The following is a 67,484-nucleotide window of genomic DNA, read 5'->3' on the forward strand; positions in this document are numbered from 1 at the left end:
GGGATCAAGGACTAAGGTTTTGAAGTATTTTTGACCAAACAATTTTACCAAGGCATTGATGACACTTGTATTTATTTCTCTTTTTTTTTCTTCTTTTGAGTAGTGAACTCTACATTACTCCACTACGGTTGGCTTGAATGACATGGTGGAGCAAACACCAGAAACCCAAGTTACTTTGTAGCTTTGCTTAGCATATGCCCACATAGACAGTGATGCGAGAGTTCTTTTCAATAATCTCATTCCTAAGAATTTCGATCAAGTCACCTCGATTCCTGATTCGGAGTGCTCTGTCTAGTTCCAATGAATTCAACTTTTACTTTCTACTTCTTTTTTTTTTTTTTTTTTAGTCATGTCATACACGATATTGATCTCAACTTCTAGCTAAAGAAACAAGGATCCACAAAACTCATAGATGGTCCAACGCCTTAAGTTAAGGGCCTTTTATTTTTCTAAGGAAAATCTCATCTCAACATATATACAAGTTACCTTCCTCTCAACAGGGTTTTTATGTGTTCATGATGGGTACCAAAATCATGCTCATTTCACACATCGTAGCAATTGAAAGAGTATGTATACTAACCAAAAGTCAAAGTTAAAATCTACAAAGAAGCTATACCCCCCCCCCCCCCCACACACACACTTAAGTAATGCAATGTCCTCAATGCATGATGAAAAGAAGAATAAGGGCAAGGCAAAAGAGGGCATACCTTGGAGTTTCTCAATCACCGGTGTAAAAACACTCATAGAGATCAATGATCTCTACACTATCAACACTTGGCATTTCAAGGAAAGGCTTTAAACGTTGACCATTCACTTTGAAAATTTGGTTAGAATGAGGATCAATTATTTCCACAGTATCATGGTTAAAAACACGGTGAATAATAAATGGACCTTCCCATCTAGTTCGCAATTTTCCTGGGAACAAATGTAGCCGAGTATTGTACAACAAAACCTTATCACCAATAGAAAATGATTTCCTAACAATATGCTTATCATGAAAGGTTTTAGTTTTAGCCTTGAAAATCTTTGAGTTTTCATAGGCTTCATTTCTAAGTTCCTCCAACTCAGATAGTTGGATACGACGATGGATACCCGCATCGTCAAGATCAAAATTGAACTTCTTGATTGCCTAGAAAGCTCGATGCTCTAATTCAATTGGGAGGTGACAAGCTTTACCATACACTAAACGGTATGGGGATAGACCCTTAAATATATGGGTATTAATTTAAATAGATTATTGAATTCAACTCAACTATATGAAATACTATATATATATAGAAAATATTTTAAATTTTGAATTGTTATCAAACATAATTGTTAGTTGACTTCCACCATCTTTTCGGAGTTTACAATCATATGACTATACATGTCGGCATTAAAATATATCATGACTAGACGATGATGTGAACTATATGGCGATAATATTTGACTATAATTGAATTGCCATGTGTCATATATATAGAACCTGACTTTCCTTTTAAGCTTTTAATAAAAATGTATTTTAATACTATAAATAACAATGACATAACAAATAAAAATTGTTAACATCAATTTCTTCTATAAACTTTTGTCGGGAAAAAAAAAGTTTTATAAACTAATTAGTAAGTTTTAGTTAGAAAAAGAACTAGAATGAGTTGATTATATAATACTGTTAGGTTTTTTATTAAAAATCTATATTAAGTTTCAAAATTTAGTTTTTTACATTTCTTTTATTTAATTATTTTGTTAGCGTGTGGGACCCATGAGGTAAGGGTAGTAATGAAACATCATGAGTAAAGGAGGCCCTTCATGACCTTGGTTATAAGGCTCTTTATGACATTGATCATTGGTCTTGATCGTGGTGGTATGGTGGGGTTACTTGAAATGTGGAATTTACTTCAATTCTAACTCTTGACCATCTTTTCTCATTTCAACTTCATGACCATTCATGGCCATTACCATGAGTGGGGTTGAGGTTATTGAATTGATTAAATCCAATTCATTGCCTTAAGAATCCTAAGGGGTGTAAGGTGAGGTTTGAGCCTATATAAACCCAATATTTCCTTGCATGTGGTGTGTAATTGAGACACTCCTCACACTTGCATAATTTGTGTTACAAAGTTAATTTTTTTTCTTTGAATTTGTCTAAGTGTTGTGCTCTATCTTTTGGCTCCTTGAAGGGACTAGAAGAACTACCTCATCTTCTAGTTGGAGGTTACTTTATCTTGGAGGTGGTGGTGCAAAGAACCCTTGGTAGTAGGGTGCATCAATTACCTTAAAGACAGCACTCAAGGTATGACTCAACCTCATTGTTCGGTGGTTCGTTCAGTTGCAACGTCAAGCTCTCCGGAGTGGCTAAGGATTTTCATCTCTCAATTGTATTGCAATTTTATTTTTTGTGTTTTGAAGAATTTGTAATACAATTACCCCAACAAATACGAGTTGTCATAATCAAGAGTCAAACTCGATAGAGAAACATCCGAGAAAAAATTAAGGAGAAGAGTTGATTTCAATTGAAGTGAAGACAAAGAGAGTTACTTTTATTAAACTTCTAAGTTGATTTTTTTTATTTTTTATTTTATAATTCTAGTGTTGGATTAGTCCACTGCACCAAGACGTGCTATGATCATTGTTTTAAGCAATATTTGTTCATGTTATACCTAACAAGTGTACTTTCGATACAATTATGGCGATTGAATGATTGAAGGGAAGGGCTAGTGCATTGGTAAACCTTCAACATTGGATTCACTCTTTTTATGGCAATTAAATGATTGAGAGTTACCAGTAGGATTGACTAAGTGTGAAGAAAGAAGCCGCCATGAGAACGAGCAGAATAGAGAAGAGAGAGAACACAAGAGGTTAGATTCAACTCGGGTTGATTCTTGGTTTTCTTCACGTGGAAGAATTCTCTACATGATAATTTTAATGACTGAGATCAAATTGCTTTTCCCTTTCTTTTCTTTTGTTTTCTTTTCGAGTCAGCATTAAATTTTCATAAAGCTATCTGAGGAAACACCCTAGGTAGCTAGAAGAGAGTTATCTACAATGAAAGGGAGTGCGGACAACCCTCAAAACATTAGATACCCTTTGCTTATGTGTCTTCTAGGTTATCCCACAGAGACTATTCATAGGAAAACTTAAAACCCTAATCCCAATGTAATTACAATTTTACCCTAGTATTAGTAATTGAAACAGTAGTAATCGACCCAAACCCTGTTTCAATTACAAATACAACTAAAACCATAATTAAATGGACTCACAGAATACAAGACACCCAAACCCAACAGGTCTCTTGTGATCTTTTGCTTGGAGGTTCCTCAAACTAAGAGACCCCTTTACCTCCCCTTCATAGTCGCAAAAGTAGCAAGCAATCTACCAGAGTTGTCATCACTTTGAAGAAAGAAAATAAATTCGACAATTTTTTGCTTTCTATGAAGGAAAAGAAAAAGAGTAGAAAAACTTATGTTTTTCCCTTGTTTGCTATGTTATCTTTGTTTGTGTTGTTGTTTTTTTTTTTTTTTTTTGGGTCGCTACTCTTTTTTTGTATTTTGTTTGCTTTGTATAGTTTATGTTAGGCTTGTTCGGGTTTGCCATTCCCTTTTGCATTCTCTCCCTTCCCTTCCTTTCCCCCCCCCCCCACCCCCTTCTCCTCTTTGGTTATCGAAAGGGGGAAAAAATCACTTTTCTTTTTTGTAGGAAATAGAGTCTTTTATTTAGAAAGAAAAGCCACGATTACAACCTAAACATAAAATATCAAACAACATAAACCAACAAAGATGCTTGGGAGGGGAATTTATTGTTAAAAAAGCATCTTGAGTGAGAGAGCCTTCTTTTGCCAAGACATCTGCAACCATATTAACCTCTTGAAGAACATGACTGAAGGAGATAGATTCAAACCAACCGTATAATATCTACTATGATTGGAACACCTTCCAAGGTGCTTCATCTGGATTTTTCCTTAAGATGCCAAGGAGAGCTTGGTTAGTAGATTCAACTTCCACCATAGTCAGATTAAAATCGATGGCCCAGAGTAAAGCATGCCGCATCACAAGCGCTTCAACAATGAGTATGTCATGGGCAGCAGCTCTAGGACCAAAACAGAACAACATATGACCCCAATGACCCCTCGCAATTCCTCCATAACCACCTACAATTCTTTCTTTAAACAGTGATCCATCAACAGTCAACTTAAGATATGGTGGTTTTGAGGCCACCCATTTAATCAAAGAAGTTCTAACACCGTGTACCTACATTTTATTGGGGCTTGGCGATAGATTTGTAGATCTTTCTGAATTTGAAATTTAACCTGTGAAGGAGATCTGTTAGTATTAAAATCGATTTACCTAATATAAGCTTTCCACAAAAGCCATAACGTCATCAAGTTGGCAATAGCTACATCAGCTGCATCACCAGATAACCATTGAGTCACTAACTAGAGGATTTTCTCCACAATTATCCCATTGGTAGTCATCATAGGAAAATGTAAGTCATCCCAGACTATCTTTGCAAGAGAAAACTGCACAAAGATGTGTGATCTAGTGAAGTTTGCAGCTCTCCACAGTGAAGGCAGACATTGGGACATGAACACCCTCTTGGTATTAAAAGAGAAGAGTGGGGAGTTTCTGATGAAGTACTTTCCATAGAAAGTGGGTGACTCACAGTTAGATTGGAACTTTCCACAACATTTTCCACGGTGTAGCCAAAAAAAAAAAGGGGTGTTTTTGTTGTTGACCCACAACTTAACAAAAAAAACCAAAAAACCCCCCCCCTTCTTCTATAATAAATAAAATAATTCCTCGGGGGTGAAAAGGGAAAAGGAAAGAATATTATTTTTTATTTTTTTTAATTATCTTTCTCCACCTATTTTTATATAATAATTCTTTTTTTTTTTTTTTTTTTTTTTTATTTTTTTCCACTCCACTAGTTTTAGGGAATAGAAAAAGAAATTTGTTTTTTATTTTTTTTTTTTTTTATTTTTTATTTTTATTTATATTTTTTTTTTTTTTTTTTTTTTTTTTTTTTTTTTTTTTTTTTTTTTTTTTTTTTTATTATACCCTATTAATATAATTAAACTCTTACTCCTTTTTTTATTTTTTGTTTTGTTTTTTTTAAAAGAACTGTTCTGACCGTACTTCTTCATCATTAATCGCCCCACAGAGAGTGTGGGTTGAGTGGGATTGAGGAGCTTGTTCTGCAAAGGAGTCGTTGCCACCAATCAATTACCGGTAAAGTTTCACTCAATAATTTTTAAACCTCCCCAATGCTTTAAGTCTCTAATAGTTAATCATTAATTATATTCAAGAGAATAATCTAAAGTAATATTCTGCTAGTTTGTGTATGGCACTTAGTTTGACATCGGGAATCCTGCTTCATGTCTGTTGGTTTGCGACCATCTTTATTTTTTCTGGGACATTGCAAATCACTTCTTGGTGATTAGAGCTACGTTGGTCAACTAATCAGTATGTGAGCACTTACGTCACTAATATCATCACTTGGTTTGCCATCGTGGTCCACCACCAGCTCTTCATGCCAAGCCGTAAGCCACAGACCAGTCTGCCTGATCTATAAATCTCACCACCACCACTACCAAAAATTTGCAAGTGCTTGCTTTCGAGGATTGGTTCTGTGGACTTGATCAATTTGAACCACTCTGTTTCTGTTCCAGATTTTTTTGATCAGTAACCATGTGTTCTTCCACAGATCACTGTGAGCTCCACTTCATTTTGATTCCTTTCATGGCTCAAGGCCATATGATCCCAATGACAGATATCGCCAGATTGCTCGCCCAACAAGGCGTCTTCGTCACCATAGTCACTACCCCACGTAATGCTTTCCGGTTTGAGTCAATCATCGATCAAGCAGCAGAATCTGGGCCGCGGATTCAACTTTTGCAGCTTCGTTTTCCATCTACAGAAGCTGGGTTGCCAGAGGGGTGTGAGAGTTTCGACAATATCAGTTCACCAGATATGAAGATTAATTTCCTCAACGCTGCAAGCATGCTTCAACCAGACTTAGAACAATCTCTTCAAGAAATGGAGCCACGCCCAAGCTGCTTAATCTCTGATATAGGTTTCCCATGGACTTCACAAACAGCTCTTAAGTTTGGAATTCCAAGGATTTACTTCAACGGCATGTCCTGTTTCAGTCTCTTTTGCAACCAGAACTTAATCCGTTACAGACCACATGAGAAAGTTGAATCTGATTCAGAGTTCTTCGCGGTTCCAGGTATGCCTCATCATATCGAGCTTACAAAGGGTCAGCTACTGGGTATAGTTCGTCAGGATAATCCTAAGTTCCTAGAGTTCCACAGAAAAGTCAGAGAAGCTGAACGAACATCTGATTGTGTTGTTATTAACAGTTTTTATGAATTAGAACCTGATTATGTAGATGAATACCAGAAGCTTATGGAGAAGAAAGTCTGGTGCATTGGACCTGTATCACTATACAACATAGAGAACTCAAATAAGGCTGCCAGAGGTAACAAAGCTGCAATTGATGAAGAACAATGCTTGAAATGGTTGGATTCGAAAGACCCAGCTTCTGTCGTTTATGTTTGTTTTGGAAGCCTCTGTCCTTTGGTTCCTCCACAATTGCAAGAAATTGGGTTGGCCCTGGAGAGATTGAATCGCCCATTTATATGGGTGATCAGACAAAGCAACAACAATAAACCATCAGAAGAGTTGGAGAAATGGTTAACTGAAGGGGGTTTTGAAGAGAAGATCAAAGGAAGGGGGTTATTAATTAGAGGTTGGGCGCCACAAGTGCTGATCTTGTCGCATAAAGCTGTGGGAGGATTTCTAACACACTGTGGGTGGAACTCAACACTGGAAGGAGCAAGCACAGGTGTTCCTATGATAACATGGCCTATGTTTGCAGAGCAATTCTATAATGAGAAGCTCATTGTGCAGATTCTGGGGATTGGAGTAAGGGTTGGTGTGGATATGCCTTGTAATGTAATGGAGGGTGATAAGGTTGGAGTGTATGTGAAGAGAGAGCAGATTGAGAAGGCCGTTAGGGTACTAATGGATGAAGAGGAAGGAAAAGTTATAAGGAAGAAAGCTAGAGATATCGGGGAGTTGGCAAACAGAGCAATTGAGGAAGGAGGTTCTTCTCATCTCAACATATCACTCTTCATTCAAGAGATCTATCATCTCTTAGGTCGCAAGGAAACATTCAGAAACAGTCAAGTAAGTTAACTTGTAATGGAGATGAGCAATGATAAACAACTGCTCGGCTCCTTGGACTGCGAGAATGGGTTTAAGCATAAACCCACCTCTTGCTAGAATGGGTTTCACTGCACCGGGTTGGATACCCGGCCATTCTGGGTGCAAGCATTTGTTGTAAAGAGCTATTGTAGTTGCTAAGACCTCAACTGCACTCAAACAAACACTTTCATTAGCCAGATTTTGCATGTGTAAATGTGCTAAAGAGAGAGGAAGAGGGTACCCAGTAGGCCAGTACTTACCTGTAATGTAAGCTAAGAAAGCAGTAAGAAAGAGCAGAGAAAGAAGAGGTCTCATGGTCACCTCCATTGTTGAGCAGGAGATGTTTAAAGAAGAGCGATACAAGACTCTTACAATGTGAAGATCCAGTTCTGCTTTAAAATCATGGGACAATGGAGGAATGGGTGAGGTTTTATGGATTAAAAACAGGGAAGGTAAGTTCTTTGACTGAGATCTTCGGAGAGCGGGGGGGGGGGGGGGGGTGTTTGGAAAAAAGTTTCCTTTTTATTAGTTTTCTTCACTTTGCAGGGAACACTAACAAGTTAATGCTCTATGAGATTCCAGGTTCTTTGTTTTCCTCTTTTGCTGTGAGAGTTATGTAAGGTGTTTGCCCAACTCTCGAGGCTATCAGAGTAAACAGTGCAAGCACTTAAGACAACAAAATATTCGAATTCACATGGGAATTCAACAAATGGACTCTCTCTATAAAAGAAGGGAGAAGATTTTCTAAGGGCCTGTTTGGTTACAATAGCCTGGAGATTTCAAATCTATGGAGTCATAATTTTTAAAATAAAATATTTGGTTGTGGAATGAAATTTGTGGATTCATCTTAAAAAACTATTTGATCGACGTAATTTTTGTGAACATGCAAATTTATAGCTTTTTTGAAATCTCTGAATTTCACCCCTTACCTATAAATCTACAGATTCGCGTTTCTAGTGTAAAAAGGTGAATCTCTAGATTTCATGAATCTGGAGATTTTTACAACCAAGCGAGTATAATTCTCAGATTCATGAATCCGGAGATTTGAAATCTCTAGATTCAAGTAACCAAACAGGCCCTAAGGGGTTGTTTGGTAACGATTCTGTCCCAAGTTTCTCAATTCGGCACAGAATGCATTTTTTCTCAATTTGTTAAATTTGGCACATAATCTATACTGAAATTTTATATGGTTGGACACTGATGAGCACGTTTCTTTAGCAAAATTGACACAAAATCTTGTATAGTATGTACAAAGTCAGAGTACAAAATGGGTACGTTTTTTTTTTTTTTTTTTTAATAAAACCAAAAGAAAACTAAGCTAAATACAAATAACACATAAATACATCAAAACCAAAGGAAAGATCACCAAAGGCTCCATCTATTTATAAAAAAATGGTTTTCATTATTTGTCAAAAACAAAATTAACAACATGAATCATGATGGAATCGAACCATCATATCCTAGAAACTTTCTAGGTGTTCTTCCATTTGAGCTAAGGATTCTCACCTACAAAAACACATGTTGGATCAATCCAAAAGAGTCCCTATTATGAAAATAGCCATAAAATAAATAATTTTCTTTTATGAAAAACAAAAGGTTAAGCAAAGAACCTATTTCTAGTCATAAAAGAAACATTATTTTTCCAACAGTAGAGAATAGCCATGACTTCCAACAACAAACCCAGTTAAATTGCACTTCAATTTTCACAAATCATAAATGATAAAACCACATCTTTTGCAATGCTTAAGATTTAGAAAGCAACTCATCTCCATAAGACAAACAAACAATCATTAACAACTAAAACACATCAATATCTTAACCCAGGCTAAAAAAAACCATAATATAACTTGCTAACACTATCTGAAATTGGAACCAGAAATTCAGTAGCAGACAACTACATCTACCTAATCTATTCACATAAAGATGAACATTAACACTAAACTAAGAATAACTTTATAGAATGAAACGACATGGTTGAAGTTCAGAGGAGTAGCTTGTGCATTCAAGCTACCTTAATCCTCAACCACCCCTTCATGAGAGCCATTCAAGCGACAAGAACTACATAGAAAACATGAACAAACTTACACAACACACTTCATGAACAAGCATAATAGATGATTTCAATGCATGTGATTCATATATTTTTCATACTAGGTCTTCAATGGCTTCCAGCAATGCTTTATTTTGCAATTTCAAATCATCCACACTCTCAAAGAGTGGTTTATTAACATAGCTAGTAGCACTGACAGCAATACTAATGTTAACAACAATATGACTTTGAAGACTTTGGTAAATTGCAGTTAAGTGTTATTTACACATCCCATCGAGCAGGTCCAGAGAAACTCTATTTGGAGATGTTTCTAGTGGTTCATAGCATTTTGTTCTTTAGGAAAAACAATATACACTTAAGGTACAAGGTTAATTCATTCAATTTAACCACTCTTGAGCAGATAATAAAGCAGCAATGACGCAGAACTTCTCCTATAGGCCATTGTGCTAGTTTTTGAACTATCAAGATCAGATATTTTAGAGTTCTGAGCACTAGAATTAGTGGGCAAAGCTTGCACATCCAAACATGCTTATGTAGTTCTAACAATTGTGTTTAAAATTCAAGACTTCATAATCGAGGAGGAAATCAATACTAGAACCTAGCTAGAGTTCAAAAGAAATAGACTTTGAACAATTCCTTCACACATTTCCATTTGTTCCTTTAGAAACACTAGATATTTAAAGATGTGAATTTGATGTTTAGTAAGTTGAGATGCCTTTGTTGAAAACTAACTCTATAACAGTATAAAAAAATGAGTGAAAACTACAATTAACAATCACATGGACGAAACTAGGATAGATGTGGTTAATAAGGTTGCTTGCAAAAAAGATAAGATGATAATTGTTTCACTATCAATGAAGAAAGCATGTGTATTTTGACCTAAGAGTACTTAGCCAAGAAAATGAGAAATTAATTATATATAGCAGCACATCAATATTAGGTTTTTTTAAAGGTCAAAAGAACATCAATAACAATCAAGGTGATATCCAAAGTTTTGTAAACCACACAACCAAAATTTCTATATGTAACTTTAGTTATCCAACAGTTTCAAACAAATGAATTGACAGATACCCACCATTAAACCAGGAAAGCCATTATTCCCTAGAAGGGATGTCATAGGACTCCTGTTTTGGGGCACATTATGCCCATAATTGAGCTTAAGTAATCTGATTTCACAGGTGTTTCCCTCTCTCATACCTATTTGTTAAAACTGTTCCCGAAAATCTGATTTATGTATAGCTTTCATTGAATCATGTGGGTAAACTTTATGTGCAAGTGGTCCATGGTCATGGGCATTTCAAGCCTAATAGTTTCAAGGATAAGCAGAATACAACAATAGAAGAGCATGCCCTGCAAACTATATATTCCTATTTTTGCCACTATTAGATTGAGAACAGACATTAAAGAAGCTATATGATACTTTGGATGAGGATTGGATATGTTTTGAGAGACATTGAAGGTATATATATACTTTGGAGACGTTAAAGAATCTTGTAGTGAAGGTATTCTTTTCCCACTGTATCTCTAAGTCCCATATCGGGAGTATTTGTTCTAATTTTTCATCTCTTTTTGCTGTTAGGAACTGTTGCTGCAACTGTTACTCCGCAACATCTTCTTCTCAATAGGAACTCATTGTTTCAAGGATGATTACAACCACATAATTACTGCTTTCCAGTATTGAAAAGAGAGATCCACAGTGTGTTTCTTTTTGTATGTTAAAGAAAAGGAACGACGTATACCAACAAATATGATAATATGCCACAACCAAAAGAACAACCAACAGTTTACAAGATGGGAAATAGAGTAATTTTTGCAGTAGAAAACATGGGTGTACCCACTGGATAAGCACAAATTAACCGAAGTACTATAAAGGGCTATAGACTATGATAGCGGGAGCTGCTGGACACTTCAAAATAGTATCTACAACCCCAAATTTGGCTCCACATTCAAAGGTTTTAAGCATAAAAAAGGGAGAAAAACTAGAGAAACAAAAATACGAACCATACAACCATCCACAACCATGAGATAACATAAATCAAACGCAAAAAAGAGCAAATGAGAATAGAAGAACCACCCCTTAAAGTTCAGAATCAAACATTACATATAAAAAAAAGATGGCTTGAAATACCTAAATTGATATCAATCTATATGAAACCAAAAGCTTCAACTTTGCGATCAATGGTGAACTCCTTGTCTTCGTGTTTCGATTCTTCTTCGAAGATTTTCGTTGAGGGATATGGTGGAGAAGAGAAGAAGATAGTCGAGGTAGCGTGAACTCGTTTTAAAAATAGAATCTCGTCGATAGCCCTTCGTTCCGTCAAGGAAAGAGCGTGCCCATGTGTTTTGACAAGAAATGCTTCTGTGTCAGAGAAGCTCCAATTTGAAGTTTCTTGTTGGTATAGAATTTATGTGCTAAACGACCCTGGTTTAGCACGTTTTTCCTGAACCAGCACACAAAAGTTGAACCGATTTATCATACATATTTCTACTGATTTTTGTACTAAATTGGGAAAATGGCATAGAATAAGTGTGTGAGAATCGTTACCATACAACCCCTTATTGTACATCTGTGAAACTCATCTGCTCAACGCATTTTCTAATGGAGTTGGAAGTCAACTATAAACAAAATTTTAAGTCTCTGACACCATGAGGAACCCAATGGTGGCGGTGGGGGTGTGCTTTTCTCTTTACATCACACTGCCCGAACTGGTACCAGACAAGAGTTCTCAGAAAAATGCTATTGCAATTGTTGTCGTGTAATAGACTATTAAGATCCACAGGTTTCTTTTTTGGGTTTTTAAATGGCAAATCTATGAATGTATCAATTGTTATTAATGAGTCCATTATTGTTGCAAGGTTACTGCTTGATTACCCCCAAAAAAAGGGATTATTGCACATTTTGTACTTATTGCACCTGTGAGAGAGAGAGAGAGAGAGTAGGGAGACCGGACCACTTGGAGTCCCATCATATGATCTTTCGCAGTCCAAGGAGCAGAGCAGTTGTTCAAGTTTTGGGTAAATCTCCAATTTGAACAGATTCTAGATTTTTGGTTCAGTTCAGAATCGGATACTCCAATTGGAATCAAGAGTCTTTCCTATGATGAATCAAATTATTGATTCTTACAGCAATCATGAGATGGCAATTGTACCTGTATTTAAGATTCATGTATTGATAAGTGTGGATAAGATTTCCTTAAAAAAAAAAAAAGTGTGTATATATGGAAAATGTGGACTAAACCGGATGGTTTCGGGTATTTCTTGAGCAGATCTCCCAAAATAGAAGAAACTAAGCTAGGTTGACATCATGGTGGCAGCCCTTTTTGTAAAGAAACCAAAGGAGGTCTCAAGTTTGAACTTCCATCCATATAAGAAACCAACTGGGTTATTTGTTTTCTATCTCATAATTGTTTATGCATGAACAAAGTAGAGTAAGCTTGCAGTCTCAGTTGGGTGAAGGAATGGAATTACATGCATGTTACTTGCTCTTCAAATTAGCTGCGGTTCTCGTCATTCTATTGTCTCTGTTTTCTTGTTGCTCCATTGCTGGAATTCCGGCACAGTCCGATGGTGGTCCGCAATAGCCATTGAGGGCTAGAAATTCGTCTACTCCAAACATAGTTCCTACTTTTCCAGTCCAGACACAAACCCAGACCTGCTCAGCCAACTTGCTCCCATGCAAAGTTTTAAGCGCCACCTTGAATTTGCAGACCTGCTGATTGATATTCATCATATCCCCCTCCTCTGTCTATTTTATTTTCTTTGATCGTATGGAAGGTTTTGAATATGGAAGATATGAATTCGAGTGAATTTTCTTAGTGGGCTTCGGAGGCACGTATGGCGTGCCGTAGTTCAAGCATCCATTCCCGATCCCAATGGCACCCACAAAGCATTACAAATCTATCGGTCATTTGTAAAACCACCTTCTATTTGCAAAACCACGAAATGAATGATGAAGACATGTGGAGTTTTTTTTCAAGACATGTGGAGTTTTGGTAAAGCCACGTTTATCATTGCTTAATCAGGGGGTGACACAAAAAAAGTGGAGGCTATGGTGAGTTTTATCGTTAATTAATACATAAATGGATCATTTTGATGAAATCTGTCCAGTGCATATTGAATTTTTGGTTTAAACAAACGAGTCGATATCCTACCGAAATAAGGCAAATATCTGTCGAAATATCGGCGAAATTCTCTATTTTGTCAATTTCTCCATTTAGCGAAACAGTGATATTTCGCACCTTGGTTCTAATTATGGTGGAGAGTATCTATAACGGTATCCATTGCTTGGGATATTAGGGGTTGTGGTATGTGACACTGCTTACTGATGTCCCCAACACTATCATGGTTGTTGGATGACATACCTAGGGAGTCGAGATTGCATGGTTAGGTACTCACACATACTACCCTTTTGGTAGGGGTATTGAAGCCAAATGAACCATGATGACGGTGACGTGACTCTGTCTCATCCTACAACGGTAGCCAGTCCGTGCGGAGATTCAACGGTCCACTGTTGATCATGAATTGGCAAGGTTGCATATGTTAGGGTTTGGGCTCATGGACATCCAGGGAGCGGCTGGGAGTCGTGAGGGGTCATGGAGAGCATCCACCCCCAACAATATGTGGATGACCATAAAGTTAGGGAATGAAGTCCAACAGCTGTAGCCAATCCATGAGGATTCTAATTTCTAAGTAGAGAAGGATATTGAATAGAGTTGGTTGGTGCCATAGGGGAAGTAGCTAGACTACATGTAGAATGTTGTTGTATGGCCTTGCATTGGATTAGAAACCCTGACATGCGCCAGTACTCATGCCAATGGTCGTGGTGAGAGAGTGTAGACCTAAACCTAGCCATGGTTGATTGATAAGAACTAAACCCCTTGCTCGGGATCCCAACAGAGGTAACCAGTCCGTCAGGGATCAAAGTGACTAGACCTATCCCAGAGGAGGGCTAGTGTTTTATCTTAAAGTATGTCTATCATGTAGAGACTTGCATAGTTAGATTTATATCTGCATCCATATATTTGCATATAACCCTTTATATATGTGTTTACCCTAGAACACTGTTAATATATGTTTTCCTTACAGAGTTCGTCAGAACTCATTGCTTTTTGTATGTTGCATTATATTATATAGATGGTTATATTGGATCAGAAGAAGTTCTGTATGACTAGAGTGACTTCTGTGAAGAAGTCGTGGAGGCATCAATGGGAAACAAAGATATATATCATGAAGCCACATGCGGATGCATGGAATGTGTTTATAACACCCATTGATGGCAGGAGGAGGTAGATAGCTCTACATTTTAAGAAGTCATTGGAGGAGAGCTAGATAACTCCTTACATTGCTAAATTCGAAGAAAAGACCATAGCCCTCGAGAGATCTAAAATAATCAAACTGAATTAGTTTAACTTTTGCTTCCGCTAAACTTTATAATTTTTAGAACATATTACTTTATTCATTTTTCTTTGATTTTGATTCATCCTTTGAAGTATTTGGACTCTTGTAATACATTTCATTTGAATTATTTGAATTAACTCTTGTTTTTGACTATTATTGCTTGCATTTACTTATATTGATAGTAAACCGTTGATCCTATGACGGATCGCACCTACGGATTGTGGGACGGGACTGATACTTGCGGGTGGGGTGTGACAAAACCAGTCTCCATATCAGGTGTTGTTTGGCAAAAACCCGATTTATTTGATGCTCAAGACTTATGGTAGTGCATGTTACCATGGTTGTGTCCGTACGACAAGAAGCTTCAATTTCGCTCCACTCTATGTGTTTTTTGACGGTTATAGCAGCAATCACAAAGGTAACAAATGTTTTTATCCATTTATACGTCAAATGTACTTATCACGACAAGTGATATTTGATGAAAGTTGCTTTTCTTTTTCAGCAAATCAATCAGCACCAACCTTACGGCCAAGAGCACAACTAGCCCTCCCTTTGACTATTACACATCACCACCTCCTTCACAACCCACAAACAGACGTAAACCCAACTATACTCTATTTTAACCCAAGTCCAACCACTCACCTAAAACACAAATCCTAGCCCACTCGTCACACCAACCCCTCCACAACAATTACTTATCACCCTTAACCCACTTGTTACTAATCCCACAATAGAGCATACCCAGCCCATTATTCATCAACCCATCAAAAATACCCACCAAATCCTCATCAAATGACAACTCGGTCCAAATCTAGAATCACAAAACCAACATCTAAATTGAACCTCCTAACCACCAAATGGCGGATCCACATCCTCTATAATTCCTTTCCCTACAATTCCCTATAATTACCTCATAGGATTGTGCCACGTGGCATTTAAGTAATCCAAAGGTTATCTAATTTAAACTAAATTTGAATTTTATTTAAAGCCACCCATAAATTTGAATTTATTTAAATTCTAGTTTGTTGGGTAACCTTTGGATTACTTAAATGCCACATGGCACAATCCTATGAGGTAATTACAGGGAATTGTAGGGAAAGGAATTACAGAGGATGTGGATCCCCAAATGGCACATTCCTAATGCTCTATTGGATGACACTAATGACATGGAACCTACACACACATGCCAGTAAAAGCAAGAAGTGGAGGGAAGCGATGAGCGCTGAGTTTACTGTACTCCTACAGAATGGCACCTGGACATTGGTCCCATATCATCCATCTATGAATTTTTTTTTTGGGTAGAAGAGAGAAGGGTTGTTAGGTTTCAAAATCATTGACTCTAATTTGAGAAAAACCCAAATCTCAGAGAGCGGCAACCACCCTCAGAACACCCCATCTCCCTGAACGAGTCTCATGCTTGAACTCCTCCATCTATGAATTTGGTAGGTAACAAATAGGTTTATCGAATTAACCGCAGCTGTGATGGCTCCATTTCATGCTACAAAGCAAGGCTTGTAGTCAAAGGGTTTCATCAAAGAGGAGGTATTGATATTTTGAAACATTCAGTTCAGATGTGAACGCAACCACAATTCGAACATCTCTTTCCATAGCAATCTCTAGTGGGTGGACCCTCCAGCAATTGGATATTCAAAATGCATTCCAAAGGCACCTTACAAGAAGAGGTATTCATGGAACAACCACAAGGTTATGTTGACCCATCCTATCCGAACCATGTATGCCACTTAAAGCATGCATTATAAGGCCTTAAACAAGCACAAGCACTACGCTAGTCGAATCACAGGCTCAGAACCTTCTTGGTTTCAGATGTCACCATACGATTCATCTCTCTTTGTGCACACTTTCAAGATAAAAATCATATACTAGTGGATGACATTATTATCATAAGTAATGCACCTGACCATCTCCAGGACCTAGTCACTACATTGGGCAATGAGTTTGCCAGCAAGGATCTTGGCAACTTGCATTACTTCCTTGAGATAGAGGCAAACCGAAATTCCACAGGGCTTCACTTATCTCAAACCAAATACATCTTAGATTTACTTCATAGAGGGAAGATGGAGGAGGCCAAGCCCATGCCCACCCCAACCTCAAAATATCCATTAGTACCTAGATCTGAAGCACCATGTAATGACCCGACCCAATACATGAAGCATCGTCGGAGAACTTCAAGTATACTACACCTTATGTAGTTGTAATTCAAAATTCAATATTTGCATTTTAATTATAAATATAGAGTTCAAGTCACACAATGTGATGAGGAAAACTTGTATCAATTCTACAATTTTTTTTTTTATTTTTTATTTTTTAATCCAAGGTTCATCCAGGCCAGCTTGCGCGCATCACGACTACATCCTCAGGGGAGCTTTTTATATAATTAATAAGCCCCCGAGAGGATTCGAACTCTGACCTCCTATGTGGAAGCGTTGGTCTTTTGCCAATTGAGCCACCCCTCGGGGTTATCAATTCTACAATTCTTCCAGAAACCTTCTTGAAATCAATATCCAACGTGTTCTTGGAGTTAACATTTTTAATTTAGAATGGATAAAAGCTAGGTAAAGTTTAAGATCAATCAGCGCCAACCCAACTATTAGTGTAAATCAAGGGTAATTGGACTCACAGAACCCCCAGTAGGCTAGGGTTTGAACTGGGGATTTTCAAGCCTCGATTTGTCTAGGTAGAATGACAGTCCAATATCAATTCTTAACAATCAGTTATACTTTTTGAAAAGAATACTAGCAAAATCGTGGGTGAGAGAGAAAGGGGAATAATTTGAGAAGATTTAGGAAAATTTCAATGTCTGCTAACTACTACAAATCTACAATATTTTGCGAGACGTGTGAGAAAAGGGAAGAAAAAAAAAGAAGAGAAAAATAAGGAAATAAAATAAGAGATTTATGAAAGAATAAAAAGGGAGAAATTCATGGACCATAAGTTAATTTTTAATTAGAATTTAACTCAATTCCTTAAACACTTTTTATTCCTTAAACTAGGAGTTTAATGATAGCAAAACTCTTCGGAATCACCTCTATATCTATAACTGTAAAGTCTTTTCCCCTTTTCTTGGGGTGGAAGCAGTTTGCATTAACCGTTTATAAGTCAATCACGTCACGCAACTAGTGATTTAAACAAAAAACCGGTCCCGACCATGGGGTCAAAGCTAACCAGGATCTATGACCCAAACGTGGTTGAGCCGTATTCGATCGGGGTCGAATATTGAACCAAGACAGACCCAGTTCGGTACAAATTTTATTCATAACACCCTTACCCACAACCACACCACTAAAAAATACCACTCAAACAATTCTGTATTGTCTAAATCTCTAATTTCTCATAGCCTTCAATAAATTTTCATTTATATAAGGAAAAAAAATTCCGAAGAAAACAAATTTGTTGATGGGAAAGTAAGATTCGAAAAAAAACTTAAAAAAAACACACAAAACGCTAACGAAACAACACTTTTTTCTCTGGCTAGAGCAATACAATCACTGCTTCGCTCAGTGCAAAAACCTAATTCTAATATTGTGTTTCTAATTACTTTTAGAACAAAGCTGGATCAATACTGGAAAGCCCAAGGAGCTTCATTCCGAATTTTGGCTTCTTCTTCAGGAGAGAAATCGTTTTCTACATTGAACGTCTCTCGTATCTGTTCAACTGTTTTCCCCCTTGTCATGCTAGCTATGTTATCCGTGCCCAACTCCAATAATCCTGGAATGTTGAGAAAATTCTATATTGGTTAAGGCTTCCATTTTACTTTCTGCAATTTACTTTCAGCAATTATTTATTGTTCTCCCTTCCCCTGGATCCTTGATCAGAGATGCCTACAGTCGTGCTTCTCTTTGATTAAGGCTTCATTTTCCTTTTATTGCTTTGTTATTTACTTTCTACACTGTTTTTTTCCTTTAATATCCGTTCCCCGATCAGGTGAACTGTAAGCTACGGCAAAGGGTCCACGATCAAAATCATTATTATTATACTCCCCTTCCCTCGATCTAGAGCTTACACTCGGATCACTTCCCTTTTCCTTTTATTTTTATTGTTTGCATTTTTTTTCCTGTCTTTTATTTATGCATTGATTGTGTTTAATTTATTTTTCGTTTCAATTCGATTGCATTAGATGTATAGATTATGATCGTTTAGTTTAGTTAATTAGTTAACAAAAATTGAATCATTCCACTCTCGCATTACTATTAAGAAGTTGAATTCTAAGTGGCATATCTCCTTGAGATCAACCCGTTAGCTACACGATACCATGCGCTTGCGGTTATTATACATAATTAATTGTTGCTATTTTAATTTCTTTTATTGATATAAATTGTTGTAAATTTATATTTACCATGATATGCATGTGTATGACTTTGCATGAATGGAATGTAAGATTTATTGCTTGAGTATTTCTCTTTGTTGTTGAATCATATATTATTGATATGAATATGGTGTGATATTGTATGAGATGAAAGATGAAGAACAATATTAATATCTTTACCTCGTATTTTCTACTAGGGTCGTGGGTTCGCCCATTGCCCTAGTGATCTTATGTGATTGCCTATGTTACGATTGGGGAATGGGAAATGCCCTTTTGGCATTTCTGCCATAGGACACCAGAGGAGGCGGAATGGGACGCATTCTTATGGTGCCCTTGGCACTTTCCCTGATTTCTGATTGACATATGTAGGGCATATCTAGAAGTGTTTGGCTAGGTAACCTCATGAGTACTACTACCCTTCTGGTAGGGGTATTGAAACCGGTTAACCCGTGATGTCAATGGCTAGGTCCTGTGAGCATCAAGCAAGCCCACTATCATCATGAGATGTTAAAGTTGCATACAATAGACAAGGGCTCATGGGCGCTCAAGACCGATGAAATGACCCGTGAGAGGACATGGAGAGCATCTTGTCCATTATATGTGGATGACCATAGGGTTAGGGGTCAACGTAGTCTGAGTTGGTTGGTGCCATAGGATACATTGACTCTAGGTGGGAAAAGATACTGAACCGAGTTGGTTGGTGCCATAAGGGAAGTATCCAGACCATACGTAGTACGAGACCGTATGACTTTACATTGGGCTTAGAGTAATCCTTGACATGCGCCAGATCTTATACCAATGGTGATGTGAGAGAGTGGTGACTTATACCCCAGCCACGGATTGATGTGACTTGACCCAATTGCCACGGAGAACCCAACAAACGTGCTTGAGTGCCGTGAGGAAAGAGTGATGAGACTGCCTAAAGAAGACTGGTGTATGACTTAATGCGTGTCTACTTTAGAGACTACATTATAGAGTGAGGAACCTCATCTCATCACCATGCATTTGTTGTTTGTATTATTAAATACATGATTGTTTTATGAATTATGATATGGAATATGGATGAATGTATTGACATGAATGTTAGTTACCTCACTGAGTTCTATGAACTCATTCCTTTATTTTGTTTGTTTCTTTAGACTGCTCCACAAGTTATGACTACTTTGAGGATCCTTTGATGAATGGCTACCAAGAGGGCGTTGTCAGAGAAGAACTGGAAGCTCATGATGCTTCATGTTCATATCAGGACTGCTCTTATGGAGTTTCTTTCCTTAGAGCTTCCTTAAATGATTTTCCGCTGCAACTTTAAATATTCTTTCTCTTCTAGGACTCTGATGTTTAGTTTTAATTTGAAGTAATGGATGATTGAAATCATTATTTCAGATTTGATAATTTATTACTTGAACTTGATTTATTCTTATCCATTTAATTATGCTATATCATGTTTGTATGGATTTGTCACTGAACCTAGATCTTGCGGTGTATCACCTCCACGGGTATTCGGGTATTACCGGATCCGGCTGGGTGGGGTGTGACACACATGATTCCCATGACAAACATAGCAAGGTTGCTAGCCCATCAAGGCGTCATCATCACCATTGTGACAACCCCAGTTAATGCTCATTGACTTAAGGCAATTATGGTTGGGAAGTAGTATCCAAGCCGAATTCAACTTCAGCAACTTCGTTTCCCATCCAAAGAAGCAGGGCTTCTAGAGGGATGTGAGAATCTGGACCATGTCTCTTCAGCAGAAATGAACACTAATTTCTTCAAAGCTGTAAGCATGACCCAACCAACCTTGGAACAATCTCTTCAAGAAATTAAGCCATACCCAAGTTGCATAATCTCTGACATGACTTTACCATGGACATCTCAAACAGCTCTAAAGCTTGGAATTCCGAGGATTTACTTCAATGGCATGTCTTATTTCAGTCTTTATTTAATGCAATCAAAACTTACTCCATTATAGACCCCATGACAAAGTCGAATCTGATTGTGAACTCTTTGTTGCACCTGGCATGCCCCATAAGATCAAGCTAACAAAGACTCAGCTACTGGGACTTGTTCTTGATGGATCACTTTCAAGAATTTCATAGACAAATCAGAGTCTGAACTAACATCAAATGGGTGTTGATCAACAGTTTCTACAAATTTGAAACTTGTTATGTGGATGAGGTACCAAAAGCATATGAATAAGAAAGCCTAGTGTGTTGGCCCTGTTTCACTATATAATGGAAGCTTCAGATAAGACTGACAGAGGCAATAAAGCAGCCATTGATGAAGACCAATGCTTAGAGAGGTTTGATTCCAAAGAAGCAAAGTCTGTCATTTATGTTTGCTTGGGGAGCTTGTTAAAATTGAGCAAGGCAATGCTTAAAAAAAGAGAGATCGCGCATAACACGAGAAAAACAATCAAGAGAGACAAGGAGTTAACGTGGTTCAGATATTTCACCTAGTCCACAGAGGTAAACCCCCCATTCGTCTTGCTTCTAGGGAGGAATTTCAATCTCTTTAAATAGAGAATTAAAAAGAGATGGATATGAGGAGGTATAATTATTTACAACAAGATTATGGGCTATATTTCCTTCATTTTCTTGACTACAATCACATCTCTTTCCTTGATTTGGTCATTGACTATTGGCATGATCGTTCCAGTTCCTTGATTTCCTTGATCACAATCTTCCTTGCTTGGGTCCTTGACATTGGCATGATCTTTCCAATTCCTTGATTTCCTTTATCACAATTAGATCCCTTTCCTTGATTGGGTTCTTGATGACTCATTGGTGTGATCTCTTCAACACTCCACTCCAAGTTGGGGTGAAGATATTTTCTGAGGTCAACTTGGAAAACATCCCCTAGAACCTTTCTTTTGGTGAGGCCTTTGTAAATATGTCAGCAAGTTGCTCTTCACTGCGAACATATGGAGTCTCAATGGTTTAATCTTGAACTTTTTCACAAACAAAGTGACAGTCAACCTCTATGTGCTTTGTTCTCTCATGGAATACTGGATTGGAAGCAATATGTGTTGCAGCTTGGTTATCAAAAAATAATTTCATAGGTTGAGAAACTTCACACAGCCCACTTCTTGTAACAATTTTTTAGCCAAACAAGCTCACTAGCCATAGATGCCATTTTCCTATATTCTTCTTCAATGCTCAAGCATATAGCCACGTATGCATATGTGGACGACCATAGGGTTAATGTCACACTCCACCCAGCCGGACCCGGTCATACCCGAATATCCGTGGGGGTGATACACCGCAAGACCTAGGTTCATTGACAATTCCATACAACATATGATATAGCATAATTAAAAGGACAAGAATAAATCAAGTTCAAGTATAGAGTTATCAAATTTGAAATTATAGTTACAATCATCCAAGACTTAAATCAAAAGTTATAACATCAGAGTTCCAAGAAAGAAAGCGTCTACAACGGAAATATTCAAGGGTATTGGTAAAAGATACCCTCACCCCCTCCCAAAAGAAATCAACATGTAAATATAGAAAAGTTACATGAAAGATACGAGAGATTTCCTAACGATGGCGAGATCTCTATCACTAAAAGCCTACTCTGTAGGAGCAGCCGGAGCATGAGCACGAAGCTTCGTACACTTCCACTTCCTCCTCAATTGTACCTTCCAAAAAGCTTCCTTGCGACGAATCCTCCACTTGGAAGAGGGCCTCATAATCTGTAGAAAAATCTAAAGACACATACACAAATAAAGGAATGAGTTCCACAGAACTCAGTGAGGTTAACTAACATTCATGTCATGCATTCAACCATAAAATCCAATGCAAGGTCCTATGATCTCATACAACATATGGTCCAGATATCTCCCCTCATGCCTAGTGCCCTTTTGGTTCGATACCTTCCCACCTATGAATGGAATCCTCAACGGGAGGCATCTGTTGGATCTCATTCCTTAACTCAATGGTCATCCACATATAATGAACATGATGATCTCCATGTCCTCTCACGGGTTGGTTACCTGTCTTGAGCACGCAGGAGCCCTTATCTATTATATGCAATCTTACCAAACTATGATAACAATGGGCCTTCTTGACATAGGACCTAGCCACTGGCATTATGGGTTAACCGGCTTCAATACCCCTACCGGAAGGCTAGTATACTTATAGGGATTCCTAACCCAACACTTGTAGACACCTATCATTCATGTAGTTGGTCTAGATGCAATCACAAAAGGTCACTAGGGTAATGGGCGAACCCACAACCCTAGTTAGTAAAATAGGATAAGAGAAATAATCTCATCCAACATCATTCATCTCATACATTCTCATACCGTTTTCATATCGAATAATATAATATTCAAAATAAAGAGTAAAACTCGATCATTCCAACCTTACCTTCCATTCGCGCAAAGTCACACACAAGCATATCATGATAGATATAAATTTAAATACATTTATATTACCAATAGAATTTAAAATAGCAACACTCAATAATACATAATATGTCATTCCTCGCCTTTCAATTTGATTGCGTTCTCCAAAGTCCCAAATTTTACACTCATGAGAGTCAATGATTATATTCAAATAAACCTAATCATGTAAGAGAATTGACAGATATAAATTAGAATTCAATTGGGTTTCAATAGAGTCCCCAAGATCACCCAACAAAAGCCCAATCTGACAAATAGGTTCAAAATTCTCATTATCAACCTAGTTTTGGCAAAAAATCATTATTTCACCACCGATTCAAAGGTACCTTCAATTTGACCCCATTCATTCTAAATCAAAAAAGGCCTCAAATTTGGCTCTCGCGAGTACTCATGGGCTTCTCTGAGGGCCAAATGCGAAATCATTTGTAATGATTCGCACAAATAACTCACAATAGACGCAAGCATAAATACAACTATTTATGAGCACTCATTGATAGGATCTTAAAATAGGGTTTTAAACACCAAAATCCTTATTTTTCCCCGAACTAGGTAATGGGCGGTCGACTAGATGTTCAACTAGTCCGATTGCGGTGATTCTCGGCTTGAATGAAAGGTCTTTCGATTATCTACACTTGGATGAAATTACCTCATCATTTGGATTCTCCATCATCGATTTCTAGACGTGCTAATATCGCCTTTTTACACCAACGTGATTGACATTCTCTCTCCTCTTCAACTCTAGGAGAGAGGTTGAGGCATCACAAGATTCATCCACTTGCATTGGTTCCACTTTAGAATCTTCGAGCTCGATTTGAATGGCCCACAGTTGTCGCTGACTTGAGGCCCGGGTTCGCAGTCCTGAAATTATGGGTTAATGGGTAAGAAGTCCAGGGGATTTCACAATTAAGGAATGAAATCCAAGAGATGCCTCCCGTTGTGTATACTATTCCTAGGTGGAGAAGGATATCGGACCAAAAGATGCCTCCCATTGAGGAAAGAGGTCCAGACCATATGTAGTACAAGAACATATGACTATGCATTGGGGCTAAAGTTATCTTAGACACGCGCCAGTTCTTCGACCAAATGGCGATGTGAGAGAGTGGTGAGCCCTTTGTTATGTTATTATTATTGAGCCCATAGAGAGGAAGGCTAGTGTAAGACTTCACTTGTTGGATGAGCCAACTACAACTATGGTGGTTAAAGTTAATAAAGAAGCTATCTCTCAATTATGGCACTGGCGGTTGGGACACCCATCTGACCAAGTATTACAAAAGTTTATTCAACTTTGTCAATCGATTCTAGATGTTGTTAAACTTGCCATTATTCCAAACAACTTAGATTTCCTTTTTCTAATAGTTCTCATTAGTCTTGTGAATTGTTTGAATTGGTACTCTCAGATGTTTGGGACATGCTCTTATTAATTCTTGGGATGGTTTTAAATACTTCGTCACATTTATTGATAATAAATTCTGGGCCACTTGGGTATATTTACTATCCTCTAAATCTGAAGTGTAGAAAATATTCATGATTTTTCTCAGTTGATTGAAACTCAATATAATACTCATATTAAGATTCTAAAATTGACAATGGTACCGAGTATACCAATGCTCCATTTGAATCCTATCTTCAAAGTCTTGGTATCATCCACCAAACTTCATGTGTAGGCACTCCGCAACAAAATGGAGTGGCAGAGAGGAAAAATTGCCACCTTCTTGAGGTAATAAGGTCCTTGTTGTTCCTTGCTAATCTTCCAAAAAGATATTAGTTTGACGCAGTTTTAACTAGTTGCCAATTAAAGTTTTGAAAATAAAAAATAAGTCTCCAATGGAAATTCTCCTAGGAAGACTAGTGAATGTCTCTCATTTGAGAGTTTTTGGGTGTATTTGTTATGTTCACTCTCAAAATAGTGGAAAGTTGGATCCTAAGGCTAGGAAATTCCTCTTATTAGGATATTCGTTAACAAAGAAGGATATAAATGTCTTAATCTTACAACAAAGAAAATCCATGTATCCTGTGATGTTCAATTTGGTGAACCTCATACCTTTTTTCCTAGCAGGGATCCAAATCAGGGAGAGATTGGAGAATATGATTTGAGTGATCTAGATATTGATTTTTCTCCTACCTTCTTCCAACTCTTAGGGATCCGGAATTGCTTGATGGAAGGAACGTTGATAATGAGTAACCAGTTGTTGAGCAGCACAATAATGATGGCCTTACCCAACTGGTTGAGCCCATTATTGGAGAATTTGAAGAGGCGGTACCAAAATCAGTGACCGAAGACACAACTATTATTCCTCTTTGTTGGTCAATTCGAGCAACTTAACCTTCCACTAGGCTTCAGGATTATGTTACTTATCATAGTACAACACATCCTATACAAGCTTATGTGTGTGGGATAATATTCCTCTTGAGAACCAAATTTTCCTCGCTGTTATTAGTACTCATACAGAGCCAACTAACTTTTCTAAAGCTAGTCATTCAGAGGTGTGGGTAAAAGCTATGATGGATGAGATTAATGCCCTTAATAAAAATAACACTTTGGACATGGTTCATGTTTCACACCCCACACAGTTGAATCCGGTCATACTCGAATACCCGTGGGGGTGATATACTATAGGATCTAGGTTTGCAAGGTCCTAGACTTCCACTGTGAACATTTTTCCTTTCTTTAACTCTGATGATTAAACTCGACTAACCTTGGATAATGACTTCCTGGAGAAGCTTGCTCAACAAGCTAACTCGCACGATCCTCACAACAGCTGGAGATATCATCGATGGATTAAGAAGTCAGCATCAAGTTAATTCTGATGTGACACCAACCCACAATTGGGGGGACAAAAGAGGTGAGTGCAATACTCGAGGCAGACGTTGGACAAATGAGAAGTTTCCTCACCAGCAACGAGCATGTAATGATTCTCAGTGCATTTAATGTTGAATTAAATGTCGTGATTGACGTATGGATAAAGATACGCTGAATCCCTTATCCGCGCTACTTTTCTTAGGAAGTCGCATGAGGACAACTATGTGCCACCACATGGTCTTCTTAGTGACTTCTCATCAGGTATCTCTTACGAGAAGTGCGAAGCCTGAGAAGTGCCAGATGAATCACCCTAGACCAGATTCGAACCCTTTGTCTGATCTAAACGGTCTACCCTGGTTCAGGGGCTTCAACCATAATTTTACCAACTATATTTTGCATCCTCATCTTCGACCATCTAGAAACAAAGGCACAAATAATAAAGTAGTTGCCCAAGCCTCTGCACTAGATATGCATATAGCATTGGGAAAAATTACTCTTCAATTGCAACAGTTCCTTGGAGACACCTCTTCCTCTGAATCAGGAAACTTGGTATAATCATCTGGTAAAATATCTGCCCTTTATTCTATTTGTAAAAATTCTTTTATAGGTGAAGACTAGTATTTATAGATCTCTTTTTTTCAACAATTAACAATTCTCCCAATATTGATAAAAAATCAAAATACAATATTGAGCGGTTTTTAATAAAACAACATCCAAGCCTTTTCCCCTCTTCCTCTCTAGCAGCACTTGGCTCATTCTTAAATGAACTCTTTTGGCGATCTGTGATGGCGTAAGTCGGTATATTTCAGTCGTTGAGGAATTTGTTGTTAGTCGAGTAAAGAAACGAATTTGAATTCAAAAAGTTACAAATTCAAGCAACAGTGAGCACCACTGATGTGGCCATAAACAAACCGAAAAGGGGGTTTTGATTTGAGAATTTGTGAAAGCTCCGTAGCCCAATACATATGGCATGATTCTTCAAGATTGTTATAGCTTGTCTTTGTTCTCTCTCAGCTTCATATCCTTTTTCGTGTATTCCATTTGGGCAGCATTAGATTTTTATTTTATTTTTATTTTATATATATATATATATATATATATATATATATATATATATATATATATATATATATTAGAACCATGAAGGTGTGGTGTATCATTACAACAATTCTGGTGTAACCCAAGCTTTACTAGTGTAAGTTCGGTTACCCTCTCTAATGTTTCGGTTACCCTACTTCTTGTAACCCTATCATTTCTTGTACATATCATTACATCAATACATGAAATGGATGGCTCTACTGCCTTTCTTTTATTTTTCTTGCATCATTTGCAAATGGTTGGCTTGCCGCCTAAGTTTCTTTTTTTAAATTCTTTTACGCATTTAGTTGTCGTTGCTTCTTTACATTCTTTTCTTTTTGTTCTTTAATTCCTTTATGCATATTTTTTTTCTGCAATTTTTGTTCATGTTTTGTTTACTTCTTTTTAGTTTTGGTATATTGATGACTGGCTTGCCGCATGTTTACATATTGTTTTTGTTCATATGCTTTTGAAAATTATACTTTTGTTTTCTTTCTTTCGATTTTCTTCCTAATAGTTTGGCTATGGTATCCGAGGAGTAAAATAGACCATCATGGTATGATTCCTAGAGGTGAGGTTGAAGGTGATTGTAAATCCTCTTTTGTGCTAGGTCTTAGTGATGGGTGATGGCTTCTCTAAGTGGACCACTTTCTTTTAGGAGGGAGAGAGATAATGTGTGTGTTTTCTTGAAGCATGTCTTCAACAACAATAAGCTAGCTGGAGACCAATACAACTACCAATATCCTAAACCAAGTTGAATTAAACAATGACTTTTGACCAATCTTTGACAAAATGGAGTATGCCCAAAGTCCCCAAGCAGGAAATTTACCAAAAATCCATCTTTAGTTTTAGGGAAACCATTAAGACCATTGAACAAACAATACGTGTGTCCTCTGAATTGGAAGAAATCCCTCTTCTCCACAAGCAAGCAATACATAACCTTAAACAACAATACAATTACATCCATTTTGGGTGTATCCAAATTGCAATTAAACCTCTCCACCGAGAAGGATTAAACACTTCCCTTGTTTTGGCCCTTACCCAATTCCATGATTCCCTTTTAGAAGCGGTGGAGACAAGTCTTTCTCGTGGACCAATCTTCTTTAACCATTTCTCAAATCTAACAATATCCCTTGATGACAAAAATATCTTGGATTCTTTAGTCATTAACCTCAAGACCATTGATTATGACGTGAAGCCCGGATCCATACCAATATCCTTACTTTACAGAATTTAATACAAGGTTATGAAATCTGTAGCTCCTAAGGCCCTCAAAAAATCCACGAAAGGACCAACGAAGTTCTTTGAAGGCATTGATTGCCAATCAAGAACAATACAACCCAAGTATGTTGGGAGAGGTTAGTTTTCCCGAACAATGGACCTTTCAAGCTATGCAACCTCAGGTCAAGCCTACCTCTACCATTGCATCAATAACCAGGACTAATCTGGACTGGTAACAATGACCTTCAACGAGATGAACCTCTCTGGCAGACTACGAGGTGAATCCTCAAAGTGAATCAAATACCGAACATCCAGAGCCTCTTGCTTAAGCATTCCCTCTGACACTAGTAATCTATTGTCAGAATCAACAATCAGGCTTAGCAAATTTTTTATCAATAATCAAATAGCCCATGGTGTTTACACCAAGGACAAACAATCTGGACAATCTAAGGAAAGCCAAATTGATCCCGAGTCACCGACCTTCAGCTATGAAAATTCCCCCAAGGAATTCATCATTAATGATGATTATGTCCAATCGACCTTTTTCAATTGATAAAGTGTTGCTCCAGCAAGACTTTAACAGCCCTGACAATACAAGTAGGAAAGATTGGTTTAACAGTAAATTTAATCCTCCTAAACAAATCCAAATTCATGATGCTTGGTATCATGATATGGAACAATACAAAATGAACATGAGAATTTTTGTCTGATTTGCCTCTTATGCTGAGGAACATCAGATAGATTATCCTTGGAACAATGGAACAATTATTCAAAAAATGGCTCGTCAACCAAACCAAAGAAACAATAACCTCTGTCCATCCTCCAATGGATCAAATCAAAATAAACATTGAAGGCGAAGACATTTAGCTGCCTCTTTTAAGAACAAAGAAGGTCTTAAAGGCAGAAGTCTTAAACTGTGAAACAATTAAACTTTGCCAACTCAAATCTCAAAACAATAGGTGAACGATTAACAAGAGTTGAAAACCTTGTCCAGCAAATACCAAAAGAAACTTCCAAATCTATTTTTGAACCAAAACAATCTTTAAACACTCCAATGCTTAAACCTTATCAAACCCCCAAAAATCAATGCGAAACAATTAAGCAAATCTGAAATGCTTAACGATATTGAATCTCGTTTACGCAACCTCATCATTCCCGATACCCCTACAAAATCTGCAAAAGCATTTACTTCCAATACCACTCACCGAATCAAAATGATTCAAGATGAGTATGCTTCGGATATGACTCCAGGTGAGTCCATCATTGAGTTAGTTAGTGAAATCAATATCAATAACAACAATACCCATCAATTAGCCCATTATTACCACCAACCCATTTTCCCTGACCTCCTTATTGAGCAACAAGGTAGGACCCAGACCCAATACCAATCAGGAATCATCTATGAATGGAAGATTGATGGATTAACTGATTATTAAATCAACAATAAACTCCAAGAAATGACCATGGTTGCCAATGCTTATAGGCTCCATGAAACCAATGACTAGTCAGTAGCCATCATTCTCGTAGCAAGTTTTACTGGACAATTAAAAGGTTGGTGGGACCACATCCTCACTCTAACCCAGCACTTAGGAATCCTAAATGCTACCCAAACCAATGTGAACACTGGAGAACTAATACTTGAAAATAATCAACCAATACCTAATGCTGTAAATACATTGATTTACACCATCACCTTTCATTTTATTGGAGATCCGTCTCGATTAAGAGATAGATCTTTTATACATTTATCAAATCTGAAATGCAAGGGTCTTCACCAATTCAAATGGTACAAAGACACTTTCATCTCCAAAGTCTTAACCAGAGATGATGCAAACTCATCTTTCTGGAGAAAAAAATTCATCATAGGATTACCAACAATGTTTTCTGAGAAACTAAAATAGCGTCTGAGAAAAGACCTTAACAATGAAATCCCTTACAACAGCCTTACTTATGGTAATATCATTAGTCTTATACATGAAGAAGCATTTGCCTTATGTACAAACATGAGACTACGTAAGCAAATAAATAAAAAATCCAAGGCTTATAGCAAGGAGTTAGGAGGATTTTGTGAACAATTTGAGTTTGCCCCAATAAAATCCACTAAAACCCACAAATTTCGTAGGCATAGAGAAAAGTATAATGAAAAGAAGAAAAAAACAAGTCTTCTGAACCATACTACAAATCCCATAAATACAACTCCAACAACAAATACCGTAAAAAAAGGCCATTTCTTGGAAAAGGTTTCAAATGCAATAATATTGGTCACTTGGCCAAATACTACCGGATGGCACAAAAGGTCAATCTGATAATTGATGATGAAACTATTCGGAGTTCTATTCTCCAAATGTTCGTTGAACCAGATAGTATATCTGCTTCCGAACATGAAATCAATAACATCATACGGATTCTAGGAGTCTTTCAGACAACTCTGAAGCCATTATCTTCACATGTCCCTGCAAAGGATCAGGAATATGTGAATGCTCAACAAATACCATCAATATGATTAGGAATGAAACTATTCCAAGTTTCTTTATTGAATTTGTTAATCAAATACATGATCCTAAATTAAAGAAACAAATCTTGAACAAGTTAGAGAATATTTAATTCCTAAACCTATTCCCACACAACATTCCAATTACCAACTTATCAACATTTACAATCGGTTTAAACCGTCATCATCTACACCACCTCTCTCAAACAATGACTTAAAAATCCAGGCTTTAGAAGCTTTGACTAGTGACCTCAAAAGGGAGATTATCCAAATAAAATGGGAGTTAAACCTTCTCCAAGGCCAACTCCCCAAAATTTCCAATCATACAAATACCAACAATACTGAACAAATCATTAATCATTTTGTCCCTCTCCAGGACTTCACCCAATTAACCAATAGCATCCATTTCCAATAATGGCATGTTCGAGTTCATCTCCTAATCAATGAATCCTTTACACTATCTACCATTGCCCTGGTCGATACTGGTGCAACCTTTAACTGCATCAAAAATGACTAGTGCCTATTCAATACTATGAAAAAACTACCCATAGGCTTTCTAGTGCCAATGGCTAAAGTCTAGGTGTCAATTATAAGTTGTCAATTGTTTGCATTTACAACAATCAAATACGTCCTGACAAGTTTTTATCCTTGTCAAAGATATCATTACCAATGTCATCTTAGGACAACCATTTCTTGAGATGATTAAACCATTTACGGTAACTCATACTGGAATAACCATCAGTACCCTAGGTAGAGAAATTTGCCTTAAATTTATTGAAAGATCCCAAATACAACCCATTAATCATTTGAAAAAATTGTTTTTTCAACAATACATCAAAGTCAAAATCATTATCCATCATTACTTGTTTGCAACATTGCATCACATAATTGTGCCGAATTTTCACAAAGGCATGTATCATTGCATCATTACATCCCTGACTCTTTTATCCATCCATTTTTCAAGAATCCCAAGAATCCACCATGGCACCACCCAAGGCCCCCTTTTCCAATATCATCATTAATCCAAAGCTTCCTATGGCACTAAAATTGCCCAAGCTGCATCTACAGCCAAAACTAATACCCAAGCCATTGTGCTTCTAACAAACCATATTCCCACATTTTAGCTGGTGCCAACTCCACAACAATATCCAAACCAACAGGAACTACCTCCATGGTCCCTGAAACAATACAGACCAAAGTCACCACTCGGTCCCAAACCAAGTCTGATCAGTCTTCCAGCCAAAGCGAATACATCACCAAACCATTATTCCAGTCCTTGATTAGTGTTGAATCCGTTGCATCCACCCCTTTTGTCCGTGTTACAAGTAAATGCGACCGAGGACATGGCAATGGACATTCCAAAAGTACAGTCAATACCACCGGCAAAGGCAAAAAGCCTGCTACAAAATAATCATATTGCTTGAACAATTACGTCCAGTTCCCAGGACTTGAAGATGGGAAATCGTCAGCCATGAGGACATCAAAGAATGGCCTATTAGCCGTGACGGTAATATCGGCACCCTATTATCCAAAGTAAGATATAGGTTACCGTTATTATTCCGGCAATGAATAGTCTAATGAATCCTATCAGTAAAAGGACAACATGTTCATCATTCTGGTCTAAGAATGGTCCAGCTAATATCTGACTTGGTCAAATAGGATTAAACCAATCCAGCCAAATTGGGTTAATCATTAAGAACCAGGCCAAAAGGGAAAACACTGTCTTTGACGCATGGAATGCCTTAGAATGGTTCTTCATCAATCATTTATGCATCCAACGGTGCATAACAAATATCTGCATCAAGCAGTGCAAAGTAAATATCTGCATCCAACGGTGCAAAGCAAATATCTGCATCCAGCGGTGCAAAGCAAATACCCTCTCAAAAATGCAAATCAAGAGTCAAGATCCAATAAAGACCAAGATATCATTTCAAGTAATATCTCAACATTGCATCTCTAGGGTCAAGATTCTTCCAATCGGACGGCTGAGAACAAAGGTACCCGATAGGTTACTATTCATCTACAATAACCTTATCACAATTTTATCTGACCAAATCCAAGAAGATCTCAACAATGCGATCAAGACCCTTCATTGCTTATCAACAATATCTCACCAATCTCCATCAAGATCATTGGAATGCTTATAAATAGAGATCTTCTCTATTATGAAAGGGACTTGGTTTGGGGACTCTCTCCTTAGACTCTCTTTGAGCATTCATTTCTCCACTTCTCTTTAGAAGTAGGCTTAACCTCCCCCATTCATGTATCATTCCTCAATCGTTTTCCATTGATATTTGTAAACACCACAAAAGATCCCCGTCTTTCCTTATATATATATATATATATATATATATATATATATTGGCCTAAACCAATTGCTTCATATTGTATTTGACCCATTCTTTCTTCCCTCTCTTGCTGCAAACCCGCCTTGTTTAAATATTTTTTTCAGTATTAATTGGGTTTGTTTTATTTAGGGAGGATTTATTTTAGTTTCTTTATGGTTTTCTTCTCTTCTTTTGGGAATCCCTAACCATTTTGAGTGCTCTATTTAACTCATCTTATCTCCTTTTAGTTGTTAGGTTGTTCTCCCTTGCTGTTCATCGAGTTTTATTTTTTTCTCTCTCATGTTCAAACCAAGAAAATGTCTCAAGCTGGGATCGAACATTACTTCTAACCTGCAATGGAAATCATCTATGAAAGACTTGAAATGTCTTGGCATGGAACTAGATCAGCACCCAGCTTATTTAGGATCGGTTAGAGTCATGGGTTGGCTTTAGTAAATTTGTAAAATGCTAAATACTTGAATATAAAGAAACAAAAAGTTGTATTTACACATGTACCCTTGTTAGATTACTTAACACTGTCAGATCATCTTATGTACATGTGGCATCATCCCGACCGTTGGCTGCAACCAACAGCTACTGCAGCAAATAAAAATCCAACTTTGAGTCCCTATTTTTCCTTTTTCCTTTGAGAAAAGCTTAACCAGTCACAGCATTGGCGGCATTAGTAGAGTATTCAAATGGATCTCCCCCTGCCTTTGAATTGCCTAACATTTCTCGCCGTTGGGTCTCTTCTCTTTGAATAGTAGCACAAATACCACAAAAGGATGGAAGAATTTTTTTCATAAGGATTTGGCATTTCAAATCTTCGAACTTGGGTCTAATACTAGCCAAGAGTTGAAAAACTCGGTCTTTTCCTTCTGTTTAATATAAGTGGCGATCGTCTCAGCCTGAGGACAATATTGATGCAACTCATCCTATGTTTTTCTTGAGATTGCCAAGATATTCAGTGAAAGTTTGGGTTGGACCTAGTTTTATGCGTGCGAGTTCCGGCTGTAACTCAAAAACTCTAGACAGATTATCTTCATGTCCATAATATCTTTGAGAGAATCCCACCAAGTTTTTTGCAGTATCTAAATATGCAAAGATCTCATAGATCTAATATTCCATAGAGTTAAAAAGTGAGGTCATGACAATGTTGTCATTGGCCTCCCAATTGGCAAATATGGGATCTGTCAAGTCGAGAGCTTTGATGGTCTTGTTTGTATACCCGAATTTAAATCGGCCACCTAGAGCAATCGTCACAGCCTTGGACCAAGGAAAGTAATTTTTTCCATTCAAAAGAATCAAAGTAAGTCTGTTGCTATTTAATTTCATTCAACCTATTGTTATCACTTGTACTAGAAGAGTCACCCATGATTGGGTAAATAAAAGATGATAACAAAGAAGGAAAACTCTGATGCCAAGTTAAAATTGAGCAAGGCAATGCTTAAAGAAAGAGAGATTGCACATAACACAAGAGAAACAATCAAAAAAGACAAGGAGTTAACGCGGTTCAGGTGTTTCACCTAGTGCACGGAGGTAAACCCCATTCATCTTGCTTCTAGGGGGAAATTTCATTCTCTTCAAATAGAGAATTCCAAAGAGATGGATATGAGTTGGTAATTTAGTTACATTGCTTGTCCAATGGATAGAGAATTATATTGCTTGTCCAATGGCAGAGGATGATAAGGTTGGAGTGTATGTGAAGGGAGAAGAGATTGAGAAGGCGATAGGGTTGTTAATGAGTCATGGAGAGAAAGGAAAAGGTACAAGGAAGAAAGCGGAAGAGCTAGGGGAAATCAGAAACGGAGCAATTCAAGAAGGGGGTTCTTCTCATCTCAACATCACACTCTTTATTCATGATATCAAGCGTCAACTGACAGAGAAACATCCAGAAAAAACTGAGGAGAAGAGTTGATTTCAATTGAAGTGAGAACAAAGAGAGTTACTTTTATTAAACATCTAAGTTGATTTATTTTTTTATAAATCTAGTGTTGGATTAGTCCACTGCACCAAGACGTGCTATGATCATTGTTTTAAGCAATATCTGTTCATGTTCTACTTAACAAGTGTACTTTTGATACAATTATGGCGATTGAATGATTGAAGGGCAGGGCTAGTGCATTGGTAAACCTTCCACATTGGATTCACTCTTTTTTATGGCGGTTAAATGATTGCAAGTTACCAGTAGGATTGACTAAGTGTAAGAAAGAAGCCGCCATTAGAACGAGAATAGAGAAGAGAGAGAACACAAGTGGTTAGATTCAACTCGGGTTGATTCTTGGTTTTCTTTACCTGGAAGAATTCTCTACATGATCATTTTAATGACTGAGATCGAATTTATTTTTCTTTTCTTTTCTGTTTTTTTTTTTTCTTTTGAGTCAGCATTAAATTTCTATATAGCTATCCAAGGAAACACCCCAGGTGGCTGGAAGAGAGTTGTCTACAACGAAAGGGGAGTGGGGACAACCCTTAAAACAAAAAGAAAAACATTTTCGCTCCCTTTGCAACGGAATTTTCAAATCTATTTAAAAGTGCAAAGAGGACAAAAAAAATCATGAATTTCAAAGTTTCATCAAATTAGCTGCTGCTGGCCAATTCAGGGAGTGAGGGTACCCATTGAGGGCAAGAATTGCAAACTTACAATCTGAAAAGAAGATAGTCACTCAAAGGGTTTGGAAGGAGAGTGCCATCTAGAAAGCATCTCTGATGACTTCTAATTCTAAACTATAGCCGAGAACCTGTATATGTCATTGATTTGCAGCAACAAATGATCCCCCAAGATCCCATAATAGGCACACCCACAATCTCCTTTACTTGTGTTGCTATCTCATATTGCTTCTGTGTATATTGTGTAATTTTCATCATCTACATTGTATGCGGATATTGCTACATGTGTTTGTGGTTCCACATCGTTGTCGAGAGTTCTTTCTATTGACTGAATGTCCGCTAAACACCAAAAAAAAACTTGCCATTGTTTTAGGGGATGAAGGTATCCCCTTTGAAGAGAGCAGTGTTTCTTTTCTTCTATATATTCGAACTTAGTGTGATCCAAATGGTATCTCTAGCTCTAGATTCCGTGTTCTTGAATTTTGAGTGAAGAAAGTGCATCCATTCTTGCACTGAATTACACACAAATTCATTTATCTCTAGTTCTAATTGCATGTCACCATCATTGTTCGATCTATGAGCTCTCTGAGGCTTGAGACTTTTGGCAGCAACAGAGAACGGGAAGCTTTAGTTGTAAGAAGAGCACTACTAGAAGCCCTAGAGAGTGGGCTGGACAAAATACTGTCGGAGTCAGATTGCAATGAAGTGATTAGCCAATTACTGGATGCTGGATGGTCTAGACATATTTCCATTAGCCCCATTCTAGATGACATTTTGCATCTGAAGTCCTAGTTTGGGTTCAATGTTTTCGAACAAATTCTTAGGTTGGTAAGCATTGTAGTTGACAATCTAACTTGGAGGGCTTTATCATCCACAAGTTCAACAAATATGCTCATTTTCACTTTGTGGATTGAGAGATCTTTGTATACCTTCTTCTACGAGCTGTGCTCCTTAATAGATTTTCTCATTGCCAAAAAACAAAAAGATCTATTGGCATTCTCAACGTAAAAAAGATCTATTGGCATTTTCAACGTAAAAACACACAAACAACAACCACTCTCAATCGACAGATCCTCATTGTTAACTTCCCAAACAGGATAAGGTATGATTGACCCCCCCCCCCCCCCCCCCCAACCTGTCCCCTCGAAGAATCCCTCTCCCCCTGCAAATCCTCCCTTTTGGTCCTCCCTCTTCTCCCCTTCCCGCTTACTCTCAAACCTCAACCTCTCTTTGCATTTCATTCTGCATTCATCTAATGAATCTTCCTTGTTTATCCTATATCCTAACTCTTCTCTAGCTCTTGCATTGCTAAGTGGAAGTCATGCCTTGTCGAAGATTTCATTGGTCCCACCCTCCCTTCAAAGTTTTCCAAGCTTCTCTCTTAAAGCAATGGAACGCTTCTAGTTCTCTCCATTCTTATTTTCTCAAGAATGGAGTATTCATCTTTAGATTCTCTAGCGAAGAAGTTAAGATATGTGCCATGGAAGGAGATCCTTGGCAGGTTGGCAACAAGAGCATCTATTAGCGGCAATGGGCTCCGAACATGGAACTAGAGAAGATGGACATGCAAGCCATCCCCCTCTAGGTTTCTCCTCTGGCCTTCTCTTCCACTTCTGCAACACCTACTCTCTTGAATAGCATCTCTCATTGGAAAGCCCCTTTAGATGGACGCAACCACTTTCAAACAAGACTGCTTACTTTTGCCCAAATCTGCATGGAGGTTTCCTCTTCTTCCCTTCTTCAAACCTATGTTCTGGTATGAGATGAATCCCGCTTTGAATTCCTTCAAACCCTCATTTTTCTAAATGTCCCCCTCCCTTCTACCTTCGTTGTTTAGCATTCGGTCACCTTGAATGCAGTACATCCTCCCTGATGCCCTCTCTCTACCCTCTAGTCAATCATCCTCTGACTAACCCCATTGCCTCTATTGTCTCTATTTACCATTGTCAATGGCAGCCTCTCCCCCTGACCCCTCACCAGAAAATCCCTTTGATCCTATTAGAGGCCAAAATTGCTTTGCGCCTCTAATGAATGACAAAGACCAGTCAAAGTACCCCCCCCTCCCTCTAACTTTTCTTCATCCATCGCTGCCCCTACTTTGCTCTCTAACTTGCTTGGTGTTGCCTCTTACTCTATTGTCCTTGTTGTCCCCATTGACCCTGCCATCTTCCTTGATTCACTCGCGTAGGAGAATCTACCTACTGAATCCATCTTGCTTGTCTCCTCTACCTCGACTCCTTCACCTAACCAATTTTTTCCACCATCTCCCCTTGATTCAGCCTTTGACCTCACTACTCCTTCCCTTTTTGTTGCCCTGCAACTTGCTGCTTCTCTCTTTCGTTTTCATGTTGGGCATGTTCCACTTTTCCTACCTCCTTCTATCTCCTCTGCCTTCTAGCATATTGTGTTCCATTTCTACCCCTCCCCTGATGGTTACTAGAACCTTGCAGGCTCCCTCTTCCTCCTCTTTCCCTCCTTGGCCTATGGCCACTCCCTTCTCCCTATTCATACTCCCGAGCCAATATCCCCTCTCTCCTCTCTCTTTCCTAGCCCAACCCCTCTCCCCCTCCTCCCCTCCCCTCTTCGGCCCACCCCCTTAAGCTTGGTCTTTTAGCCCAACTTGTCCATCTTATCTTCCCCTTACTGCTCCTATATTGCCTCCCCCATCCCCTATTCATGAGCTAGAAGCCCCCTCCCTAGGCAATTGGACTTCCCATATGATCCCTTGTGATCTTTTGCTTGGAGGTTCCTCAAACTCAAAGACCCCTTTACCTCCCCTTCATAGCCACAAAAGCAGCAACCAATCTACCAGCATTGTCATCGCTTTGAAGAAAGAAAAAAATTCGTCAATTTTCTGCCTTCTATGAAGGAAAAGAAAAAGAGTAAAAAAACTGATGATTTTTTTCCATGTTTGCTATGTTCTCTTTATTTGTGTTGTTTCTTTTTCTTTTCTATTCTATTTTTTTTCTTTTTTCCCTTTTTTTCTTTTTTTGGATCAATACTCTATGTTTGTATTTTGTTTGTTTTGTTTTAGTTTATGTTAGGCTTGTTCGGGCTTGCCATTCCCTTTTGCATTCTCTCCCTTCCCTTCCTTTTTTTTTTCTTCTTTTTCCCCTCCTCTTTGGTTATTGAAAGGGGAAAAAACCACTTTTCTTTTTGGCAGGAAATAGAGTCTTTTATTTAGAAAGAAAAGCCACGATTACAACCTAAACCTAAAATATCAAACAACAAAAACCAACAAAGATGCTTGAGAAATGAATTTATTGTTAAAAAAGCATCTTGAGTGAGAGAGCCTTCTTTCACCAAGATATTTGCAGCCATATTAGCCTCTCGAAGAGCATGACTAAAGGAGATAGATTCAAATGAAGCAACCAACCGTATGTATAATGTCTACTATGATTGGGAACACTTTCCAATGTGCTTCATCTGGATTTTTCCTCAGGATGCCAATGAGAGCTTGGTTATTAGATTCAACTTCCACCATAGTCAGATTAAAATCGATGGCCTAGAGTAAATCTTGCTGCATTGCAAGCATTTCAACAATGAGTGTGTCCTGGGCAGCAGCTCCATGACCAAAACAGAACAAGATACGACCCGGGATGACCCCTCGCAATCCTCCATAACTAGCTACCATTCTTTCTTTAAACAGTGATCCATCAACATTCAACTTCAGATATGGTGGTTTTGAGGCCACCCATTTAATCAAAGAAGTTCTAGCACCATGTGCCTACATGGTATTGGGGTCCTAGCGATGGATTTGTAGACCTTTCCAAATTTGAAATTTAACCTATGAGGGAGATGTGTTAGTATTAAAATCGATTTGCCCCCTGTATAAGCTTTCCACAAAAGCCATAACGTCATCAAGTTGGCAATAGCCACATCAACTGCTACACTAGAATGCCATTGAGTCACTAACTGGATGACTTTCTTCACAATTGTCCCATTGGTAGTTATCACGGGAAAATGTAAGTCATCGTAGACTATCTTTGCAAGGGAGCACTGCACAAAGATGTGATCCGGTGAAGTTTGCAGCTCTCCACAGTGAAGGCAAATATTGGGACATGAACACCCTCTTGGTATTAAAAGAGAAGCAGTGGGGAGTTTCTAATGAACTACTTTCCATCGAAAGTGGGTGACTCGCGGTTGGATTTTGAAACTTTCCACAACCTTTTCCACAATGTAGCCGAAATGGAATACCTGTGATTGTTGTTCAGAACGAGCTTGTAGGCTGAACAAACTAAAACCACCCTAATGATGTCCAAAACCAAATAAATTGGTCCTCTTGGGCTGAAAGTGGTAAAGGAATTGCAAGTTTTTTTTATATATATATAATATCTAGTGGCCACCATTGCTGCAAAGTATACATGTTCCATGAATGGGATCGTTCATCAATGAGTTGAGCCACCTTCATCTGAGCAGAGGAAGCAAAAGGAAAGTAACTTCAATCTTTAGTTGTATTTGGTATCCAGTTAGATGTCCAAGAATTAATGGATTGGCCATCTCCAACCTGTCACATTTTTCCTTTTTTAATAAGATTCCTACCCAATAGGAGCAAGTGCCAACCCCAAGAGTTTAATGGTGATGGGACTACTTCCAGAAAAGAGTTGTTCTGACAGTACTTCTTCATCATTAATCGCCCCCACATCATTAATTGCCCCCACATAGAGTGTGGGTTGAGGAGCTACTTCTGGAAAGGAGTCGTTGCCACCAATCAATTACCTGTAAAGTTTCACTCAATAATTTTTAAACCTCCCCAATGCTTTATGTCTCTAATAGTAAATCATTAATTATTCAAGAGACTAATCTAAAGAAATATTCTGTTAGTTAGTTTATGATATAGGGAATCCTGCTTCATGTTTATCGGTTTGCGACCATCTTTATATTTTCTGGGATATTGCAAATCACTTCTTGTGATTGGAGTTACGTTGGTCAAACAACTATACTGATCAGTATATGAGCACTTACGTCACTAATATCATCATTTGGTTCGCCATCGTGGTCCAGCACCAGCTCTTCATGCAAAGCCGTAAGCCACAGACCAGTCTGCCTGATCTATAAATCTCCCCACCACCACCACCACAACCAAAAATCTGCAACTGCTTGCTTTTGAGGATTGTTTCTGTGGGCTTGATCAAATTAAACCACTCTGTTTCTGTTCCAGATTTTCAGCACCCATGTGTTCTTCCACAGTTCACTGTGAGCTTCACTTCATTTTGATTCCTTTCATGGCACAAGGCCACATGATCCCAATGACAGATATAGCCAGATTGCTCGCCCAACAAGGCGTCTTCATCACCATAGTCACTACCCCACGTAATGCTTTCCAGTTTGAGTCAATCATCGATCGAGCAGCAGAATCTGGGCTGCGGATTCAACTTCTGCAGCTTCGTTTTCCATCTACAGAAGCTGGGTTGCCAGAGGGGTGTGAGAGTTTCGACAATATCAGTTCACCAGATATGAAGATTAATTTCTTCAACGCTGCAAGCATGCTTCAACCAGACTTGGAACAATCTCTTCAAGAAATGGAGCCACGCCCGAGCTGCTTAATCTCTGATATAGGTTTCCCATGGACTTCACAAACAGCTCTTAAGTTTGGAATTCCAAGGATTTACTTCAACGGCATGTCCTGTTTCAGTCTCTTGTGCAACCAGAACTTAATTCGTTACAGACCACATGAGAAAGTTGAATCTTATTCAGAGTTCTTCGTGGTTCCAGGTATGCCTCATCATATCGAGCTTACAAAGGCTCAGCTACTGGGTATAGTTCGTCAGGATAAACCTGAGTTCTTAGAGTTCCACAGAAAAGTCAGAGAAGCTGAACGAACATCTGATGGTGTTGTTATTAACAGTTTTTTTGAATTAGAACCTGATTATGTAGATGAATACCAGAGGCTTATGGAGAAGAAAGTCTGGTGCATTGGACCTGTATCACTATACAACATAGAGAACTCAGATAAGGCTGCCAGAGGTAGCAAAGCTGCAATTGGTGAAGAACAATGCTTGAAATGGTTGGATTCGAAAGACCCAGCTTCTGTCGTTTATGTTTGTTTTGGAAGCCTCTGTCATTTGGTTCCTCCACAATTGCAAGAAATTGGGTTGGCCTTGGAGAGAATGAATCGCCCATTTATATGGGTGATCAGGCAAAGCAACAACAATAAACCATCAGAAGAGTTGGAGAAATGGTTCGCTGAAGAGGGTTTTGAAGAGAAGATCAAAGGAAGAGGGTTGTTAATTAGAGGCTGGGCGCCACAAGTGCTGATCTTGTCACATAAAGCTGTGGGAGGATTTCTAACACACTGTGGGTGGAACTCAACACTGGAAGGAGCAAGCACAGGTGTTCCTATGATAACATGGCCGATGTTTGCAGAGCAATTCTATAATGAGAAGCTCATTGTGCAGATTCTGGGGATTGGACTAAGGGTTGGTGTGGATATGCCTTGTAATGTACTGGAGGGTGATAAGGTTGGAGTGTATGTGAAGAGAGAGCAGATTGAGAAGGCCGTTAGGGTATTAATGGATGAAGACGAAGGAAAAGTTATTAGGAAGAAAGCTAGAGAGATAGGGGAGTTGGCAAACAGAGCAGTTGAGGAAGGAGGTTCTTCTCATCTCAACATATCACTCTTCATTCAAGAGATCTATCATCTCTTAGGTCGCAGGGAAACATTCAGAAACAGTCAAGTAAGTTAACTCGTAATGGAGATGAGCAATAATAAACATGTTTTGGGTAAGTCTCCGATTTGAACAGATTATAGATTTTTGGTTCAGTTCAGACCCGGATACTCCAATTGGAAATCAAGCAGTCTTTCCTGTGATGAATCAAATTATTGTACCTATATTTAAGATTTTTTATTATTATTTTTTTTTTTGGTAATTACCTGTATTTAAGATTCATGCATTGATAAGTGTGTATATGAATTACTAAAAAAAAAAAGTATATGGAATAGTATTCGGAAAGAAGAGGTTCGTTGGTATGGAATAGTATTCGAAAAGTGATCCCGGCACTTTCTAAATTGGTTAAAAGGAATGTGGGGAATGGTAGATCAACTTCTTTATGGTTTGACCCTTGGGTGGCTCCTGCTTTTGCTCCATCTTTTGATCGTGCATCCCTTAGTGTGGCGATGTGGAAAGTCTTTGCGGCAAAGGCTATATATCATAAATCATGATTCGGTCCCTCTCCCTTTGGGATCAATTGGTGCACAGGAAAGGTCTCTTCTAGCCTCTATCCATCTCACTCAGGACAATGACTCGTGGCTGGCCGTTAATTCTAAGAATAATCAGTTGTCGACCAAGCAAGCTTATGCTTACTTATTTTGTCATAGTACTTCTGGTACCAGTCATAGGACTTCTAAATGGTGGAACTTCTTTTGGAAACTACCGATACATCCTAAATTTAAAATTTTCTTTTGGCGTGTTTTCCATGCAGGTATTCCGGTCAAGGAGCAATTGGCTAAGTGGACCATGGTTGATCCTTTATGTGTATTATGTGATAGCCATGGCAAATCAATTTGGCATCTCTTTGCAGTTTGCCAATGGACGAGACGGGTCGAGCCTCGGGACCTTTAGGTCTCCGGTTGGAGAATCTCCCTATAGATGATTTGCGGGATTTCTGTGACTATATGCTTTCCCATAATATGTTGGATAAGTCTACCCTAATTTGGTTTTTTTCCGTCTTTATTATTACTTGTTATGGTATATGGATCACTCGTAATGCTGCTCTGGCCAATCGAATTTCTCCACAGCCTAATCAGGTTTCAAGATTTGTAAATAAATGGATCAAAGAACTTGGTCTTAGGCCGTTGGGTAATAGCCACTTGGATAAGTCTAATCTCACCCAGTACCCAGCTATCTGCCACTGTACTGTCTTCCCCTCTGCCGAACTTGCGAATGATAATCTCCTACTATGCGCAAGATGTACATCTGCTAACGAGGAGTGTTCTGGATGCTGTTGGGCCATTGTGGTGCGTGGAAGTTTACACCACTGTGTCATTGGAAGGTTCAGCTCACCAAACAGCTCGCAACTAGTTCTTCGGGGTCATATTGAAGGCGTCGTCTTGGCTAACTCGATGGGTTGTCATATCACAAGGATCTGGTCCACAATAGATGAACTTCCACTACTCATTCCTAAAGCTCGAATTCCATGGCCAATGGAGTTGACAAAGGACCTCTTTACATTAGCAAAGGCAATAAATCAAGTCCAAATTGAATCCTTCCAAATACAAAGAGTAAAAAATTGGTTGTATAACTTAGGCCAGATGACAATAAGCAAACCAATTATAGATACATAGGAAATTATACAGCCCCATGACTTATGTAATGTACTCTGTAATTTATGGTTGTTTCAAAAAAAAAAAAAGTGTGATTATGGGAAATGTGGACTAAACCGGATGGTTTTGGGTATTCTTGAGCGGATCCGCCAAAATAGATGAAACTAAGCAAGTTGCTGTCATGGTGGCAGCCCCTTTCGTAAAGAAACCAAGGTGGTCTCAATTTGGAGCTTCCATCCATATACATTGTTTCTTCTTCCTCTCCTCGTCTAAACCTATGGACTCTTCATCCGTGTGAATAAGTTGATGATTGACCAAAAATAAAAAATAACAAGGCTAGGTCAAGGGGATTTCCAAAAATTAAAGCTTTCAAAATGGCTTCAATAGGTACCATGGTTTTCAAAGGGTAATGAATGGAATATGGTACACATTTATGCTATGTCTGCAAATACAATGATTCTACACCTTGGAAAATGCTCAACATCACCCCCGAAAATCTCTAAGATTAAACCACAAAATCTGATATCTACATTCACCTTCATGTTTATAGAAGAGTTGTGTTCAAATCAAGCTTCTTGGTATATCTAGGTAAAGCATAGATTCTCCAACTTTTATAGCGTATATGTAATTTGCTCTCATAACAATACCCTCCAAGTTCTATACCACAGAGTCAAATGAAAATCCTACTTCTAGGAAATGATAGCTATTTTAATCTCTGACATGGGTTTCCAAAGGACATCCCAAAATGGTTTTTAAGTTTGGATCCCAACATTACCTAAAAAAAAAATAATATATATATATATATATATATATAATAATAATAAATAAATAAATAAATAAATTCAACGGCATGTCTAGTTTTACAGATCAACCCCATAAAAGGGATTCACATATTGCCTTATGAGAATTATGTTTGTGGATAACAAACTAATGGGGTTTTTGCAATTGTAGGTTCATAGTTATCTAGAAAACATGATTCCCCGAGAGGTGATTTCTTATTACCACAAAAAAAAAAAAAAAAAAAAAAAAGGGGGAGATTATAGATTGAACCATAAATCTAGAATTGGGTCCAAACTAGAGGCTACCAAAATCATGCCCATAATTGAGGTTGACTTGAAACGAGCTATAGGCATTTTTTTTTAACTTACCCATGACTAACTACCTTCTTTGACTGACTCTTTTAAAAGTTTGTTTTGTGTTTTTTGGGAGAAAAGGGAGACTTATACTAATAGAAAAACAATAAATAAGCTTACAGGGTTACATTTGAAGTACCAATGACAACATAGCTCCTCTCGAATGAGATTTTCAAGTTGGTCCAGCAAGGCTTGAGGATCAAGCAAGACCTCAGAAGCCATAATTGGCAACCCAGCCAAGTAATCCGATCAGCGGTTAGTCTCCCTAACCCCATGATAAAAGGTACAATCCACAAATTGATTCCTCAACTCAAGAATTTTCTCTAGCAAGCTGAGGATCTTCCATGAAGCATGGAGGGTACCCAAGATAACACCAATACCCACCCACGAATCAAATTGTACAACAACCCTGTTGCAACCAATAGCCCTTGCCCTCTTCAAACCATAGAGAATAGCATGCATTCTCGCCTATAGAATGTTAATGCCAAAAGAGCTCACCAACATAAGCAAAAATAACACCACCGACAGTCCCTAGCAATGCTACCATAACCATCGTAGTTGTCACAAATGGACCCATCACAATTAATCAAAATCCAACCCCAAAAGGGGGACGCCAATGGCGAACCACATAACAAGCACACTAGATCAACCACTCTTCCGAAAGAAAGAAGCTCACCCTTTGTAGGCATTTGATGAAGACACACAAGCCAAGCAATAAAAGAATGCAAACCAAATGAGGCGATGCCATTCAAGTTTTTCAAAGCTCTGCTTGACTACGTTATATGTTGATTGCATGGTGAACCCACCCGTCAAAGTGCATGTCCATAAATGAGTATCACTAGCAAACCAACGGTAAGGAGTGGTTGTAATCTCATCTCAACGACTCAAGAAAATGGGATCAGTGAACTCAGCCCAATGCCCATCCACATCAAGAAAATCTCTAACCCGAGAGAAGGGATCTCTAGCAATCCCAATGGCCACCAAAAGACTAGGAGTGTAGAGGGGCCCGCTATGCAGCCACGGGTCAAACCAAGTGAAATTGAGGTACCATCATGCACCAAGTACCTAATGTGCTGGACAGTAATACTTCTCACCTTAAGGATGGCACTGAAGGAAGTAGAACAACAGGAAGGCTTAGGAAGGGACCAAATGGTGTGTTTCCCACCTCACTTGAACAAAATCCTTCCAAATCAATTTTGGAGGAGACCATATCATCCATAGTTGCTTAATCAATGTTGTTTGATTCCATGAAGAAATATCACGACAAACCCCCTTCATCAAGAGGCTGGCAAATTTTCTTCCAGGACCCCTTGAAAGCATCATTCTCCCTTGGCTCCCACCACAAAAACCTTGCAATGGCATGCTCAATAGAATGCACCACCAATTGAGGTAAACAAAAGCATAATCCAATATCCAATCACACCATAAAGCACTGACTTAATAAGGAGGAGCCTACCTACATAAGGTAATGACTTTGCCTTCCACACCATGAAGCCTACTCTCAAGCTTGCAAATAAGAGAAGCAAAGTCAGCCGGTGAGGGACACTTGGAGGTGAAGGGGACCCCAAGGTATCAGATGGGGAAGGCACCAATCAGGAACCCAAGAGTCTATGTAAAAATCTCTTGTACTGATTAAGAAGTGTTTGAGAACAAGAAAGCTAACTTTCCACAGTTAACACTAAGGCCTGATCCTAATGAGAAATCACTCAAGATCCTGTCAAGGCAGCCCACATTAGCTTCAAAAACTCACCCAAAAATACAAAGATCATCTGCAAAATAGATTAAGGTAATCCCTGGTTTCTCACAATAGTGATGATACTTGAAATAGCCATTCTTGGCCGCAACCGATAGGGTGTCTGTGAGAACTTGAAGCACAAGATTAAAAAATATCAAAGAAAGGGGACATCTCTAGCACAACCATCTATGAATTGTAAAGCACGAAGACTGGGCTTACCACATATTGAGGGTTGGTGACCAAATGCACAATCCAATGGATGAACATGGGCGAGAACCGCAAGTGAAGGAGGAGCATGAATAAGAAACTCCACTACACCGAATCATACACCTTCCTATGATCCACCTTAGCAGCAAACCTTGGCATTCCTGTATGCAAATGATAGCCATGCAACAACTCTTGACAAATTAAAATATTGTCAGTGATGTCACGACCTTCAATGAACGCCATTTGCTTAATACCTAGCAACTTGTCAACCACAAGATTAACCCTAATTAGAAATCAACTTGGCAATGAAATGGTACAAAAAGGAACTGACATCAATAAGGCGATAGTCATTAAAAGTATTATGCATATCACCTTTTGGGATTAATGTAAGTTTAGAGAGTCGCACTTGGTTAGGGAAATTAGGTCTCCAAAAGAAGTCAAGAATGGCCTTGACAAATCATGACCCACAACTAACCAAGCCCTCTTGTAGAAGTAAGCCTCGAAGCCGTCGGTCCCAGGGGAACTCTGATCATCAATTGCAAAAGCCACTTTCTTAATCTCCTCCTCTATGAAAGGCTGCATGAGAATATCCTGGTCACCTTGGTCTAGAAAACGGTCACATCATGACAAATCACCTGAGGTGTTCCTATTTCCAATGCTTCAAAGAACCTAGCTACCTCAACCCTTATATCATCCTCATCGGTGAGCCATTCCCCCCTACCATTTTGAATAGAATTGATTCAATTCCGAGACCGCCTACCCTTTACATAATTATGAAAGAAGGTGGAATTATCATCAGCTTCTCTCAACCATTTGGCTTTAGCTCTCTGACGCAACCCTAAATCTCTAACATGAAGGAGGTGCTTAAGGTGTGCCAACATATCCCTTTATTTGGCAGAGATCTCCTCATTGTCAATTACACCATCCAAAGACATTTGTAAGGCAGCCACATCCTTTTCTAAGGCTACAATTTGATCATCAAGATTATGGTATTGATGACGGTGCCACTTCTTAAAAACCTCTTTGACCTCTTTAAGCTTCTAAAGAAAAACCCAAATAGGTTTCCCTAAGATGGGTTGACTCCACACCCTATGTAAAAGGGGAAGAAGTCAACATGATCTACCCAATGGTTCCATAAATATAATTGTTTACCTCTTCTTCTACTAGGGGTTCCAAGCGTCACCATCATCAAACAATGATCAGAAACCTCGAAGGATGAAAATGAGCAAAGGAAGAGGGAAATTCAAACAACCAAGATTGATTAGCCAACACATGGTTCAATTTAATAGTTTTCCGATTAGAACCAATAGAGTTACTACTCCACATGAAGAAAGCCCATATGTGCTTTAATTAGCGAGACCTATAAGATCACAAACAAAACTGCACATGCATGCTCATATTCCGAGCCACTGTTTGATGCAAAAGTAAACATGGGTTACATGCGTACTCCTGGTTACTAGGCAGCCCAAAGAAGCGCAGAGCATTATTCTCTTCTTCCTTCTTCTTCTTTTTTTTTTTTTTTTTTTTTTTTTTTTTTTTTTTTTCATGCTCATATTCCAGACCACTGTTTGACACAAAAGTAAACATGAGTTACATGCATACTCCTGATTATTAGGCAGCCCAAAGTAGCGGAGCATTATTTTCTTGGGGGAAGGGGGTCAAAACTTTCCCAATGCACATAATATTTGGAAACACCCAAATTGAGACCCCAAATATGTCAATCTCAAGGTTCTCATTCAACCAATTATGTCCTAAACTCTCACATTGATCCAACCTTCCTAGGTTCTCCAGGGTTCGAAGCATCACTTGGTGCTCAATAATAGGACATCACAAATATGAGTAAATGAAGACATCAGATCATTATAGAAAAGTTGTGCTAAGACCTCCCACCAAAATCAGATTAACAAGCACTGACATTCTTATCTACTAATTTCCATCCAAATCACATAACAAAAACTGAATGCTACTCACAAATCATCAAACAAAGCTACATATGCTACAAATAAATTGAACAAAAACATTAAAAAACTAACACCACATAAAAAAATAAAGATGACAAGATGACATGCAACATGCAACATGCAAAGCCTACCCCCAAATTTAAAGTTAGCAGTGGCCTCACAACTAGAAAATAAGGGGAAAACAGGTAAGAATAATTAACAAAACAAGATTTCCCTGAACCAACTAATGAGAGCACTTAGCAGTTGCAGATCGAGAGGTTGGTTCGTTTGGGTTTTTTTTTTTTTTTTTTTTTTTGGCACCTGTGCTATAGTGCAACTCGAGCAGCCCAAGCACACAAAATTGACCTAGAGTGGAACACCATTGCAGCCGAGGCCACCAGCAAAGTAGGAAAACGAAGTGGAAGGGTTGTAGGTGGGGTTGGGCTTCAAATGGGTTGGTTCAATGGATGGTTGTGTTTGTGGTTTAAAATGGATTTGGGTCAGTATGGGTCAGCATTGGGTTGGGAGTTGTTTAGAGGTGTGGGAGTTATGGTTTGGCTGGGTTAGAGAGAAAATTGGGTCGGGTTGAAGTGGGTGGTCCCTGATGTGGCATTGCTACAGCATGGCTATGGCATCGGTCGCAGAATGCATTTTATATCAGAAAATGCATTCTAGTAGCTGTAGAACAAAACTTTGCTACAGTAAATAGCAAAGATAGTGAATTCTCTTAGGTAAATGACACATGCTCTGTTTAGCAGCTTACTTTACTACCCAAAGTTGCAAAACACCCACTCATCCTCTTTGTGTTCCCCATACTCCCTGCAAGTCAAAAATACATGTCATCTAGTCATCTTGCATTTTTACTATCAAGTGAAACTAAGAAAAAATTGTAAACTACCCACAAACAAAAGCTAACTCTACTAAAAAATTACTCTTCCAATGAACAATAGCATAATAAAAAAAATCAAATTGGGTTGCCTCCTACAAGCGCTTGTTTTCAAGTCGACAGCCCGACTACTTCCCTTTTTCGACATCTTGAAGGATGATCTACGTCTAGTGATGCTTCATCATTCTTCACAATAATGCTTCATTCACTGCATGCTCTAGTTCCCAAGGCCATTTAATGATTTCTTCTTGTGCACCTTCCATAATTAGACTCAAACTCCTTTGCTGCGTCACGTACGTGTTGCAACATTCCTCCAATCAAATTTTAAACTTATACACTGAAGGATTGATCCCTTTGATCTCTATTATATTCCATCCCAATGCTCTTCTACACTTTTTCAGCACTTCAAGTAGCATATCTTGCTGCTCCTTTGTTAGCAGTGCTGAAACAATAACATGGAGTGTCTTGGCTTCACCCAAATAGGCATATTGAAGGTGTTTTAGAAGAGGTTTGAACTCTAACAAAGGTGGCTCTTCAATTGATGGTTTAGGGGATGTAGTTTCACATTTAGAAAATCCAAGAGGCTCAACTTGACTCCCTCTAAATGCCTTAGCTGGTCTTGCCTTTAACCAAGCCATATATCTACTTGCTTCATCATCCACTTGTTAAATTTCTATTGCCAAATGAAAGCTCTAGTGGGTTTTTAATACACTCTTTCTCCAACTCTTCTGAAACCAGCTCTTCAATGACATCCACAACAAAGCACTCTTCTATTGCATCTGGAGATCTCATTGCCTTCAAAACATTGAGTGTGACTTGTTCTCCATTAACCATCATTGTCAATTCTCTTCTCTCTACATCAATTAACATTCTCCCAGTTGCTAAGAATGGCCTTCCTAGAATTATGGGCACATCTCAATCCGCTTCAAAATCCAAAACAATGAAATCAGCAGGAATGATAAATTTATCGACTTTTACCAAAACATTTTCAATTTTTCCTTCTGGGTAAACAAGAGATCTATCAGCCAATTATAAGGTTACTGTTGTTGGTCATCCTTCTTCAACTCCAAGCTTCTTGAAAATTGACATTGGCATAAGGTTGATGCTTGCTCCTAGATCACAAAGTGCTCTCCCAATATAATTATCTCCAATGGCACAAGGAATGGTGAAACTTCCAAGATTCTTTTAATTTTGGAGGGAGCTTGTTCAACACTAATGCACTACTCTCTTGTGTCATTGCCACTGTTTCAAACTCTCTAAATCTCTTTTTCTTTGAAAAATATCTTTCATGAATTTCACATAATTTGGCATTTGTTCAAGTGCTTCTACCAACGGTAAATTGATATGCAGCTACTTCAAAACATCCAAAAACTTCTCAAAATGGTCTTGCTGCTGCATATGAAATCTTTGAGGAAAATGTGGTGGTTTATAACTCTCTTTTTCTGGAAAACCTGTGTTGCAGTGCTGCTTTAGCACTCTGTTCAGCACTCTATTTTTCAGAATCAATGTGTTCCTTTTGAACAATAACTGTATCTTCCTTCTCCCCTTTTTCTTGGATAGAAATAGGCTTCTTCTATTGGCTAGAGTTTGAGTGAGGTTGCTCTAGACTAATGAAATAACTTTACAATGCTCTTTGCCTTCACACCTAGGATTTTCGGTGTCACTTGGCAATGATCATTGAGGTCGATTGCTTAAAGCACTAGCTAGTTGTCCTACTTGATTCTAGGAATTCCTCAATGAAGATGCTTGACTCTGAATAAGTGCATCATTCTTTGCCATATACTCCTTTAATAGAATCTCTATTGATGAAGAGGGTTCCATAGGCTGAGTCTTCACTTGTTTTTGAGCACTTGGAAGCTAATGAGGTCGAATTAGCATGGAAGATGGACCGACATTTTGTCCTTGAGCATTCCAAGAGAAATTATGGTGCTGCCTCCAACTAGGATTATAGGTGTTGGAATATGGGTTATTGGCTTTGTTGAAATTACCAACATAGTAGGCAGATTTTGGGTTGGATGGACAGCTATCAAAGAAATGCTCCCCACCAAAATATGTACAAGAGATTGCTGTATTTTGTTGTTTTTGTACAACGGCAACAAGGTTCACTGATTTTAACACACTAGTTAAGGAGGACAATTATGCAATTAAGGTTGTCATTGCATCCAATTCATAAATCCCTGCTACTCTCTTATTTACAGCAGCTCTCTCAGGTGGCCATTGGTAGTTGTTGTTGGTCATTCTCTCCAAAATCTCATAAGCTTCATTGTAAGACTTTGCCAATATAGCCTCATTTGCTGACGCATCCACTATGGACCGAGTTTGATCATTCAAACCATTGTAAAAAGTCTCCATTTGAATCCAATGAGGAATTCCATGGTGAGGACATTTACGCAAGAGCTCTTTAAATCTTTCCCATGTCTTATGCAAAGATTCACTATCCAATTATTGAAAACCAATGATATCATTCCTGAGCTTGGCATTCTTTGTTAGAGGGAAGTATGCTAATGCTAGAGTTGAGATTTATCATGATTACTCATAGTAGTCAATGCGCTATTTGTAGGATTTAACATATAGAGCCCATTCTGTAGTCTACCTTCATCAATCATTGTCTCTTTTAAACTATCTTGGAACACTACCTTGTCCCTTGAAAAGATCACATTACAATTTAAACTCTGAGTAATCTTACTAGCTAATAACAAATTCACAGACAACGATGGCACAAATAATGGATCAATCTTGGTTGAAAATAGGTTCAATTTTTCTTGACCTTGGATTGAGATAGTAGTACCATTAGCAACAATAATAGGAGGGCATTAATCTCATCCATCATTTATTTTGTACACCCAATGACTATTATAATTTATTTTGTACACCCAATGACATTCTTCCCTTTAATTAGGTAGTTGAACCATGTCCCAAGTGTTATTTTTATGAAGGGCATTAATCTCATCCATCATAACCTTTACCCATACTCTGAATGACTAGCTTTAAAAAAGCTAGCTAGCTCTATATGAGTACTAATGGCAACGAGGAAAATTTGATACTCAAGAGAAGTATTATCTAACACTTAAGCTTGTATAGGATGTGTTGTACTATGATAAGTAACGTAGTCTCGAAGCCTAGTGGAAGGATAAGTTGCTCGAGTTGACCTGCAAAGAGGAATAATAGTTGTCTTCAGTCACTGATTCTGGTATCTCCTCTTCAGATTCTCTGATATTGGGCTCAACCAGTTCGGTATGGCGATCATTATTGTGCTAGCTGATCAACAGTTGGTTATTTCATTTTCAACGTTCCTTCCATCAAGCAATTCTGGATCCCTAAGATTTGAAAGAAGGGTAGCAAAAAAATCAACATCTAGATCACCCAAATCATATTCTCCCGTCTCCCCCTCATTTGGATCCCTGCCAGGAAAAGAGGTATGAGTTTCACCAAATTGAACATCACGGATACATAAATTTTCTTTGTTGTAAGATCAAGACATGTATATCCTTTTTTGTTAACAAATATCCTAAGAAGAGGCATTTCCTCGCCTTAAGATCCAACTTTCCACTAACAAGTACACCCAAAAGCTCTCAAATGAGAGACATTCACTGGTCTTCATAGGAGAATTTCCATTGGAGACTTATTTTGTCTTTTTCAAAACTTTACTTGGAAGTCGATTGATCAAATAGCAACTAGTTAAAACTGCATCAGACCAATATCTTTTTGGAAGATTAGCATGGAACATCAAGGACCTTATTACCTCAAGAAAGCTGTTGATTTTTCCTCTCTACCACTCCATTATGTTGCGAAGTGCCTACACAAGAAGTTTGGTGGATGATACCTGATGAACACATTTATGTGTGAAATCTTAGAGCATAAAGCATGCATTTTATACACTTAGAATGGAGTTACCTTGGGTTTTATGTTGTTTTTGCAGATTTTAGGACTTTTCAAGACTTAAGCAAATATTTGGAGTTTTGGGCTTGAATCATGCTATTTTACACGTCAAGAAGTCCATTCAAATTCTCAAATGCGAAAATGGGCCTGATTTGGAGCATGATGGGCTAGAGATGTGTGATTACGGGCCAACTCCGAAATATTGAAGAGATAAAGAAGGCAAATTTGATCTACGGCTGAGATTTTAAATCAAATCTACAAAGATATTATTGAGAGAGTCCAGATGGAAAAGAGTCCTTGCATACCTCAATATCTTATTTTCTATTTGGGATTTGATTAAAGAAAGAAAAAGAGGGAAAAGAATTATATTCAGATAAGGATGAAGCAAAAATCCCGTTTTTGAATGCCTCTGTCCAGTTCCGATCAAACCCTTCATCGAACGGTCATCCGATGTCCGATCGTGCTGATTTTTGGAGGAGAGCTTCACGACTACTTAAACCTCAAATCCAACGGTGGGATTATGCATCTGATCTCTCTAAATCGGCGCGATTAGTACGTCAAAACCCTAATTGGATGAGTCAGATAGAAACCCTGAGTTTTATTCAAATTCAGCCGTGCTTCATATCTCATGTAAACTCTATAAAAGGAGATCATATTCCATCAAAGGAGAAGAGGTCTTAGAGCTTAGTAGAAGCATTCTTTCTTCTCTCTTTAGTTTATTAAGGTTTTCTCTAGTTTTCTTTGCTTGCAGTTGTGAGATTTTAAATTTCTAGATTCAATGTTTAGATTTAATTTTTATGTAATGCAATTCAAGTTCAAGTTTCAAGTTCAAGTTTCAAGTTTTTAGATTCGTTTTTCTCTGGGTCTAGCAATTGCAGATTTAGATCATTCTAGATCTAGATCTGGTTGTTAGGGTTGGTTGAGATTCGAATCATTTGTTCAATTCGCAAGTAAGTAATTTTTCTTTATTAATCTTCTCTCCTCCCTCCATTCCCGCTTCTATCTACCCCTCCATATTCTTAATTTAGGATTTACTTTCAGCATTATTTATTGTTCTGCCTATTCATTCATAATCTCGGACCACATAACCGGAGCAAGCCTACAGTCGTGCCTCTGCTTCTGGTGACGGGTGGTGTTGCATCTGCATTTTAGTTATTTCCTTTTCCTTTTATTGCTTTGTTTATTGCTTTGTTATTTACTTTCCGTTATTTACTTTCTCGCCTATTCATTCATAATCTCGGACCACATAACCGGAACAAGCCTACGATCGTGCCTCTCCGCTTTCCGGTGACGGGTGGTGTTGCATCTGCATTTTCCTGTCTTTTATTTATGCATTGATTGTGTTTAATTTATTGTTCATTTCAATTCGATTGCATTAGACGTATAGATTAGGATCGTTTAGTTTAATTAATTAGTTAACAAAAGTTGAATCATTCCACTCTCGCATTACTATTAAGAAGTTGAATTATAAGTGGCATATCTCCTTGAGATCGACCCGTTAGCTACACGATACCGTGCGCTTGCAGTTACTTTTAAAATTCACAAACAAGTTTTTGGCGCCGTTGCCGGAGAGGTATTAGTCCACTTTGTTTTTCTAATTCTTAGGTAAATCGAAGTGATTTAAAAATAAAAAAAATAAAATTCAAAGATATTACTCTTAACTTGAGTAGAAACAAAAACGTATAGTAGTCCCCACTCTACTGCAGAATCCCCAGGATTCGATTGTAGGTGGCTCCGAAGACTATACGGATTCCCTTGCTGTCAAACCTATAAGCGCTCAGCTATACGGCAACCTTACAGCTTTGGAATCATTGTTTCAATCTTTGTGGTGGGAAATTCATTACTTTCCTTTCGTTTTTGTTATTTTCTTTTCTTTTGTTCTTTAGTACTTTTTTTTTTTTTATTAAAAAAAAATCACATTCTTTCATAAGAGCCATTAATTGCATTAAGTGGTTAGTGCATGTGTGTCTGGACTCGTGATTCTACAAATAGAATTGTCCGAGTGTCTACCTTGACCATGGAAGGTCTACCTCCACCACCTCCACCTAAGAGTCTTAGGGATAGATTTTATCCAACTCGATCCGCACAACCTTCCCCGTATACATTTACCGAAGTGAGGGGTAATAATTTTGAGCTCAAATCTCATTATCTATCTATGTTACCCCAATTTCATGGGCTACCTGATCAAGATGCATATTTGTTCCTTAGGGAGTTTGAGGAGGTTTGTGTCCTTATGAAGGTACAACAACTTCATCGATGATGCCGTAAGACTACGGTTTATTACCTTTGCATCAAAGGACCAAGCCAAAAAGTGGCTTTATAGCTTACCTAGGGATAGCATTATCACATGGGAACAATTTACTGTCCTATTCTTGAAGAAATTCTTTCCTTTCTCTAAGACGAACAAAATAAGAAATGATATTCTTCAATTTCGTCAGAAACCCAGTGAGTCCTTTGCTAAGGTAATGGAGAGGTTCCAAAGCCTTCTCCAAGAATGCCCTCACCATGGTATAGAATTATGGCATTTATGCCAAATAATTTATGAGGGTATCGATTACCAAACAAATCAACTTTTGGAATCAATGTGCCCCACAGGATTTACATCATTCACTGATGATTCCGAAGCTTGGAATTTTCTTTTAGACCTAGCAGATAGAACTAGAGAATGGGAGTCAATCCAAGAGTCTGAAAGGACTAGTAGGGGATATTTTGTTGATAGCCAAGTTCATAAGGAAGTACAAATAGATAACATTTTGAAAAAGTTAGAGACTTTGGTAGTTAAAGCTGCACCACCAAGTCAAGCACATTTTATTGACAAATCTATTGCTATGTGTGCATGGTGTCAGTATCCTACACATGTAATTGAGGAATGCCCTAGCTATTCTGGAGGCCAACATGAAAATGTCAGTGCGATGTTTCCAAACCCGTACAGTAACACGTACAATCCTGGGTGGAAGAATCATCCTAACTTTTCATGGTCTCAAGGGCAAAACCAAAATGGATTAAGCAATTATTCCACACAAAATCACTTTGGTGCCCCTCAAAAACAAAGTGCCCAATTTTCTCATAATCCAAATGTCCAGTTCCCTCAAGCCCCAAATTTCCAGAATGCCAATTTAGCTAGACCTATCAATCCACCTATTATGCCTCATATGCCTCACATTGCACAAAATCAATCATCACCTGGTTTCAACAGAGGTAACAATCCAGAGTTTTCTCGTCTCTCTTCCTTAGAGAAGAATATGGAAGTACTTTCTAGCACCTTCATGACTTCTATGCATAATATGGAACAACAAATTTCCACTCTTGCAAGTACTTTGTCTAAGAGAGAAAAAGGTAAAATGCTTAGCCAACCTGAGTTAAATCCTAGGATTCAGATTCAACAAAGACCACCAAATCAAGTCAACCAAGTTGAATCCTCCCATTCTTCTTTAGCTTCAATTAATTCTGTGTCTGCACTGAGAAGTGGGAAAGGGTATTTAATAGGTGAGTCACATATTAATGAAAAGAGAGAGATTAGTGACCACTGTGATGAGGAGAATGTTCAAGTATCTCCTAATAAGGGTTTGTCTGAGAAACCCATAGAAGTTGAGGATGAGCCAGTTGCTTTAGCAGTACCTAAGTTTGGAGACCACTATCAGAAACTATGAGAAAAGAGCAAATTTCAAATGAGAGTTCTTATGTTCTTAAGGCTCCTTATCCTAGTCGTCTAGTTAATAAGAAGAAGACTGCAACTATGGAGAAAATTTTTGATGTCTTCAAAAAGGTAGAAGTGAATATCCCTCTTTTGGATGTCATATCTTAGATCCCCGCCTATGCAAAAGTGTTGAAAGATTTATGCACTCATAAAAGAATCACTAGCATTCCCAAAAAGGCGTTCTTGGCAGGTAACATTAGTTCCATCATTACTCAACCTTTAGTAGCCAAATATAAGGATCCAGGGAGCCCCACCATAGCTTGTGTCATAGGCAATACACACATTGAACATGCTTTACTTGATCTTGGTGCAAGTGTGAATCTTTTGCCTTACCATGTTTATAAGCAACTAGGACTGGGAGAATTGAAAGCAACTAGAACTACTCTTCAGTTGGCAGATAGGTCAATTAAGATTCCTAAAGGGATGGTTGAAGATGTTTTACTGAAAGTGGGAGAATTTATTTTTCCAGTTGATTTCATTGTGCTAGATACTAAACCTTTTTCAATCAAGGATGAAATCCCAATAATTTTAGGAAGACCATTTTTGGCTACTAGTAATGCATTAATCAATTGTCGAAATGGCCTCTTACGATTATCTTTTGGAAATCAAACTGTAGAGTTTAATATGTTCAGGATAGGGAAACAACCACAAATAGAAGAAGAGATCAATATGCTTGAGGAATCTTTTGATTTTCCTAATGATGTGATTACCAACTTTGAGATTGATTTTGATTCTAAATTTCAAGAATGTATGGATATGTTGGATGATGATAGTGAAACTTTCTTTTCCGAAGTTTTAAATTTTCACACACCTTTGGAGCCTATTAATCCTCTATCCATCTCCATCTCCATTCCCAAGCCCTCAATAATTGAACCCCCCAAGCTAGAATTGAAAGAGTTGCCTTCTAATTTAAAGTATGCTTTCCTGAGACAAGATAATCATCTTCCTGTTATTGTTGTCTCTGATTTAACTTCTGATAAAGCAGAAGAGTTGATCACACTGTTGAATAATAATAGAGAACTATTGGGTTGGTCTATCACAAATATCAAAGGTCTAAGCTCTTCCATTTTACAACATCATATTCATCTTATGAAAGATGCAAAACCTTCTAGAAAACCTCAACGTATGATGAGAATTTTTTTTAACATTGTGAATGTTTTTCTTGAGATCTTTAGAGATGATTTTTCGATTCACGGTTTTTCTTATTTGGAGTGCCTTCCCCATCATACATTGATATTGAAGATAAGACTAAAGCTTCCCATGATAAGCACATCTTGACTGAAAGGTATACCCCTCATTTGTCTTCTTTGTTTAGCATACATGCATTGAGGACATTGCATTACTTAAGTGTGGGAGGGGTATAACTGCGTTGTAGATTTTAACTTTGACTTTTGGTTATTATACATATTCTTTCAATTGCTATGATGTGTGAAATGAGAGTGATTTTGGTACCCATCATGAACACATAAAAACCCTGTTGAGAGGAAGGTAACTTGTATATATGTTGAGATGAGACTTTCTTAGAAAAATAAAATGCCCTTAACTTAAGGCGTCGAACCATCTATGAGTTTTGTGGGTCCTTATTTCTTTGGCTAGAAGTTGAGATCAATTTTGTGTAGGGCATGACAAAAGAAGGAGAAAAAAAAAAAAAGAGTAGAAAGTAAAAGTTGAATTCCTTGGAACTAGACAGGGCACTCCGACTCAGGAATCGAGGTGACTTGATCGAAACTCTTAGGAAGGAGATTATTGAAAAGAACTCTCGCATCACTGTCTATGTGGGCATATGCAAAGCAAAGCTACAAAGTAACTTGGGTTTCTGGTGTCTGCTCCACCATGTCATTCAAGCCAACCGTAGTGGAGTAATGTAGAGCTCACTACTCAAAAGAAAAAAAAAGAGAAATAAATACAAGTGTCATCAATGCCTTGGTAAAATTGTTTGGTCAAAAATACTTCAAAACCTTAGTCCTTGGTCCCCTTACTTTATGAGTGGTTTTGCTTAAAGGAGAGGTGTGCTTGAAAGATATAAGGTGAGTCCTTGATTGAGATATATGCTAAGTCTCAAGAATCAATATGGGGTAATAAAGTTCAAGTGTGGGGATCTTAAATCAATTGTGAGAAAAATTGTCATAGCTATTGATCCTGTATGAGTACTTACCAATTGTTAGAGTTGGAATTTGCAATGTTTTATTTTGAGCTAAAATTGGAATTTTGGATGTACATTCACTGCAAACATCCACGAGACAAAACTCGTCCTCTAGGGGTAACCTATTGGTTTAAAGGCCTGTTGCACATGCTAAGTGTAACCGTGATTCCTACGAAAGTGAGTTAGAATTTATTTTGTTGCACTAGTTTCATACCTGCATTTGTATTTTTCTTTAATTTTTGCTTGAGGACAAGCTTAATCTAAGTGTGGGGGAATCTGATGAACACATTTATGTGTGAAATCTTAGGGCATAAAGCATGCATTTTATACACTTAGAATGGAGTTACCTTGGGTTTTATGTTGTTTTTGCAGATTTTAGGACTTTTCAAGACTTAAGCAAATATTTGGAGTTTGGGCTTGAATCATGCTATTTTACACGTCAAGAAGTCCATTCAAATTCTCAAATGCGAAAATGGGCCTGATTTGGAGCATGATGGGCTAGAGATGTGTGATTACGGGCCAACTCCGAAATCTTGAAGAGATAAAGAAGGCAAATTTGATCTACGACTGAGATTTTAAATCAAATCTACAAAGATATTATTGAGAGAGTCCAGATGGAAAAGAGTCCTTGCATACCTCAATATCTTATTTTCTATTTGGGATTTGATTAAAGAAAGAAAAAGAGGAAAAAGAATTATATTCAGATAAGGATGAAGCAAAAATCCCGTTTTTGAATGCCTCTGTCCAGTTCCGATCAAACCCTTCATCGAACGGTCATCCGATATCCGATCGTGCTGATTTTTGGAGGAGAGCTTCACGACTACTTAAACCTCAAATCCAACGGTGGGATTATGCATCTGATCTCTCTAAGTCGGCGAGATTAGTACGTTAAAACCCTAATTGGATGAGTCAGATAGAAACCCTGAGTTTTATTCAAATTCAGCCGTGCTTCATATCTCATGTAAACTCTATAAAAGGAGATCATATTCCATCAAAGGAGAAGAGGTCTTAGAGCTTAGTAGAAGCATTCTTTCTTCTCTCTTTAGTTTATTAAGGTTTTCTCTAGTTTTCTTTGCTTGCAGTTGTGAGATTTTAAATTTCTAGATTCAATGTTTAGATTTAATTTTTATGTAATGCAATTCAAGTTCAAGTTTCAAGTTCAAGTTTCAAGTTTTTAGATTCGTTTTTCTCTGGGTCTAGCAATTGCAGATTTAGATCATTCTAGATCTAGATCTGGTTGTTAGGGTTGGTTGAGATTCGAATCATTTGTTCAATTCGCAAGTAAGTAATTTTTCTTTATTAATCTTCTCTCCTCCCTCCATTCCCGCTTCTATCTACCCCTCCATATTCTTAATTTAGGATTTACTTTCAGCATTATTTATTGTTCGCCTATTCATTCATAATCTCGGACCACATAACCGGAGCAAGCCTACGATCGTGCCTCCCGCTTCCGGTGACGGGTGGTGTTGCATCCGCATTTTAGTTATTTCATTTTCCTTTTATTGCTTTGTTTATTGCTTTGTTATTTACTTTACGTTATTTACTTTCTCGCCTATTCATTCATAATCTCGGACCACATAACCGGAGCAAGCCTACAGTCGTGCCTCTGCTTCTGGTGACGGGTGGTGTTGCATCTGCATTTTCCTGTCTTTTATTTATGCATTGATTGTGTTTAATTTATTGTTTATTTCAATTCGATTGCATTAGACGTATAGATTAGGATCGTTTAGTTTAATTAATTAGTTAACAAAACTTGAATCATTCCACTCTCGCATTACTATTAAGAAGTTGAATTATAAGTGGCATATCTCCTTGAGATCGACCCGTTAGCTACACGATACCGTGCGCTTGCGATTACTTTTAAAATTCACAAACAATACCCAAACTTCGAAGATAGGATTCAAATGGAGCATTGGTATACTTGGTACCTTTGTCAATTCTTAGAATCTTAAAACGAGTATTATATTGAGTTTCAATCAACTGAGAAAAGATCTTGAATATTTGTGATATGGAGAGTTTATGATCAGACCGGGTTCATACCTGGTCCGACCCCCGACCACCAGTCTAGACGGAGAAAACCGAATCGCTCTCGAGCGAACCGGATCCAGAAGATGGCTTGCTGAAGAAGAAAGATTATTCTGCTGCAAGCGTGCCCTAATCTTACTTATGGATTAGGGTAATCACCCTTATGACAACAGACTCAAACTGACGGCTGCGGATAATCATCATCAAAGGGATAACTATCGCATAACCTAACGGTTATCTCAGGAGTCCTCTACTAGCCCAAACTAGTAGAAGTCTATCACTAAACGGATCTTACTAATGAGATACAACGACTACCCGAAGAAGGCGCGAGTGCATCCAACGAAGGAGATTCGAAGGTACACTCTATATAAACCTCACTATCATACAAGGTGAGGGACGGATCAATCGATCAAGGAGAATACTATCTCGAGACTCGAGTTCGGATACGTGCATCGATAGACCTAAACTATCGGCGTCCTGCTATCTAGATCACCTTTCCCGTTTCTTCATTCATTAGCTCTGTGCTTCTAGCAGAGCCGTTTGTGATTAAGTTAATCAACTGACTTAGCCTTCGGAGGTGGACTCCCGACCCCAGCGATCGGGCCACATCTGACGCTTTCGTTTTGCAGGACATCACGTGGAGATCCAAGGGCTGAGCAGATTTTGGACGCATCATTTGGCGCCGTTTGTGGGAAAGACTTGAAAAAGCCATGGTGACTAGATCAGCAGCCGCAGCAGCCGCTGCACAACGCAATTCCGGTGTTCAGATACCTGGGGTGAATAATCCAGATATTCCCCAGGAAAGCCAAAATCCTATCGAAGTGGATAAAGGCCAGGGAGGAAGTAATCTTCCTCCTGATACAATCCAAGATCAATTAGATCAGGTAAAGATTCAACTCTTGGAGGTGAGCCAAGCACTCCGCTTGCTCACCAGACGAGTGGTTTTACCACAAGAACCTGATCAACACGACTCAGGGAGACGTGCATTGCCACGTGACCAAAGAATGGCTGAAGATCGGAATGTTGATCAGAATTTCCGTGAAGGAGACCGAGGACTTCGGAGGACTGATGATCAACCAAGGCAAGGCGATCGGTTCGATAGACCGCAAGAGAGTACAATCGATTCAAATACAAGGTTGGATTCTGGGGTAAGAACTCATTCACCCACTGTCAGAAGAACCGTTCGTGATGATCGAGCAGTTCGTGATCAGAGAAATGTTCATGAAGGACGGGCTGTTCATGATGATCGAGTAGCACGTGATGATCGTGTTAATCGAGGTCGTGATCGTATTGCGTTGAAGATCACCCGACCAGCATTGGTCAAGAATTGGCCAACATCAATGAGAAGTTAGGGCAATTGGCTAAGGGAAGAATAACTGAGGATATTTACTCAGTCATTCGGAAGACTCCTTTTGCTGAGCCAATTGTGGGATATCGATTTCCCCATAACTTCCGTTTGCCTACCTTCTCAACATTCGATGGCTCCGGAGATCCAACAGCTCACATTGGTTATTACCAACGGACCATGGCGCTTTCGCTGTAATTTCGATGAAATTTTATGCGTGGTTTTCGGATCATCTCTAACTGGAGCGGCACAAAAGTGGTTTTCTAACCTCCCCTCGGGAAGGATCGTAAACTTTGATGAATTGGCACGCCAATTCATAGGGCGATTCTAGAGTGGGATACAGGTCAAGAAAACGGAAGAAACCTTGTTTACTGTCAAACAGGGAAAGAGCGAATCGATCGGAGAATTTCGAAAAGATTCAACAAAGTGACGATGGAGATAGAAAACTTGGATGAACAGTAGCGTGAACCGCTCTATTCACGGGACTCACAAATCGGAAGCTCCCTGGAGTTATTACTACAGGATATACCCACGACTTATGCCGAGTTGGTACAGAGATGCCGAAGCAGCTGAAGTCATGGAGATTCTAGATGCGCGCCAAGGAGATAATAAAGTCTCCAATAAGGAACAAAAGGCTCCTGAGCAAGGACGAAGCCAAAGAAGAATGTTCGTGATCGGGTTGGAAGATCCCAACCTTGGCGCCAAAGATCCCCCGGCAGAAGTGAGTACACTCCATTGAATGCTCCTCGGGCCGATATTTTGAATATCCTCAAAAGAAAAAATATTTTGAAGTGGCCGCCTAAAATTCTTTTGAAACCCGGAGAGCAGCAGGATCGGGAAAAGTATTGCCGATTCCACAAGGACTATGGTCATTACACTAATGACTGTCGTCATTCGAAGGCAGATATTGAGAGATTGATATCTTAGGGACATCTGTCTAGTTTTGTTAGCAGGAGAAGGGAGGAGCCACGAGGGCCACGTGCGGCTGCCCCTAAAAGGAATCGTTCGGTTAGTTCAGAACGATCAAGGGAGGCCCCGAAGTCCAAAAAAGGCAAGGAGGTGATTGAAGCTGCTACTTGGTCACCGATCCTTACCATCTTCGGGGGTCCAGAGCCCGAATCATTCCGGAGTTTAAAAATCAAATCCAAATTTGTTGGAGCCGGAGAGGCGCAGAAGCGGAAGAAGCTGAATGGTGAAGATTCTATCACCTTTAGCGAAGAAGATGAGAGAGACGTTTGTTTACCTCATGATGATGCTATAGTCATCAAGGTAGAGATTGCACGGCGGGAAGTACATAAAGTATTGATTGATACAGGGTCTGCAGCTGACCTAATTTCTTACGAAGTGTATCAAAAATTGAAGGTGGATCAAGATTTGATGAAACCTTCATCAACACACCTATATGGCTTTGCGCGGGTCATCTGCAGTAGCGGAAGGATCGGTTCAGTTGGATCTTTCCATTGGAAGTTTTCCCAAAGAAACAACTGTCCGAATCAATTTTCTAGTGGTTTGAGAACTACCAGCCTATAATATGATTCTTGGGCGACCATCTTTATCCAAAATAGGTGCTATTGTTTCGACAAAGCACCTGAAGATAAAATTCCCGACTGATATGGGAATCGGTCAAGTCTCCTCTGACCAGAAGATCTCTCGGCAGTGTTATGTTATCTATTTAAAAGACAAGGAGGGTCCAAAGAAGGTTACTGCCCTCCCCATAGAAGTTCGAGATGATCGGGAAGAGACAGAGATGCAAAGGCCCGAACCAGTGGAGAAACTGGAGCGAATCCAGCTGTGTACCGAGGATGCGAAAAAGATTACTTATGTCGGGTCTGAACAGCTGGAAGAGTTTAAAGATGAATTGAAGTTATTTCTTCAACAGAATAAGGATGTATTCGCATGGTCTGCTGAGGACATGCCGGGGATTGATCGGGCCATTGCAGAGCACAAACTCTGGATAGAGCCTAAGGCGAAACCAATGATACAGAAAAGAAGAAATTTCTCTATTGAAAAGTATGAAGCCGTTCGGAACGAAGTTGAAAAACTTAAAAATTCTGTTTTTATAGAACCAATCGAGTGCCCAACTTGGTTGGCCAACGTGGTGATGGTGAAAAAGGCGAATGGGAAGTGGAGGATGTGTACAGACTACACGGATCTAAACAAAGCTTGCCCAAAAGATTGCTACCCGTTGCCCCGGATTGACCTCTTGATAGATGCTACTGCAGGGTATGAAACTTTAAGTTTCATGGATGCCTACTCGGGGTATAATCGGATCCTTATGAATAAGGAAGATGAGAAGTATACGGCTTTTATGACTGATCGTGAAAGCTATTATTACAAGGTCATGCCTTTTGGCCTGAAGAATGCAGGAGCAACATATCAGAAGGCCGTCAACAAGATTTTCAAAGAGCTGATAGGAGAAAGAACGTTGAAGCATATGTTGACGACATGCTGGTGAAAAGCTTTACAAAAGCAAATCACATTGCAGATTTGATCGAGGTTTTCTCAAGATCGAGGAAACATCAAATGAAGTTGAACCCCGAAAAATGTGCCTTTGGAGTCTCCTCGGGCAAATTCTTGGGTTTCATGGTATCACAGAGGGGAATTGAGGCAAATCCTGCCAAAATACAAGCTCGATTGATATGGAGGCTCCCAAAACCGTTCGGGATGTACAATGTTTGACAGGGAGAGTTGCTTGCCTTAAATCGATTTATCTCCAAGTCTGGAGAGAAATGTTTGCCTTTCTTCAAGGCACTTAAAGACCTGAAGGGCAGTAAGGAAGCAAAATGGACTGAAGAGTGCCAGAAAGCTTTTGAGGAATTAAAAGAAGCACTTGGACAACCACCGATCCCGTCCAGTGCCGAGAGAAGGGGAAATATTACAGCTATATCTAGCGACATCCCTTTCCGCGGTCAGCAAAGTACTTGTTCGGGAGAAAGATAAGAAACAAGTGGCCAATTTACTATGTAAGCCACGTGTTGCCGGATGCGGAGACGAGATATTCGCAGATTTGAGAAGTGTGCTCTGCTCTCATGATGGCCGCCAGGAAGCTAAGGCCATATTTTCAGTGCTCATCCAATTGAGGTATTTACAACTTTTCCTCTTAGTAAAGTTCTTAACAAACCTGATTTGTCTGGAAGAATGGTATCCTGGTCGATTGAGCTAAGTGAGTTCCAAGTGAGCTTTAAGCCCAAGACTGCAATCAAGGCTCAGGCATTAGCCGACTTTGTAGTAGAAACTACTGCACCAGTGGAACCCACTATTGAGGATCCCATTATACAACCCACTTGGGAGGTATATGTCGATGGTTCGAGTAATAAAGATGGAGCAGGCGCTGGAATTCTATTAAAAAGTCCAGCAGGATTTATTATTCGATATGCTTTGAGATTCGCATTTGATGCAAGTAATAACGAAGCGGAGTATGAGGCCCTAATAGCAGGACTTCGGTTGTCAAAGGCATTAGCTATTGCAGATGTTACTATTTATAGTGACTCTCAGCTTATAGTCAACCAAGTCTAGGGGGAGTATGGCATTAAAGAACCACGCTTGCAAAAATATCGGGAGATAGTGCAGGCATTTCAGAACCAATTCCGAAATTTGAAGATATCTCAAATTTCGAGGAATGAAAATTCAGTGGCAGATGAGCTATCCCTACTAGCCAATGCCAAGGAAAAGAATCTAGACCCTTCGGTCTACATTGAAGAGGTAACTTTTCCAAGTTATCATGAGAAAGAAATTTCTTATATTGAAGCAGAACGTTGCTTGGATGGATCCAATAATTGAATATCTAAGAGATGACAAGTTACCCGAGGATCCAAGAGGAAGCAAGGTTGATCAAGATTCGATCAGCTAGATTTGTCATTCAGAATGGGAGACTATATAAAAGATCTTATGCTGGACCCCTTATGAGATGTATAGGCCCCGAAGGAGCAAACTCAGCTTTGGCTGAGGTTCATGAAGGAATTTGTGGCGCTCACATGGGTGGCAAAGCCCTGGCCCACAAAATTCTAAGACTGGGGTTATATTGGCCTAAGATCCAAGAAGTTGCTATGGACTACGTTCGTCGATGTAGTAACTGTCAAATTCATGCTACAGTATCGAAGCGCCCGGCGGAAATTATGACTTCAATTCTAAATCCTATTCCCTTTGCAATGTGGGGAATTGATATCATGGGCAAATTCATAAAGGCATCGGGCGGACGGGAATATCTGATAGTAGCAATTGATTACTTCACAAAATGGGTAGAAGCGGTGCACCGGCGACAATTATCGAGAAAAAAGTGGAGAAATTTGTGCTTGAATCAATCATATATCGCTTTGGGATTCCAAAAATAATTGTCACTGACCATGGT

The 67,484-nt window shown here is 38.6% G+C and overlaps 2 non-coding genes and 3 pseudogenes across 2 annotated transcripts; 4 read left to right on the forward strand and 1 right to left on the reverse strand.

Annotated features, from left to right (window-relative positions):
• Nucleotides 1-5,663: 5,663 nt before the first annotated feature.
• LOC149001053 (UDP-glycosyltransferase 73C12 pseudogene) lies at nt 5,664-7,448 on the forward strand (annotated as a pseudogene).
• Nucleotides 7,449-20,495: 13,047 nt separating this feature from the next.
• Nucleotides 20,496-21,411, forward strand: LOC149001054 (UDP-glycosyltransferase 73C1-like; annotated as a pseudogene).
• A 19,488-nt stretch (nt 21,412-40,899) lies between these two features.
• On the forward strand, nt 40,900-42,731 carry LOC149001055 (UDP-glycosyltransferase 73C3 pseudogene; annotated as a pseudogene).
• A 9,684-nt stretch (nt 42,732-52,415) lies between these two features.
• Nucleotides 52,416-52,522, forward strand: LOC149001056 (small nucleolar RNA R71). Its single transcript, XR_016170885.1, has one exon. It is a non-coding gene; the product is annotated as a small nucleolar RNA R71 (small nucleolar RNA).
• Nucleotides 52,523-56,331: 3,809 nt separating this feature from the next.
• Nucleotides 56,332-56,438, reverse strand: LOC149001057 (small nucleolar RNA R71). Its single transcript, XR_016170893.1, has one exon. It is a non-coding gene; the product is annotated as a small nucleolar RNA R71 (small nucleolar RNA).
• Between the last annotated feature and the right edge of the window lie 11,046 nt (nt 56,439-67,484).

This window comes from Hakea prostrata, chromosome 11 (assembly GCF_041222555.1).
Source record: "Hakea prostrata isolate BN-2017 chromosome 11, UWA_Hpros_2, whole genome shotgun sequence".
NCBI lineage: Eukaryota > Viridiplantae > Streptophyta > Magnoliopsida > Proteales > Proteaceae > Hakea > Hakea prostrata.